Here is a 72,089-nt window from a genome sequence, read left to right on the forward strand (position 1 = left end):
GTCTGCTCTAGTCTGAGCCCAAGGATAACCAGGAATGGGCAAGGGGGGAGGATGGGTAAGCCCAGACTACACTCAGGCCACCAGGCCCTGACTCATATCTACCCCTGACCCCAGTGTGCTCCCATGTGTTTTGGCTCATGTTCTGGACCTGTGTGTGTCTACGCCGGATCTGCTAGGTTCATTAATTTCATGTTTTATGTTTTAGTTTATTTCTCTTTATCGTTTTCTACAACAACAACAAAAAAATGCTGGAGAGACTCTATTCACCCCTCTTTATGAAAACCTTCAGAATATATTTCACTCTTCAGGAAAAATGCAGAGTGGATTATTGGACAATTCTAGATTATCTGAAAGAATAGACAAACATACAAACATTCCCAAAAATCCTAATCCCAATCCCAACTCCTATCCCACAACCAAAGATCCATCTGGCTGACCAATGGCACCAGTCCCATGGACACACTGGGAAAACTGGTTTATCATACTGGGAGTTACACCCCACAATACTAGGAGTCCTCAAAGGAACTGAAAGACTGATCAATTCTACTGGGATCCTGCTCAGCACGTCTACTGGGATGTCAGTAATCTGAGCTGGTAGTGTACAACAGCCAGCCACACTGATCAACTAGTTTCTTGTACTGGGATGATCCACACTTCTACTGAGCAGTGAGCTCCTGGACTGGGATGTTTTGCCACTACTGTATACTGGGGGACTGTGGTCAGCTGTACTGGGAGACTATGGACAGACTGGGGGCCCTGCACAGCCAGATCAGAGATAGACGGGGACAGACTGTTAGCCACAGGCCACAGACACTTATTCAAGGTTTGGGCCTGAAAGGCCAAGCCACAATATGCAAGGAATCTCACTGAAAGCCAATGTCTTGAGTTTGTGATGGGTGAAACTGTAGCTATATGTGTAGCAGTTTTGGGGTTAAGACCACATATAGTTTTGGGTGTTTATTTCCAATCATATCTGCAGGCTTTCAGTGGTCTATTTCATCTGGCTCCACCCCTTCGTTTCACTTCCTGGTGAGAAGTGAAAGCTGATTGGATGCTTAGGACTGTGTGTGCCTCTCACACCTCTCTCTCTCTGGTGATGGGCGTACGATGTGGAGCTGATCGATCACACAGCTGCAGCGAAGGGCGCACCCCTCCTTCACAGTCGAGCTGCGCATATGATAAGATTGGTGAGATGTTAAACACTTCTCGAGGCGTTGTGATATCTGACTCTGCGCAGTCCTCTAGTCCTCTGTTAAAAAATGGGATGCAACCCATGTTTAAGGACCAGTCTGTCTCTGTGACATCGATCTGTCTGTCCAACTCCACGATTGGTCATTGTCTCAGACACGAGGGTAGTATATTTGAGGGTAAACATTTAGATCAGGCCATGAGGCCTGTAAACTCAGTACCAGTGGGTACTCGTTTGTACAGGTCACTATCTCAGGCTATATTCTCTGCCTAAAGTCTCTTCTATCACCAGTCAGAACACACACATCTTGTTTGTGGACACACACTTTTCTCATCAGTGCCATCTATGGCGGTGCTTAAAGTCTGTACAGTAACCCAGCACTGAAAACAGCCACTCACTAAAATTACAAACCATATAACAACAAATCCCATAGGGCCCGGTTCCTAGTCTAGTGGAGGAAGTGGCCGTGTTCGAGAGCATCAAAACTATGATATATCATGGATAAATTGTGACTGACTGACTGATCTACAAATAATAAAAGTGATTTATGATGCAAGGTGATTTGTAGCTAAGTCAGTCAGCAGTCACCTGCACGGTCGGCCGCAATGTCGAACAAGCCCAGTGTCTGCTATATAGAGAACCTGCTTCCCAGTGCCAAAAGAACATCAGGGAGAGGTATATACACCAATCAGAGCTGGATCTGCTATGTGGGGTGTTGACTATTGTAACTGTGTCAAGTATTCAATCTAAGTGTTGTTACCAGAGCACAACATACACAGTTACACACTATGTATGAAGACTATAGGCCTACTATATACAGAACCAGTTTTCATCTAGTTCTCCTCCTGTCTTTTTGATACATATAAGGGGATTAAAAACATCTGCATAACAACACATGTATGATGTAAGAGTAAATTCAGACTTGATATAAGAGTAACACACACATATCTAGAATATAAATAATGTCACCCCGGCACCAAAAGGGTGTTAATATCATTGTGCTTTTTATTGTGCCCCGTTCAAGACAACTGGGAACTCAGAAATCTCCGACGTCGGACTTCAGTGCATTCAAGACAACTGGGAACTCGGGGGAAAAAACGAGCTCCAACTGGGGAAAATTGTTTTGAAAGGTCATTCGAAATTCAAAGTCGGAAACTCGGGGATCATCCTAAAGCTGCGACTTCTCCAACCTGAAGATCACTGATGTCATGATTTGAACTCGTTTTATTCTGAGTTCCCAGTTGTCTTGAAAGCACCATTACTGTGTAGATAATGTCATCAATGAACTCTGAATTTTGACCTTTGTTTAGTAATGGAGGCCATCACCGTATCCCGCTGTAAAACAGCTGTGACTCAAAGAGAACGTGTAGATTCCATATAACTCTCGCTTACATAGACCAACTCTTGTCACAAACCAATTCTTAAGCAGGTATTTTAAAGCACACCTTCTGGTTTTCTGCTGGGGAAAAGAAGCCTCTGCCCAACGTAGTTGTAATGCTGTATGTGTGGACAGTGTACAAAACCCCAAACAAAGCAAAGAATTGCAGTCCTTCTCTCACATCTGCCTGTGCTTTGTAAAGGCTTATATTCTCCCTTGAATCTTAAAAAAACAAACATCTGAAAACATTGTTTAAATGTTGCACAAAAATCTGAGTCCGTCAAATTAGTTGAACTTGTACCAAGCGGCATGGAGGACTGAATTTCCTTCAGTTTGAACGAGTTTCACGGCCCCCTCCCCAACCCTGCCACACTGCAAAGTCCTGGTAAAAATGCTGTGTCTCTTATGAACTTTGAACTCCTGTTGTTTACCTCTTTAGAACCACTGAGGGACTGCAGTCTGCCATCAGCTAGGCTAAGGCTCATTAGCCTGTCCATTTCCCATGGATGAGACACCTCTCTGCTAGCTCACACCATTCCATGCATGCTCAAAAAAACAAAAATACTACCCTTCTCCACTCACCTTTTCCTCCTAGACAGAGAAGCATTCTGTATCCATGACAACACCCCCAAACCCCCAGTTTGACTTTTGACTCCTGACCCCTCTGACCTTTGAACCCAATGTGGTGATGTGTGCTGTACCCTCTTCTAGGTACCCTATGCCCATACTGTCTGTACTCCATAGAAACAAACATTTTTATAGTTAAAGAAGATTAACACTTTTATCAACCTCTTTCCTGTACTCTCTTTCCTGTACTCTACAGAGGGGCCTAAGTGGGGTTTTTAACATTCACTGTAAGCCTAAATGGGGGTTTTAACATTCGCTGTAAGCCTAAATGGGGGTTTTAACATTCACTGTAAGCCTAAATGGGGGTTTTAACATTCGCTGTAAGCCTAAGTGGGGTTTTTAACATTCACTGTAAGCCTAAGTGGGGTTTTTAACATTCGCTGTAAGCCTAAGTGGGGTTTTTAACATTCGCTGTAAGCCTAAGTGGGGTTTTTAACATAACCATGTTCCTTTTTATATGAACCAGTATTAGTTGTTTCTTTGGTTTTTGTTTCTAAGTTCTGACATAGTAAAAATCCTTTCAGGTGCTATATGATGACCAGTTACCGCTTTGTCACATAGGATATAGACTCTCCTCATTGTTGTCAATAGTTTTAATACGTTGTGCAGAGCAAAGACCGTCCCTTTAGGCAGTAGGACACCCATCAACCAGACCATAGAGCATGTAACATGATTTTATTGGTTCTCTTCAACTGTAACCTGACAAAAAAAAGGTGTTGTAGAAAAAAACTATGTGGAATTGACACAAAAAAATACTGAATTCCAGTTAATTTATTCTTTTTTCTATTAAGACTTTGTATAGGAACTTTCCATTTTTCTAAATGGTGTTGTTGGCACCTGATGATGGATTGTCCAGATGAGAAGAATTGGTGGTTCTTCAGATTATGAAAATAAATTATTGCTGAATGTTCTCAAGATGGTTTCCTGGTCTCTTCTTCTCTGTGTAATCTGTTGTATGTTCCTAAAGGTTTAGGGGTAGCATGTCCCTCTCACACCTCAATAGCTTGAAGTGGCTTCCTCTCCACCTCTCCTTTCCTCTGCTCTGGTAACTTTGGACTGATGCAGTAAATGCCTGGCTGGCTTCATTGTCTTACGTCAGATAGCGTAACGATTCTGCCTGCACTGACTGATGGGTCGGTTGAGGGACAAGCATATCGTAGGTGACACCACCTGTCTGAAGACAATAGGCTGGCCTGGCATGCACCATATTGCTTGAGCTTTTATCAGAGCAAATTAAGGAGAGGAAGCCACATTCAGATGGGGAAATAATTAGGAGGACACCACTGAAAAGAACACACTCCTGTACAACCCTCCACCCTGTGGTCTCCATGCTGACAGACCCAGTCTTCAGACAGACCCACTCTGGGACCCCATCTCTTTGAAACTGGGGATTGAAAATCCCCTCACATCAGAGAGGCAAACTCAGGCAAGTCCAACTGTTAGCCCCCCATTTCTCTTACCCTTTGACGTTTTTCTCCCATTCTCTTCCTTTTCCATCTCCATTCTCTCCCCCCCACACCCTCTCCCACTATACTCCCTCTCTCCTCTAAAAAATCCATATTTTCTCTGCTGGTGTTCTCATAGCAGTGCTCTCAGAAACTGTTTCCTGTCTCACTTTATTTTGGAACCCTTTAGGAATGGTGTGTGCATGTTTGAAATAGTTTGTGTATGTGTGTGTGTGACATTGCTTTGCTTAGTGGACCTCAGGCAGTACTGAAATGGACCAGAACCGATTTAATTAATCATGTAACAATGAACTCAGGATTTGGGGCACCACGAGAGTGGTTGTTAAAAGTTACCATCTCCCGAATACATTTTTGAGAAGCGTAGTAGAATGGTCCCACTTAAGTTCACTTTTCTAGATACTTTACTGAGGACAGCTAATCAGCCGTACCAGTGATTGTCCGGGAGCTGATGTTATTGTCTCTACCTCGTGTTGAGATTTCAGAGTTCGAACCACTTTGGACATGAGCTGCAGCTCAACGCCTCTCTGGTCTCATATGTTAATTCTTAACCCATAATTTTATACAGTTCTTCTAAAGGGGTGGTTCGTGAGGCTGACACTCTCTGAGGGGGGCTCAAGGGGGCGGTGACTACTCACTTGTACAAAGTTATAGAAACAATTTCCTCTTACAGTTTCTAAGATCACATCCCTCTCTTAACAAAAACACTATCATCCTTTTTCATATTTTATCCACAACGTAGAGGATGAACACTTCACAGATATAGAGTGTATACTTTTCAAGTTACAGTATAAAATATTTATTGACATCACAAAATAACAACCAAATTACTGTTTAGATCGCCTCTGACCATTCCTCACGTTCTATGTCAGAAATATTGTTCCAGTATTCGCTTTATAACGTGTTAGAGTTTAGACAGGAAAATGTCTGTGTAGACAAAGGCACGTTCCTTTGTGAACATTGGAGAGGGATGTTCTCTCCTTGAGAGTGTGTGCTGTCACCCTCTGCGGGTGAGAGGCTGAAGTTATTTATTGCCAAGCTGATCTGACCTATTCGGATCCTCACAGGACAGTCATGACAGGGTGATCAGGACAGTCTAGGATAATGTTAGCTCTCCTCACCACTTGCTTTCTGCATGTCACTGAGAGCTGTGCCTGTTGCACCCCGATGACCTTGCTGGGCACCTTAACAACCCTGTCTAACCTATTTTTGTTGTAAACATTAAGATTGCCAAACCAGGCCAACATCGAGAACATCAACACGGATTCAATAAAACTCCTGTAAAATAGTGTCATCATTGTCTTGCTGACATTAAAAGCAGCTACTGTCCCTTTTTACAGATGGCATCTGTTCTCCTCAAACGTCAACTTGTTGTCCAGCACTGTTCCCAGGTACTTGTAGGTATTGACCAGGTCAATGTCATTTCCCATAACCACAGTGGGTGTGTGGTTCAGTGGCTGCCTTCTAAAGTCAATATCTTTAGTTTTGGAGACATTCAGTTGGAGGAAGCAGTTCTCACACCGTGACACAAAGTCATCTACCACAGGCCCATGCTCAGACTCTCCATCCTGTAGGAGACTGACGATGACAAAGTCATCAGCAAACTTGAATATGTGCCTGTTTTCATATTCGCTACGACAGTCATTAGTTTATAGTATGTACAGGAGAGGAGAGAGCACACAACCTTGTGGGGATCCGGTGGAGGAGCAGAGCTGCTTTGACATGACGCCACTTGTTGGGACCGGTCGGTAAGGAAGTCCACTATCCAGCGCACAATGCTCACGTCCAGCTTGAAGTGGGAGAGGAGCTTCTCTGCTAGTATATGAGATTGGATTGTATTGAAGATCGAAGATAAGTCGATGAACAGAAGCCTCGCATGGGTTTTTGGGCCCACCAGGTGTTTGTAAAGGAATTTGAATAGGGTTAGAGTGGCGTCCTCGACCCCCCCAGTAAGCAAACTGCAGGGGGTCCAGGGAATTCTCAACCTTACGTAGTACATCTTTCTTGATTAGCTTCTCAAATGATTTCATCACCAAGGATGTCAGTGCCACTGGCCTAAAGTCATTTAGCACCTTGCGGTATTTGCTTTTTGCCACAGGAACAACAGTTGCATGCTTCCAGAGTTTAGGTACCTTCTGCAGCTCGAGTGACAGCATGAAAATGTGATGAAAATTGACACTTAGTTGTTTTAAGTCCATTTCCACCATGGTTGTCTGGTCCTGGGCTCTTTTTAACTTTTGTCGGTCTGAATAGGCTGATGACACTCTGGATGCTAAATTCCATTTTGGGAGTAGCAATTGTCCTCATACGCACCTCAGTAATTTCTCCACTAAAGTTCTGATTGTCAAATCTGAGATTAAAACCATTTAGCTCATCAGACAGTCCTTTGTTTGAGTTAAAACCATCAACCTGTATCATATTGTTTCCCTTGTAGCCCAACCATAGTTCTCATTCCATTACAGGCTGCCCTAAGATTGTTGCTACTGAGTTCACCCTCAATTTTCTCCTTATATTTCAGTTTAGATTTCTTGATTTCTGGTCTCACCTTAATTCTAGATTCCCTTTTTGCAGTCACATTGCCCTCATAGAAAGCAGTATTCTTTTTACACAATAAGCTCTTCAATGACTTGGTAACCCAAAGCTTGTTTTTGGTATAGATAGTTACATTTTTGCTAGGGATCACTGTATTTTCACAGAAGGAAATATAACTGCAAACCACATCAGCGAGTTCATCTGTATTGACACTAGAGTCTTGACACACAGCCCAATCTGCACAGTCAAAACAGCCCTATAATGCCAGATTGCTTTCATTGGTCCAAACCTTCACTTCCCGCTTTTGCGCTTTCTCCCTCTTCAGCACTGTCCTGTCGAGAGGCAGAAGATGCACTGTGTTTTGGTCAGATGAGCCGAGCAGGGCTCTCGCTATAGACTTGTAGGCACCTCTGATGGAGCCATAACATAGGTCCAGGGTCTTGTTGAGGCGTGTTGGGAAGGTGAAATATTAATAGATGTTATTCAGAGTTTTCTTCATGTGACAGTGATTAAAATCTCCTGAAATAATATTGGGGCATAGGGAGACACCGATTGCAGTTTCTGTGTGACAGTATAAATAAGATCAGCAGCGTTCTTCGCATTGGCCTTCAGGTGAATGTAAATGACCGTGATAAATATTTGGGGAAACTCTCTTGGGAGATAGAAAGGTCTTACCGACACTGACAGAAGTTCAATATCAGGTAGACTCGAGCTGTGTTCGAATATCCATACTAACATACTGTATACTACATACTTAATGAGTATATACCACATACTATTAGTTAATTTTAGTATACTGTATACTTGTATCCTTTCAGTTAATGCTGTTGCTATAAAACCTCATGCTAGCTTGTTAGCATAGCAAATTATTAGCTATACATTTTACGATTTTGGGTGTGTTCGTAAATTCAACCTGGAGTGCTGAAGTGAGCAAATCCAGATCGTTGTCAGATTGTTCGTTAGTAAATTCAGAGCAATTCGCTCTCGGAGCGTACACTGGACGCTCTGGCCGAGGAGTAGGGTTGATCTGAGCGTCCTGACCTCGCAACGGCAGTCACGCACCCAAGCTAACTGGTTTAGAGTGTTGGGCCAAAAGGTAACCAAAAGGTTGCTGGCTCGAATCCCCGAACTGACAAGGTAAAAATCTGTCATTCTGCCCCTGAGCAAGGCACTGTTCCCCATGCACTTAGGTTGGAGTCATTAAAACTAATTTTTCAACCACTCCACAAATTTCTTGTTAACAAACTATAGTTTTGGCAAGTCGGTTAGGACATCTACTTTGTGCATGACACAAGTAATTTTTCCAACAATTGTTTACAGACAGATTATTTCACGTATCACAATTCCAGTGGTTCAGAAGTTTACATACACTAAGTTGACTGTGCCTTTAAACAGCTTGGAAAATTCCAGAAAATCATGTCATGGCTTTAGGAGCTTCTGATAGGCTAAGTGACATCATTTGAGTCAATTGGAGGTGTACCTGTGGATGTATTTCAAGGTCTACCTTCAAACTCAGTGCCTCTTTGCTTGACATTATGGGAAAATCAAACAAAATCAGCCAAGACCTCAGAAAAATAATTGTAGACCTCCACAAGTCTGGATCTTCCTTGGGAGCAATTTCCAAATGCCTGAAGGTACCACGTTCATCTGTACAAACAATTGTACGCAAGTATAAAGACCATGGGACCATGCAGCCATCATACCGCTCAGGAAGGAGACGCATTCTGTCTCCTAGAGATGAATGTACTGTGGTGCGAAAAGTGCAAATCGATCCCAGAACAACAGCAAAGGACCTTGTGACGATGCTGGAAGAAACAGGTACAGAGTATCAATATCCACAGTAAAACGAGTCCTATATCGACATAATCTGAAAGGCCGCTCAGCAAGGAAGAAGCCACTGCTCCAAAACCACCATAAAAAAGCCAGACTACGGTTTGCAACTGCACATGGGGACAAAGATCGTACTTTTTGGAGAAATTTCTTCTGGTCTGATGAAACAAAAATAGAACTGTTTGGCCATAATGACCATCGTTATGTTTTGAGGAAAAAGGGGATGCTTGCAAGCCGAAGAACACCATCTCAACCGTGAAGCACGGGGGTGGCAGCATCATGTTGTGGGGGTGCTTTGCTGCAGCAGGGACTGGTGCACTTCACAAAATGAGGGCATCATGAGGGAGGAAAATGATGTGGATATATTGAATTAACATCTCAAGACATCAGTCAGGAAGTTAAAGCTTGGACGCAAATGGGTCTTCCAAATGGACAATGACCACAAGCATACTTCCAAAGTTGTTGTCACGCCCTGACCTTAAAGAGACGTTTTATTTCTCTAGTTGGTTAGGTCAGTGTGTGATTTGGGGTGGGCATTCTATGTTGTTTGTTTCTAATGTTTTGGCCGTGTATGGTTCTCAATCAGGGACAGCTCTCTATCGTTGTCTCTGATTGGGAATCATACTTAGGCAGCCTTTTTTCCTTTTGGTAGTTGTGGGTAGTTGTCTTCGTTTGTGCATGTATAGCCTTACGGAGCTTCACGTTCGTTTTTGTTGTATTATTGTTTTGTTGGCGACATTTGCAAATAAAGAAAAATGTACGCTAACCACGCTGCACCTTGGTCCATTCCATACGACGATCGTGACAGTTGTGGCAAAATCGCTTAAGGACAACAAAGTCAAGTGGCCATCACAAAGCCCTGACCTCAATCCTATAGAACATTTGTGGGCAGAACTGAAAATATGTGTGCGAGCAAGGAGGCCTACAAACCTGATTCAGTTACACCAGCTCTGTCAGGAGGAATGGGCCAAAATTCACCCAACTTATTGTGGGAAGCTTGTGAAAGGCTAGCCAAAACTTTTGACCCAAGTTAAACAATTTAAATGCAATGCTACCAAATACTAATTGAGTGTATGTAAACTTCTGACCCACTGGGAATATGATGAAAGAAATAAAGGCTGAAAGAAATAATTCTCTCTACTATTATTCTGACATTTCACATTCTTAAAATAAAGTGGTGATCCTAACTGACCTAAGACAGGGAGTTTTTACTTGGATTAAATGTCAGGAATTGTGAAAAACTGAGTTTAAATGTATTTGGCTAAGGTGTATGTAAACTTCCCACTTCAACTGTACTTAAGTATCAAATCAAAAGTACAAATCATTTCAAATTCCGTATATAAGCAAACCAGATCACACCATTTTTTTGCTTTTTTAATTTACAGATAGCCAGGAGCACACTCCAACACTCAGACATCATTTACAAACGAACCAAGTTTAGTGAGTCCGCCAGATCAGAGGCAGTAGAGATGACCAGGGATGTTCTCTTGATAAGTGTGTGAATTGGACCATTTTCCTGTCCTGCTAAGCATTCAAAATGTAACAAGTACTTTTGGGTGTCAGGGAAAATGTATGGAGTAAAAAGTACATTATTGTCTTTAGGAATGTAGTGAAGTAAAAGTAAAAGTAATAAAAATATAAATAGTAAAGTACAGATTCCCCAAAAAACGACTTTATTTTTTTTCTAGGGGTGGATCAGCTTAATATAGAGGAAAGATTGTTGCTTCCATCAATGTAATTGTCTGCATCATTCCCAATCCCCCATATAATTTTTTAGGTAAATATATCCATATACATACACATATGCATACATATACACATATATACATGCACATACCTATATAGATATACATACTTTTTTTTGACTATACTTTTATTATTCCCCGCCAACCCTACCACCCTTCCCCCAATTGGAGTAAACTAATAAACAATAACACTTATGCTTCTATCTTCAGTTTATATATCTTATACACATTTTATAGACATAATCTATTTTACAATAGTTATATTTTGTTTGTTTTTAGTCCTTCCTCTATTTCTGATGTCCATCCAGTTTGATTTCTATTTGTAACTATGCTATTCACTAAATTTCTGAACCTATATACATTTTACAGACCCCATATGTTTTACATTGGTTATTATTAGTCCCACCCTTCAGCTCCATTCAACCCCTCCCATTTTGGATTTCTATTTGCCATATATTTTTCAACTGTGCTGTGATGCTTCACAAAAGTACTGAACCTTCCTATTCTCATAGCTTCTACAGATTTTAAATTAAAAATAAATATTTTTGCTAAAATAATTATTAAATTATTGATTGATTGACTATGGCTTTTCAAATCACCCAGTATTGCTATCTGCAGCATTAGTTCTAGGCAAATGTTGCAATTCTTCAGCCATTCCTGGACTTGTGACCAAAAACGAGCTACATATGGACAATACCAAAATGAATTATCTAATGACTCTGCCTTCTCAAAGCAAAATCTACAGAGCTGGGAAGATTGTATCCCCCATATATAACCTTCTATTGGTTGCAATCATTTTGTATAGTAATTTAAATGGAAAAATTCGAAATGTATAATATGGCATAGTTTTGCGTATCAATTCATAAACAATGTGCCATGGAATGGGTACATTTGTCACGCCCTGGCCTTAATATCTTTGTTTTCATTATTATTTTAGTTAGGTCAGGGTGTGACATGGGGAAGTTTGTGTGGTTTTGTATTGTCTAGGGTGTTGTATGGTTTAGAGGGTTAAGGTGTATAGATGGTTTATGTTGTGTGTAGTTGTCTAGGAAAGTCTATGGTTGCCTGAATGGGTTCCCAATTAGAGACAGCTGGTTTCTGTTGTCTCTGATTGGGAGCCATATTTAAGGTAGCCATAGGCTTTAGCTGTTTGTGGGTAATTGTCTATGTAGGCGTGTAGTGGTCAGTGTCAGCACCATTTTCTGTTTATATAGCTTCACGGTCGTCTGTTTGTTATTTTGTTTGTTTAGTTGTATAGTGTTCATTTCGTGTTTTTTTCCCTCTTCTTAATAAAGAGAAGATGTATTTTCACACGCCGCGCCTTGGTCCTCTCTATCTCCCTGTGACGATCGTGACAACATCAAAAATCTCTTCCCAAATATTTTGCAATGTATATGGCACAGCTGTCAGTTTTTTGGTCATTAAATGAAATTGGTATATGTTTTTATTTATCACACTTTTCTTTAACCATTTATGTTCTTTGGTGCAAGGCCGACATACAAGTTCCCTACTTTTTTCCGCTTCTACTTGCCTCTTCCATTTTTGTGGTAATGCTGCAATTAGTTTCTTGTAATTTTAGGTAGCGCAGACATTTCCATATGTCTGTGTTAGCTGCATGTGTGACAACTCCACCAGTCCTATTTATGATATCATTCACTAAAATTATCCAATTTTTAAACATTTCTTTGAAAAAAAACGTTTTTCTAATCAATTAGTATACTATACTATTTTTCTGTCTTTTCTGGTGGTTTAAACTGAAATTGCAACTAACTTTCTAAGGCTTGTTTAAAAAATAACAATATTTTGGAGATTATTTCCTTTTCAAACAACCGAAAGTGAGCAGTTGTAATCTGAATAAAGGGAAAAAGGCCATTCTTGAACATAGGATGAGACATTCCTACCAATTAACTAGAGAACCCGTTTGGATTTAAGTATAACTTTTGTATGACTGATGCCTTTAGTGAGAGGTCTAATGCTTTAATATTTAATTTGGTCTGGCTTGCCATTCCAAATAAAATTGAATATTTTTTGTTCATATAATTTAAAAAGCAGGTCACTAAGTGTAGGCAAAACCATAAGCATATAGGTCAACTGTGATATGACTAAAGAGTTAATCAGGGTGATTTTTCCACAAATAGACAGGAATTTTCCTTTCCATGGTAGCAAGATTTTATCTATTTATGCTAACTTTCTATAAAAATCTATTGGAGTGAGATCATTTCTTTCTATTGGGATTTGTATAAAGAGTATGTCCACATCTCCGTCAGACCATTTAATTGGTAAACTACACGGTAATGTAAAATGTGCATTTCTTTAGTGATCCAATACGTAATATGGTACATTTATCATAATTTGTTTTTAATCCGAAGAGGATTGCAAAAGTATCTAGATCCTCTATGAGGCCGTGGAGAGATTCTAATTGAGGTTTTAAAAGAAAACATGAATCATCAGCGTACAATGACACTTTAGTTTTAAAGCCACAGATGTCTAATCCCTTAATATTATTGTTGGATCTAATTTTAACAGCTAACATTTCGATGGCAATAATAAATAGATATGCCGATAGTGGACAACCTTGTTTTACTCCTCTAGATAGTTTAAAACTTTCTGAGATGTAGCCATTATTTACTATTTTACACCTAGGGTCACCATACATAACTTTTACCCATTGTATAAGAGATTCCCCAAAATTGAAATATTTTAGGCATTTATATATAACTCCAGTTGTACTTTATCAAAAGCCTTTTCAAAATCAGCTATGAAAACCAGGCCTGGTGTCCCCGATATTTCATAGTATTCTATTGTTTCCAGTACTTGTCTTATATTATCTCCAATGTATCGTCCATGTAAAAAAAATGTCTGATTAGGATGAATAATATCTGACAATACTTTTTTAATTCTATGCGCCAAGCATTTTGCTAGGATTTTTTGCATCACAACACTGAAGTGTAAGAGGCCTCCAATTTTTTTAAATGGACTGGATCTGTATATATACCACTTGGGTCCTGTTTCAGTAATAATGATATCAGACCTTCTTGTTGCGCGTCTGATAATCTACCATTTATATAGGAGTGGTTGAAACATGCTAATAATGGTCCTCTGAGCATATCAAAAAAAGTTTGGTATACTTCCACTGGTATGCCATCCAGCCCTGGAGTTTTCCCAGCCTTAAAGGCTTTAATTGCATCAAGAAGTTCCTCGTCTGTAATTTGGCCTTCACATGAGTCTTTCTGTACAGATGTTAATTTTCATTATTATTAGGAAAAAAATCCATACAATTATCTTCGGTTAGTGGAGATGAAGGAGACTGAAATGAAAACATATTCTTAAAGTACTTTACTTCCTCTTTCAAAATATCAGTTTCAATACAGTTTTTTTGGTAGCATTTCTATATTGAAGAATGAAAAAGAATTTGGTAAATTTTTCCCCATCCAGTTCGCTTCATTTTTATAATATATTACACTGGATATTTCTTGAATAAGTTCCTTAATTTCTTTTAGTTTTTCCTCTAACTTATTCTGTGCCTCTATGGTACCGTTTTTATTGCTAGCTAACTGTACTGTTAGTCCTTCAATTTCCTTTGTTAATATGGACTCTTTTGATCTACATTGCTTTTGTTTTATAGATGAGTACTGAAATGCATGGCCTCTAAAGCACATTTAAGAGTGTCCCATACAATAAGGCGATCTGCTGTACCTATGTTATGTCTGAAAAAGCCAGTTTTAATATACATAATATACCCCCTCTCTGAATGTCTGAGTGTGACCCCCTCCCCATGGGTTACTGCAGCTAGTGTTGCCAGCACTGCCACTGCCTGGGTGGGGGCACCCCACCGGAATCCCCACCGGCTAGGTAAAAGGTTATCAAGGTTCTCATTAGCAGCTTTGAGAATTTCCTTGTATATTATGTTCTCCTTTTAGGGGTCTTTGGCTTTGCAGGACCAACCCTGCCAAGCAGGCTCAGAATCTTGAGGGGGCAGTGCTGCTCTAGGTCTCTGACCGCATTTGGCTTCATACAGACCGCTTACAGGGAACTCTCCTTAGTATCTGGGTCATTCAGTTGGGTGTCTAGGGCATAGGATTGTGGACCGTTCCATCAAAATAGGATCATAAATGTAAGAAATGTAATGGATAATTCATTTAAAAAATGTAATTCCCCATGACAGGACAATAAATAAATGAAATGTATAATTTATTTTAAAACGCTGTTCCACAATAAATAAAGGAATATAATTCATTATAAAAAGTATATCCATCATCTGAACAACATTGAAAGCTCACTCACACCCCCTGCTCACAGCAATACATTGGTTCTGGGATATGCAATCATTTCCTTTCTCACTCAACGCCACACTTTCCAAACACCAAAAACACACACCACACCATCCACACATACTGTGCCTTCTGTTCACTGAGTTTCTATCTTCTCCATGTTGAATTAGTAATTTTGTGATCCAATTAGTTATATTTGAAGATATATAGAAAAGCTATATTTTTTGTTGTATTATTACAATACATAACCCGGGCTAGAATTGTGTGTTTCATTATTTTCCTCATCTATAAGAGCGTTGTACTTTTTAAAATAGCCATGGAGTAGTCTTTGTGTCTCTGAACAACCGGTTTATCACCGAGGTAAAGACAGTTTCAGGTTGGATATTCGATGGATATTCGCCTGTAGTTTTCCTTATGTCCAGCAACAGCAGTTAGGGACCGTCAACATGGTAACAAATCAAGATTTTCAATTTCAGCTCTTTAACCATTACTCCTAACACTTTCAAAACTAGTTGTAGCTAACCCGATGGCATAGACACACATTGCACACCCTTTAGTTTCTCCATTTTCATCTCACATTGTTTTACTAGAATTTTTCAAAATGTAGAGTTTCAATAACTCCTTGGTCATGTGACCTAGTGACTTCAAACAAGGCTCAGAATGTCCACTCAGTGGGCCTACACATTGCACACCCTTTAGTTTGTCCATTAAAATCTCACAAGAATTTAAAATAATTTTTCAAATGTAGAATTTCAATAGCTCCTTGTTCATGTGACCTAGTGACTTCAAACAAGGTTCAGAGTGTCCACTCAGTGGCCCTACACATTGCACACCCTTTAGTTTGTCTATTTTCATCTCACATGATTTTACATGAATTTTTCAAAATTTAGAATTTCAATAGCTCCTTGGTCATGTGACCTAATGTCCGCTGACTACCCTTCTATATAGCACACTCTTGTTTGTGTACTGTAAAATCACGCGGTGTAACGTACATTTTTCATAGTTTAAAATTTGCAATAGCTCCTTGGTCATGTCAATTACACACCTAAGAAGCCTACAGTGGATATACACCCATATTGCATAACATCTAGTCATGCATCTTCTATGTTGTTGTACGTTATTATTAGTTTGACAATTAAGGGTTTCAGTCCAGTGTTGTGTTTACCCTTTTCTTTAATATTTATCTAAAATAATTGGTAGTTCTAAGTACTTATTTTCCCTGTTTAATAGGGGAGAGACGGATAATATCTCCTTTCGTTGTTAATATCAACCATAAAGGAAAAGGGCAAAGTATGAGAGTCATGCTATTAATTGTCCAAAGCAGGGATGGAGAGTGAGCTAGTGAGGTAGGCTGCAGTGGGTTTGCTGGTCAATACATACACTGAACATGTAACCACAGTAATGGTGGCCAGTAAATCAATGAATAAAAATGTAATATTGACAAATTAAACAGAAATTGTAGACCTTTAATCTTTTCCAACATGTCAACAGACACTTATCTTCAATTAAGTATGAAACATTTCACAGTGTTAATTTTCTCCCTGGTTGATGTACATTTCAGAGCCTCTTCAGTGTGGATGGGGTATAGCATACATTTTCAACAACAAAGACTGCACTTCCAGTTTGTGTTCTTTACTCTGTTGAACTCTTTTGTCTTCATTCCTAGGCACAGCACTTGGAACCACCGTTGGTATGCAAAACATTCTATCAAAACAAAACAAAGCGTAACACGTTATAAATAATATCAAACATTAATGCATTATGACGAATGACGAATTAGCCATCCATTGTATTATATCATAAATAGTCTTACATGCCATCACTGTTGTCAAAAGATTATAGACATGTTAAATAAAGTTACTAACCCAGTCAGTCTTTGGGCCACATCCAGGTTCTTTATCAGTGGCACACATGAAGCAGTTGTTGGCTTTGTTGAACTCTCCCACACAACTACATAAAAGTAAAGAATTTACATTTACTTTGAATTAAATGTCATTACATACCAGACATTTTTGGTATATCCTCAGTCATTTCTTTTCGCAGTTGCATATCAATTTGGGAGGGGATGTTGGGGAAGTTCTGTGCAACTTCCTTGGCTATCTACACCAAAAAAATAAAATATAATTTTTGACCTAATTGTCACATAACAGCTAACCATTCATTATTGAAAATATAACTATCAACCTGCATTACAAAGACCCCACAGCTGAAGGTGTCCTGCTGCATGGTGTGAGATATTTCCCCTCCTTTCCACTTTATGTCCGCCCAGCTGTCTTCTCCATGGCAGGAACTTCTCATTTTCAAGTATTCTCTTTTTTATGTAAAAATAATGAAATTATGATTAGTTACAGGCAAATGAATATACAAGCAAAATTTGTATGCTGTTTTCCTTATCACTATAATCTAGTAGGAATTTATTAGTAGAGGTAATTTCATTTATGCCCCATTCTACACACAGCCTAAATTATAGGCACTGAACCATTTACAGGACAATAATAAAAGTAGCATATAGGATCCAACCCTATCACAGAGTGAATAAATGTAGAGCGTTTGTAGACTTTAAGAAAAAAATATTACGTGACAGTTTCATCAGTACGTGCTTAAAGAAAGTCATATCACAAAGATCACAGATGACAGTGCCCACCAAATCTATGACAATAGAGAAGTAATTGTATGCACCAAAGTGTGTTTGTCAAAATAATATCTGAAAATGTCAGTTGTTCTATTTGCAATAGCAATTTATGATAACTGCAGTTGAGGAATATTCCATGTACCAACACTACATGTAGGACGGACCTAAGATATTCCCACAGAGTATATTTTTATTTTTTATTTCACCTTTATTCAACCAGGTAGGCCAGTTGAGAACAAGTTATCATTTACAACTGCGACCTGGCCAAGATAAAGCAAAGCAGTGTGACACAAACAACAGCACAGAGTTACACATGGAATAAACAAATGTACAGTCAATAGCACAATACAAAAGTCTATATACAGCGTGTGCAAATGAAGTAAGATTAGGGAGGTAAGGCAATAAATAGCCTGAAGTGGCGAAATAGATTCAATTTCCCAATTAAACACTGGAGTGAGATGTGCAGAAGATGAATGTGTAAGTAGAGATACTGTGGTGCAAAAAGGTAGGAAAATATATATAAATAAAATAAATAACAATATGGGGATGAGGTAGTTGGATGGGCTATTTACAGATGGGCTAAGTACAGGTGCAATGATCTGTAAGCTGCTCTGATAGCTGATGCTTAAAGATAGTGAGGGAGATATGAGTCTCCAGCTTCAGTGATTTTTGCAATTCGTTCCAGTCATTGTCAGCAGAGAACTGGAAGGAAAGGCGGCCAAAGGAGGAATTGGCTTTGGGGGTGACCAGTGAAATATACCTCCTGGAGCGCGTGCTACGAGTGGGTGCTGCTCTGGTGACCAGTGAGCTGAGATAAGGCGGGGCTTTACCTAGCAAGGACTTATAGATGACCTGGAGCCAGTGGGTTTGGCGACGAATATGAAGCGAGGGCCAGCCAACGAGAGCATACAGGTCGCAGTGGTGGGTAGTATATGGGGCTTTGGTGACGAAACGGATGGCAATGTGATAGACTGCATCCAATTTTCTGAGTAGAGTGTTGGAGGCTATTTGTAAATGACATTGCCGAAGTCAAGGATCGGTAGGATAGTCAGTTTTACGAGGGTATGTTTGGCAGCATGAGTGAAGGATGCTTTGTTGCGAAATAGGAAGCCGATTCTAGATTTAATTTTGGATTGGAGATGCTTAATATGAGTCTGGAAGGAGAGTTTACAGTCTAACCAGACACCTAGGTATTTGTAGTTGTCCACATATTCTAAGTCAGAACCATCCAGAGTAGTGATGCTAGGCGGGTAGTCAGATGCGGGCAGCGATCGGTTGAAGAGCATGCATTTAGTTTAACTTGCATTTAAGAGCAGTTGGAGGCCACGAAAGGAGAGTTGTATGGCATTGAAGCTTGTCTGGAGGTTAGTTAACACAGTGTCCAAAGAAGGGCCAGAAATATACAGAATGGTGTTGTCTGCTTAGAGGTGGATCAGATAATCACCAGCCGCAAGAGTGACATCATTGATGTATACAGAGAAAAGAGTCGGCCCGAGAATTGAACCCTGTGGCACCCCCATAGAGACTGGCAGAGGTCCGGACAACAGGCCCTCCCATTTGACACACTGAACTCTATCTGAGAAATAGTTGGTGAACCAGGCGGGGCAGTCATTTGAGAACCAAGGCTGTTGAGTCTGTCGATAAGTATGCAGTGATTGACAGAGTCGAAAGCCTTGGCCAGGTCGATGGATACGGCTACACAGTATTGTCTTTTGTCGATGGCAATGTTGATATCGTTTAGGACCTTGAGCGTGGCTGAGGTGCACCCATGACCAGCTCGGAAACTAGATTGCATAGCGGAGAAGGTACGGAGGGATTCGAAATGGTCGGTGATCTGTTTGTTAACTTGGCTTTTGAAGATCTTAGAAAGGCAGGGTCGGATAGATATTGGTCTGTAACAGCTTGAGTCTAGACTGACAGCGGCAGCTTTCCAATCTTTAGGGATCTCAGACGATACGAAAGAGAGGTTGAATAGGCTAGTATTAGGGGTTGCAACAATTTTGGTGGATAATTTTAGAAAGAGAGGGTCCAGATTGTCTATCCCAGCTGATTTGTAGGGGTCCAGATTTTGCAGCTCTTTCAGAACATCAGCTATCTGGACTTGGGTGAAGGAGAAATGGGGGAGGCTTGGTCAAGTTGCTGTGGGGGGTGCAGAGCTGTTGACCGGGGTAGGGGCAGCCAGGTGGAAAGCAAGGCCAGCCGTAGAAAAATGCTTATTGAAATTCTCGATAATCGTAGATCTATCGGTGGTGACATTGTTTCCTAGCCTCAGTGCAGTGGGTAGCTAAGAGGAGGTGCTCTTATTCTCCATGGACTTTACAGTGTCCCAGAACTTTTTGGAGTTTGTGCTACAGGATGCAAATTTCTGTTTGAAAAAGCTAGCCTTTGCTTTCTTTTTTTTTTTTTTTTTTTATCCCATTTTCTCCCCAATTTTCGTGGTATCCAATCGCTAGTAATTACTACCTTGTCTCATCGCTACAACTCCCGTACGGGCTCGGGAGAGATGAAGGTCGAAAGCCATGCGTCCTCCGAAGCACAACCCAACCAGCCGTACTGCTTCTTAACACAGCGCGCCTCCAACCCGGAAGCCAGCCGCACCAATGTGTCGGAGGAAACACCGTGTACCTGGCCCCCTTGGTTAGCGCGCACTGCGCCCGGCCCGCCACAGGAGTCGCTGGAGCGCGATGAGACAAGGATATCCCTACCGGCCAAACCCTCCCTACCCCGGACGACGCTATGCCAATTGTGCGTCGCCCCACGGACCTCCCGGTCGCGGCCGGCTGCGACAGAGCCTGGGCGCGAACCCAGAGACTCTGGTGGCGCAGTTAGCACTGCGATACAGTGCCCTAGACCACTGCGCCACCCGGGAGGCTGCCTTTGCTTTCTTAACTGCCTGTGTATATTGGTTCCTATCTTCCTTGAAAAGTTGCATATCCCGGGCCTATTCGATGCTAATGCAGTACGCCACAGGATGTTTTTGTGCTGGTCAAGGGCAGTTAGGTCTGGAGTGAAACAAGGGCTATATCTGTTCCTGGTTCTACTTTTTTGAATGAGGAATGCTTATTTAGGATGGTGAGGAAAACGCTTTTAAAGAATAACCAGGCATCCTCTACTGATGGAATGAGGTCAATATCTTTCCAGGAAACCCGGGCCAGGTCGATTAGAAAGGCATGCTCGCTGAAGTGTTTTAGGGAGCGTTTGACTGTGATGAGGGGTGGTCGTTTGACCGCAGACCCATTACGGACGCAGGCAATGAGGCAGTGATCGCTGAGATCCTGGTTGAAGACAGCAGAGGTGTATTTAGAGCAGGGGTGTCAAACATACGGCCCGCGGGCCGGAACCGGCCCCCAAGGAGGTTCGATCAGGCCCGCAGGATAATTTGAAAGTGGAAAAAATGCATAAAAGACATGGAATTAATATTTTTAATTCGCTGCAATTCATGGATTATCCGCTAAGGGGCGCACTCTTTCCATCAGAGTAGAAGACAAGCCGCATCACTGAGACAGACTGAAAACAGCAGACGGTATCAATGCGCCATCTGCTGCTTGTTACGACGTTGTTAATACCTTGGTCTCTACCTCTCCGCTACACCCTCATTAGCCAAAATGTCGTTATCCAAACGGAGAAAAGTAGATAAGGAGTGTAGAATTTTCAAAGAAAAATGGACCACGTCCTATTTATTTACAGAGATGCACGGAAAACCTTCGTGCTTGGTGTGTTTGCAACAAGTTTCGGTATTGAAGGAATATAATATTCGACACCACTACGAGACTCATCACAGCGAAAAATATGACGGCTTGCAAGGACAACTGAGAAGAGATAAGATTAACGAATTGCTGGCGGGTCTGAGGAAACAGCAGTCAACTTTCATCCAGAGCCGAGAAGTCAGTGAAGCAGCGGTAAAAGCCAGCTACCTAATTGCTAGCGAAATAGCATTAGCATCGAAGCCGTATTCCGACGGTGACTTTGTTAAACGATGCATGATGAAGGCGGCTGAACTTGTATGTCCCGAGAAGCGACAAGCTTTTGCCAATATTAGCCTGACGAGGAATACTATAGCAGAGAGGATTTCGGAACTATCGGCAGATTTAGACAGTCAATTGAAACAGAGAGTCAAGTCATTTATTGCATTTTCCGTGGCAATTGACGAGAGCACTGACATCACAGACGTGGCCCAACTGGCCATATTTATTCGAGGAGTTGATGAGACATTGACTGTTACTGAAGAGTTTCTTGAGTTGGTGCCAATGATGGACACCACAACAGCCGAGGACATTTTCGGCTCTGTCGTTGCTGCATTGGACAGAGTTGGAGTGGACTGGTCCCGCGCTGTCAGCCTGGCTACAGACGGCGCGCCATCCATGGTCGGAAAGAAAGCAGGTGTCGCGACAAAGTTCAAAGACAAAGTACAAGCCCTTAACCTGTCTAGGATCAGCGTGGCGCTAGCGGCACACCCCCCCCCCCCCCACTGAAAAACCAGTGCCGCGAAATTCAAAAAAAATATTTTTTTAAAATATTTAACTTTCACACATTAAAGTCCAATACAGCTAATGAAAGACACAGATCTTATGAATCCAGTCAACATTTCCGATTTTTAAAATGTTTTACAGGGAAGACACAATATGTAAAGATGTACATCTATTACCTAAAAACACATTAGCATATTCCACCATCTTTTATTTGTCCACCAACACCAGTAGCCATCACCAATTCGGCTAAACTAAGATATTTATAGCCCCTAACCAACAAAAAAACTCATTAGATGACAGTCTGATAACATATTTATGGTATGGGATAGGTTTTGTTAGAAAAAAGTGCATATTTCAGGTATATGGCATAGTTTACAATTGCACCCACCATCACAAATGGACTAGAATAATTACAATGAGCAACGTGTTTACCTAACTACTAATCATCAAACATTTCGTAAAAATACACAGCATACACGAATCGAAAGACACAGATCCTGTGAATACAGACAATATTTCAGATTTTCTAAGTGTCTTACAGCGAAAACACAATAAATCGTTATATTAGCTTAGCACATAGCAATTAGCAGCCCAGCATTGATTCTAGCCAAAGTGAGCGATAAAAGTCAACATCGCCAAAAGATATTAATTTTTTCACTAACCTTCTCAGAATTCTTCCGATGACACTCCTGTAACATCACATTACAACATGCATATACAGTTTGATCGAAAATGTTTATATTTAGCCACCAAAATCATGGTTAGACAATGTGAAATGTAACTCAGCTGGTCAGAATTTGTCCTTGCGCCACTTAGACAGTGATCTACTCTTATACATAAATACTCATAAACGTGACTAAAAAATATAGGGTGGACAGGGATTGATAGACAATTTAATTCTTAATACAATTGCGTTATTACATTTTTTAATTTATCCTTACTTTTCAATACAGTTTGCGCCAAGCGAAGCTACGTCAAAAAACATGGCGTCCTAAGCCACTAAAATGTTTCGACAGAAACACGATTTATCATAATAAAAATGTCCTACCTTGAGCTGTTCTTCCATCAGTATCTTGGGCAAAGGATCCTTTCTTGGGAGAAATCGTCTTTTGGTGGAAAGCTGTCCTCTTGCCATGTGGAAATGTCAACTACGTTCGGGATGAACTGAAAAGCGTTCCCAACTTTTCACATCGTTGCAAAAATAAATGTCCCAAAATCGCACTAAACGGATATAAATTGCTATAAAACGCTTTAAATTAACTACTTTGTGATGTTTGTAACTCCTATAACGAGTGAAAAGATGACCGGAGAAATATAACAGGCTAAACTAATGCTTGGAACAGGAGAGGGTCGGTGTCTTCCACGCGCGTTACGCAGCAAGAAAAGACTTGCTAGCTAAAGGTTTTTTTCATTTGTAGTGCCTGTGAACGAGCAATCGAGCCCGTTGGAATCGTCATCACGTAAAGGCATCCAGGGGAAGACGTAAGAAGTGTCCGTATAGTCATAGCAACGACAGTGCCCGTTTAAATGACTTCAGAAAAGTGGCCAACGTTTCTCAAATCTGACTCCATGTCAGGGAAATTGCTGTAGAATGGGCTCTGTTCCACTTAGAGACAAAATTTCAACTCCTATAGAAACTATAGACTGTTTTCTATCCAATAATAATAATAATATGCATATTGTACGATCAAGGATTTTGTGGGAAGCCGTTTAAAAAATTAGCCACATTAGCATAAATAGTCTAAACAGCGCCCCCATCCCCAACAGGTTAATGGAGGAGATCGTTTCTGGACATTTCACTGTATTTTGCACCAGGAGGCATTGTGTTGCAAGTCGCTGAAAATGGACCACGTCATGGAGGTGGTTGTTCGCACTGTAAATTTCATCCGGTCTAGAGGTCTGAACCATCGTCAGTTTGACAAACTTCTCAGCGACAGCAACATTACCCACAGCCTGCCATACCACACTGAAGTGAGATGGTTAAGCCGAGGCGCTGTGCTGAGGCATTTCTTTGATCTACGAGAGGAAATCGGACAGTTCATGGAGAAAAAAGGAAAACCGGTGTTGGAATTACAATCTCAGGAATGGCTACGGGACCTTGCATTCTTGGTTGATATTACTGAACACTTGAACAATCTGAACAAAATGTTGCAAGGCCGCAAAAAAGTTGTCACACAGTTTTCTGACAACATACATGCATTTAAGTTGAAGCTGACTTTGTGGGAGATGCAACTGGCAAATGGCAACCCTGCTCATTTCCCCTGTCTGAGAGATGTGTGTGTGACCAGACCTGATGCGGACATGAAACGGTACAAAGACAAAATTGCAGGACTACTGCGGGAGTTTGAGAAACGTTTTCAGGTATTTGGTGAACTTGAGACAGAATTTTCAGTTTTTCGCTCACCTTTCACAGTTAAAGCTTCTGATCTGCCGGTCGAAATTCAGCTAGAGATAATTGATTTGCAGTGTGATGCACCAAAACCAAAACAAATGCAAAACAAAGGAAAGACATGATATTTTGGTTATTTATAGCAGAGTATGGTATAATTTTAATGGTCCGGCCCACTTGACATCTCCCTAGGCCGTATGTGGCCCACGATGCGAAATGAGTTTGACACCCCTGATTTAGAGGACAGGTTGGTCAGGATGATATCTATGAGGGTGCCCGAGTTTACAGATTTGGGGTTGTACCTGGTAGGTTCCATGATAATTTGGGTGAGATTGAGGGCATCTAGCATAGGTTATAGGTAGTCCGGGGTGTTAAGCATATCCCAGTTTAGGTCACCTAACAGTACAAACTCTGAAGATAAATGGGGGGCAATTAATTCACATATGGTGTCCAGGAGACAGCTGGGGGCTGAGGGGGGTCTGTAACAAGCGGCAACAGTGAGAGACTTATTTCTGGAAAGGTGGATTTTTAAAAGTAGAAGCTCAAACTGTTTTTTGCACAGACCTGGATAGTATGACAGAACTGTGCAAGCTGTCTCTGCAGTAGATTGCAACTCTACCCCCTTTGGCAGTTCTGTCTTGGTGGAAAATGTATACACATACATAGAGGCATCTTTCAGCTATGACTTTACCACTCAGAATCCAGAATGGATATGACAATGGGGCCAGCACAGGATGTAATACACCCTTACAACAATCTACTTTTTGATCTTCTTGACTGGTAAACTGCTACTGTGTGTCAAGAAAAGAGCCCCAATTAGGGGTTAGTGTACTCCAGTAAAAAAGGTCTGGTTTAGATTAAAAGCTATTGCCCTGTGTCCCCGTTCATAGCGGCACGGGAGACTAGTCAGTGGTAGAATTGAGTTGCCACTTTATTGGCCCAAACACCCACAGACCCACAAGGTTGAGGTTAATTATGGACAGTAATTAGTAATATACACTGCTCAAAAAAATAAAGGGAACACTTAAACAACACAATGTAACTCCAAGTCAATCACACTTCTGTGAAATCAAACTGTCCACTTAGGAAGCAACACTGATTGACAATAAATTTCACATGCTGTTGTGCAAATGGAATAGACAAAAGGTGGAAATTATAGGCAATTAGCAAGACCCCCCCCAAAACAGGAGTGATTCTGCAGGTGGTGACCACAGACCACTTCTCAGTTCCTATGCTTCCTGGCTGATGTTTTGGTCACTTTTGAATGCTGGCGGTGCTCTCACTCTAGTGGTAGCATGAGACGGAGTCTACAACCCACACAAGTGGCTCAGGTAGTGCAGTTCATCCAGGATGGCACATCAATGCGAGCTGTGGCAAAAAGGTTTGCTGCGTCTGTCAGCGTAGTGTCCAGAGCATGGAGGCACTACCAGGAGACAGGCCAGTACATCAGGAGACGTGGAGGAGGCCGTAGGAGGGCAACAACCCAGCAGCAGGACCGATACCTCCGCCTTAGTGCAAGGAGGTGCACTGCCAGAGCCCTGCAAAATGACCTCCAGCAGGCCACAAATGTGCATGTGTCAGCATATGGACTCACAAGGGGTTTGAGGATCTCATCTCGGTACCTAATGGCAGTCAGGCTACCTCTGGCGAGCACATGGAGGGCTGTGCGGCCCCACAAAGAAATGCCACCCCACACCATGACTGACCCATCGCCAAACCGGTCATGCTGGAGGATGTTGCAGGCAGCAGAACGTTCTCCACGGCGTCTCCAGACTCTGTCACATGTGCTCATGTGCTCAGTGTGAACCTGCTTTCATCTGTGAAGAGCACAGGGCGCCAGTGGCGAATTTGCCAATCTTGGTGTTCTCTGGCAAATGCCAAACGTCCTGTACGGTGTTGGGCTGTAAGCACAACCCCCACCTGTGGACGTCGGGCCCTCATACCACCCTCATGGAGTCTGTTTCTGAATGTTTGAGCAGACACATGCACATTTGTGGCCTGCTGGAGGTCATTTTGCAGAGCGCTGGCAGTGCACCTCCTTGCACAAAGGCGGAGGTAGCGGTCCTGCTGCTGGGTTGTTGCCCTCCTACGGCCTCCTCCACGTCTCCTGATGTACTGGCCTGTCTCCTGGTAGCGCCTGCATGCTCTGGACACTACGCTGACAGACACAGCAAACATTTTTGCCACAGTTCGCATTGATGTGCCATCGTGGATGAACTGCACTACCTGAGCCACTTGTGTGGGTTGTAGACTCCGTCTCATGCTACCACTAGAGTGAGAGCACCGCCAGCATTCAAAAGTGACCAAAACACCAGCCAGGAAGCATAGGAACTGAGAAGTGGTCTGTGGTCACCACCTGCAGAATCACTCCTGTTTTGGGGGGGGTCTTGCTAATTGCCTATAATTTCCACCTTTTGTCTATTCCATTTGCACAACAGCATGTGAAATTTATTGTCAATCAGTGTTGCTTCCTAAGTGGACAGTTTGATTTCACAGAAGTGTGATTGACTTGGAGTTACATTGTGTTGTTTAAGTGTTCCCTTTATTTTTTTGAGCAGTGTATATTTTTTTTGCATTGATGCATTTTTTCTTCTAACTGTCCAAGAATAGCATCCAAAGTGTTAGGAAATATTTGTTCCCATAAATACAAAGGAGGATGTCTCTCCTCATACCTCTGTCACTTTAGTCAGACTGCCAGACTGTGCACCAAAGAGCCAATCAGAAGAGAATACATACAGGTCAACGATGCAAATTGAAAGTCAAGGGGTGTGTCTGTGCCTTTTGGATTACTCTCTCTTTACAGAGAACCCCTGTGGTTCAAGTCGAGAGCTACCCTTCCCCTTTCAGTCTGTTCTGCACATGTCTGAAAGTGACTGAGCCAGCAGCCAAGAGAGTTTTTCCACAATATGTCACAAAAATGTATTACACTTATGAATGTATGTGAATTGCTAATATGTATTAGATCCAGTACAATGGAATAACTAAGACCTGAATTTGAATGCAGCATGTTCTGATTCCTCCTTCTCTTTCTGTCCAACAGGGTCAACCAAAAACACTTGGCCTGATGGTTCATGCAGATACTGGGGAAGCAATATAGAAATGTATTGATCCCTTAAATTATTTTACTATTAAATGACCCATATCATAACCCTCATACCTCTTCACAAAAATGTACCTAAATCAATTTTGGAAAAAGGATTTTACTCACGAAAGACGTAGGAATTTATTTTCCCAGTTAGAAATAGTAAGCCATGCATCAAATAACTATTTTCATCAGAAAAACGAACCCTCAAATGCAATATTGCATTTTGTAAGTTGTCTGTAGGTGGCTTGTTGTGAATGCACTCAAATATCAAGTCATTATCAGGTTATGTAAACTGCGTTCTAATATTCAGCGTAGAAGGATTTGTCTTAATGTACAGTATATGAAAATGATGCTATGAAAAGGATTCTTTCACATTATCACACCCAACACCCATGTAAAATGAAGGCCTGCCAAGCTTACAGATTTAAGTCTAATAGCATGAGATGAAAGTAGACAAACATCAGAGTGTGCGTTATGAAGGTATAGTCAGTGGACATTCTGAACCTTGTTTGAGGTCACTAGGTCACATGACCAAGGAGCTATTTAAATTTTTCATTTTGAAAAATGCATGTAAAACCATGTGAGAAGAAAATGGACAAACTAAAGGGTGTGCAATGTGTAGCCCCACGGTGTGGACATTCTGAACCTTGTTTGAAGTCACCAGGTCACATGAACAAGGAGCTATTGAAATTCTACATTTAGAAAAATGTATGTAAAATCATGAGATGAAAATGGACAAACTAAAGGGTGTGCAATATAGAAGGGTAGTCAGTGGACATTCTGAACCTTGTTTGAAGTTACTAGGTCACATGACCAAGGAGCTATTGAAACTTTACATTTTGAAAAATTAATGTAAAATCTTGTGAGATGAAAATGGACACACTAAAGGGTGTGCAATATAGAAGGGTAGTCAGTGGACATTCTGAACCTTGTTTGAAGTCAGTAGGTCACATGACCAAGGAGCTATTGAAATATGAATGTAAAAAAAAAAAAAGTTGTACTTTGTTTACGCTCCCTAACTAATTCAAAATGCTGCTCACATTTCCACATGTTTATTAGCTTTGAAAACCGAATTAATGTCCAAATCGTGAAAATAAGACCTGTGCAATGTTGTGCGCAATTTTTCCAACATGACACTTATTTGGAGTCTGTGGCTCAAGTGGTTTGAAAGCCCGAATATCCAACTTGAAACTGTCTTTACCTCGGTCTGGTTATCAATATATAGTTTATCGACGACGAGAGCTACTCGTTTCCCTTTTACTCTATTTTCCTTGAAAATTGGATACAGAACGTTACGTCGTTCTGCAATTTCCTTCGGGAACTGATCATAAATGGCAATATTCGTGCCAGCAAGTCTTTTACCCAGGCTTTTAACCATTATTGTATCTTTAAAGAAAGCAAATTTGGCAACGATTGGGCGTTCATACCTCTGCTCGAAGCGGTGTACACGTTCAGTTGTATTTTGTCGATAGCTTCGCGTTGGATCTGAAGTGCTGTAAGGAGGAACTCACTAACTACAGATTCAGGAACTTCTTCTTTCTCTTGGATACCTGTAAGTACCAGATTCTCTCTCATGGATCTAGTCTGTATGTCAAGTCAGGCTTCTCTCAGAACGGTGTTCTCCTTTTTAATTTCATTCACTTCGGTTTCAATCTTATTGACTGTCCCTTTTAGCGTGTTTGTGTATTTCTCCAATGTCGCAGTTTTTTCATCACTCATCTCGAGGCTTGCCTTAAACTCTTTTATATACTTACTGACTAGTTCAAGTATACCCCGTTTGTCATTTATTGATTTTAACAGATCGGTTTCGACCTTTACCATTCCCGGTGGTGAAAATATTAAATCGTCTGAATTTGTTTTGTGTTGTTATCCAGATTGAAGGTTATCACCCACCAGATTGTGTAGTGCTAATATTTAGTCTAATTTACCGATATTACGTTGTTATCTTGAGGTGCTCTACATAACTACGTTCAGTCCACCATCTTCCTTCTCCCAAAGTAGTACTTTTAAGTACTTTACACCACTGGCTGAAATAAAATGTTCTTAGAAAGTCTGTGTAAAATAGTCCCTGTAGTTGGGTAGCCGGTGAAATCGGGGCAAGGTGAAATGCAAGGAGCGGTGTCCGTTAGCAAAATGTAAAATTAAATACTGTAATGCTGTGCAGTTCGTGAGGATAGCGTAGCTACCAAATTGTCAGCCAACATAACGTGTAACGTAACGTTTTTGAAAAGTCATTACATTATTACGTTGCTCAACATTTTAACATTTGTCTTAATTAGTTAAAGTAATTACTTTTTATCGGCTCAGTGGGAGAAGATGGATTTTGGCCTACATTCTGCAAATTTTCTGATCGATGAAACATTTGATCTCAATACAGTTGATCTCAATACAGTTTTCTGTTCCCAAAACGATAATCTGTTACGAACAGAGTGGATACTAACTATATGCATACGATGACCAATAAGCATACTACATACTCCATTTAAGTACGGTTAGTATGAGTATTTGAACACAGCTCATGTCTGAGTCAGTCAGCCAAGTCTCAGTAATCCATAAAACAGGCTCTGTACTCGTGAGGATGATTGACCTTTGCCTGCAACTGGTCTGTTTTATTCCTCAAGGATTGCACTTTCGACAGTTTTATAGAAGGTAAGGGAATGCGGTTAGCCTGCTGCTCACGTTTAATCTGTAATATATTGAGATTCAGAATAATCCACCAAACGAGTGAAAAAAGTATCTCCCTTTTACAAATGATCTCATAAAAACATTTAGCATATATTACACATCTAACTGGACAAAACAAACTCACTTGGGACGTTACTAACTATAAAGTTACAGAAAGTGTAACAAAAACACAAACACCTGCTGCCTGTCACTATCTGGAGACATGCCCTAAATGTACAATACATTTGGAAAGTATTCAGACCCCTTGACTTTTTCCACATTTAGTTAACTTTACAGCCTTATTTTAATATATATTTTTTAAATGTTGTCATCAATCTACACACTATGCCCCATATTGACAAAGCAAAAACAGAATTTTAGACATTTTTGCAAATGTATTAAAAAGAACAAACTGATATCACATTTACATAAGTATTCAGACCCTTTACTCTTTACTTTGTTGAAGCACCTTTGGCAGCGATTACAGTCTTCTTGGGTATGACGCTACAAGCTTGGCACACCTGTATTTGGGGAGTTTCTATGGGGCCAGATAGCTACCAAAAGGTTGAATGTACGTATCATTAGGATCGTAAGAAAAGTCTAATTTAATCTCTGAACATACAAACACCATGTTACAATTACAGACTAACATTTTAGGCTTGAACAAATCTTGTTGCAATTCTGACGTACAAAGATACCTTTCAGAGATTTGGCAGCTACATCTCACCAACAAAAAAAAACGTACACCAAACGGCCTGTGAGGAGTGCTATGTGAACAAGCCTAACACAGTATAAAAAAAGTCAGTGAAACCGGAAAGAGGTATCCTGCACGTTTTCAAGTTAAGTCTCCATTCTCTATTACTCCTCAGTTGAGTTTACTTCACATTTAGGTAGCTAATGTAATGGATTTGTTTGTCAGCGTAAGTCTAAATAGCACTAGCTGTATTATGCCTACAACAGTGAAGTTTCAGTCCACTAGGTGTATCTCTACAGCATGGGCATACATGTGTTATGAATTTTATGTATAATGACTAAATGATGTATACATATTAAAGTAATGATAGGACTATATCTAACATAATTCTACCCTGTCTCTGTATAATGATGAAGAATGTTTGTCCATAAGAAAAGAGGAACTGTTAGCAGACAAGGAACTGTGGCAGACAACTTGTGACCACTGTGAATCTGATAACAGGGAAGGAAATCTCCCCACCCAGGGAGGGGAGAAACTGTTGGGCTTGCAGTAGATTGTATAACAGGTGGCAGGCAATGTATGCGTAGGAGAAGACTTGTAAACTATATTGTCTGAGAGGAGGAGGGACATTTATGACGAAATGGGAGATATATAAACCAATGTACATGATATGATTGGTAGAGCTCTCGTAAATAAACATTCTGACGGTTGTAGACTGGCCTCTGTCTGTTTCATTTCAACAAGAATCTTACAAATTCTTGGTAGCAGACCGAGTACTTTAATTGAAGTTCAGTTTATGAACACTGTTGTGTGTTATTTAGGCCAAGCCTAAATCATATTTACTTTATTTTTTGCAGCTCAGGCAGTTATTCTAGAAAAGGTTCTTTTGTGTCCTTATAGTATAATTCTCACACAAGTAATTTGTTGAAGGCCCAAGCATATACTTAAAAAAAATAAAAAAATATTTAACCTTTATTTAACCAGGTAGGCCAGTTGAGAACAAGTTCTCATTTGCAACTGCGACCTGGCCAAGATAAGGCAAAGCAGTGCGACACGAACAACAACACATCGTTACACATGGAATAAACAAAACATACAGTCAATAATACAGTAGAAAAAAGTGAGTGCAAATGAGGTAAGATAAGGGAGTTAAGGCAATATATAGGCCATGGTGGCGAAGTAATTACAATATAGCAATTAAACACTGGAATGGTAGATGTGCAGAAGATGAATGTGCAAGTAGAGATACTAGGGTGCAAAGGAGCAAGATAAATAAATAAATACAGTATGGGGATGAGGTAGATACATGGGCTGTTAACAGCTGGGCTATGTACAGGTGCAGTGATCTGTGAGCTGCTCTGACAGCTGGTGCTTAAAGCTAGTAAGGGAGATATGAGTCTCCATCTTCAGTGATTTTTGCAGTTTGTTCCAGTCATTGGCAGCAGAGAACTGGAAGGAAAGGCGACCAAAGGAGGAATTGGCTTTGGGGGTGACCAGTGAGATATACCTGCTGGAGCACGTGCTACTAGTGGGTGCTGCTATGGTGACCAGTGAGCTGAGATAAGTTGGGGCTCTACCTAGCAGAGACTTGTAGATAACTTGTAGCCAGTGGGTTTGGCGACAATAAGGAGAAATGGTGGGGGCTTGGGCGGGTTGGTGTGGAGGGTGCCGGGCAGTTGACCGGGGTAGGGGTAGCCAGGTGGAAAGCATGGCCAGCCGTAGAGAAATGTTTATTGAAATTCTCAATTATAGTGGATTTATCGGTGGTAACAATTGTTTCCTAGCCTCAGAGCAGTGGGCAGCTGGGAGGAGGTGCTCTTATTCTCCTTGGACTTTACAGTGTCCCAGAACATTTTTGAGTTTGTACTACAGGATGCAAATTTCTGTTTGAAAAAGCTAACCTTAGGAAAGCTAACTGCCTGTGTATATTTGTTTCTAACTTCCCTGAAAAGTTGCATATCACGGGGGCTATTCGATGCTAATGCAGTACGCCACAGGATGTTTTTGTGCTGGTCAAGGGCAAACGGGTCTGGAGTGAACAAAGGACTATATCTATTCCTAGTTCAATTTTTTTTTAATTGAGCATGCTTATTTAAGATGGTGAGGAAGGCACTTTTTAAAGAATAACCAGGCATCCTCTACTGACGGGATGAGGTTAATGTCTTTCCAGGACGCCCCGGCCATGTCGATTAGAAAGGCCTGCTCGCAGAAGTGTTTTAGCGAGCGTTTGACAGTGATGAGGGGTGGCCGTCTGATCGCATTACGGATACAGGCAATGAGGCAGTGATCGCTGAGATCTTGATTGAAAACAGCAGAGGTGTATTTGGAGGGCGAGTCAGTTAGGATGATATCTATGAGGGTGCCCGTGTTTACGGATTTGTGGTTGTATCTGGTCATTTGTGTGAGATTAAGGGCATCAAGCTTAGATTGTAGGATGGCCAAGGTGTTAAGCATGTCCCAGTTTAGGTCACCTAGTAGCACGAGCTCAGAAGACAGATGGGGGGCAATCAATTCACATATGTTGTCGAGGGCACAGCTGGGGGCAGAGGGTGGTCTATAGCAAGCGGCGACGGTGAGAGACTTGTTTCTGGAAAGGTGAATTTTTAGAAGTAGAAGCTTGAATTGTTTGGGTACAGACTTGGATAGTAATACAGAACTCTGCAGGCTATCTTTGCAGTAGATTGCAACACCGCCCCCTTTGGCAGTTCTATCTTGGTGGAAAATGTTATAGTTAGGGATGGAGATTTCAGGGTTTTTGGTGGTTTTCCTAAGCCAGGATTCAGACACGGCTAAGACATCCGGGTTGGCAGAGTGTGCTAAAGCAGTGAGTAAAGCAAACTTAGGGAGTAGGCTTCTAATGTTAACATGCATGAAACCAAGGCTACTACGCCATCTACTGGTACAACGTTGTTATTAAATGCCATTCTAAAACGAGCTCTAGACTTATTTTGTAAATGAAACAGGAAACTGCAAAGCAACTAACGTCTGGGCTAGATTGGTGGAGTGCTGCAGAGATTGTTGTCCTTCTGGAAGGTTCTCCCATCTCCACAGAGTAACTCTAGAGCTCTGTCAGAGTGACCATCTGGTTCTTGGTCACCTCACTGACCAACGCCGTTCTTCCCCGATTGCTCAGTTTGGCCGGGCAGCCAGCTCTATGAAGAGTATTGGTGGTTCAAAACTTCATCCATTTAAGAACGATGGAGGCCACTGTGTTCTCGGGGACCTTCAATGCTGCATACATGTTTTGGTACCCTTCCCCAGATCTGTGCTTCGACACAATCCTGTCTCGGAGCTCCACGACAATCCTGTCTCGGACAATTCCTTCGACCTCATGGCTTGGTTTTTGCTCTGACATGCACTGTCAACTGTGGGACCTTAGACAGGTTTGTACCTTTCCAAATCATGTCCAATCAATTGAATTTACCACAGGTGGACACCAATCAAGTTGTAGGAACATCTCAAGGATGATCAATGGAAGCAGGATGCACCTGAGCTGAATTTCGAGTCTCATTGCAAAGGGTCTGAATACTTCTGTAAAGGTACTTATGTTTTTGTATTTTTTTTATACATTTGCAAAGGTTTCTAAAAGCCTGTTTTCGGTTTGTCATTATGGGGTATTGTGTGTAGTTTGCAGATGATTTTATTTAATACATTTTACAATAAGCCTGTAACGTAACAAAATGTGGAAAATGTCAAGGGGTCTGAATACTTTCCGAAGGCAATGTATATTCATACCTGGAGATTATGAAGTTGAATATTTATGAAAATTGTTCTTTATGGCATAAAATAAAATAAAAACAATTATAGACTGAAGTTGTACACTTTTGTGACAGTTTTTGTAACTTCTGGATTGGAAGCACTTTATGGACCCAATGAAATTTGAGAACAAACTGTTAGTCAATCATAATGCAGAATCATTCACGGTTGTAGCCTGGAGTGGGCCTATGGTATGTCACCAGCTTGCCCTCTCTAGCCCCATTATACCTGGTTCTAATGGTTCTAATATGAGTATTTTGTCCTGATATTTTTAGACCGATGTAGACGATTAAAAGACGCATCTGGACAACCTCCGGATGTAGTCAGAAACAAATTGTTTTACAAGGGTAGACGGATCTAGACAGTGAAACCATTTAAATAATTATTCCGCCCGATAAAATCATTGACAGGCAACGTCATTGACTTATGGCATCAATACGTGCTGCAATATGTAACTTTCTGGGCGACTCGACCAAGTTATAGATCTATGATTCTCATTAAGTGCAAGTCTAAGAAGCGGTAGATCTGTGCGCTATCTATATGTGTCCCGTTCTTAAATGTAGTTTTTACGTAATTTAGTTTCAAAAGGGCGCATGTGCACCAGGTATATACGAGGCTCCTATCAAAACCTCACATTCTTGAATTTTTCACCAGAAACCTGTGTGTGTGTGTGTGTGTGTGTGCGCGCGCGCAGACACTGAACCCAATACCGGCTGCGCGCGTGCGCCATCGTGCATACATTTATTTTGACCCCCCACACCAAACGCGATCACGACACGCAGGTTAAAATATCAAAACAAACTCTGAACCAATTACATTCATTTGGGGACAGGTCGAAAAGGATGAAACATTTACGGCAATTTATTTAGCTAACTTGCACTTGCAAGCTAATTTATCCTATTTAGCTAGCTTGCTGTTGCTAGCTAATTTGTCCTGGGATATGAATATTGAGTTGTTATTTTACCTGAAATGCCCAAGGTCCTCTACTCCGACAATTAATCCACACATAAAACGGTCAACCGAATCATTTTTAGTCATCTCTCCTCCTTCCAGGCTTTTTCTTCTTTGAACTTACATTGGGGCAAAAAATTATTTAGTCAGCCACCAATTGTGCAAGTTCTCCCGCTTAAAAAGATCAGAGAGGCCTGTAATTTTCATCACAGGTACACTTCAACTATGACAGACAAAATGAGGAAACAAAATCCAGAAAATCACATTGTAGGATTTTTAATGAATTTATTTGCAAATTATGGTGGAAAATAAGTATTTGGTCACCTACAAACAAGCAAGATTTCAGGCTCTCACAGACCTGTAACTTCTTCTTTATTAAGAGGCTCCTCTGTCCTCCACTCGTTACCTGTATTAATGGCACCTGTTTGAACTTGTTATCAGTATAAAAGACACCTGTCCACAACCTCAGTCACACTCAGTCACACTCCAAACTCCACTATGGCCAAGACCAAGGAGCTGTCAAAGGACACCAGAAACAAAATTGTAGACCTGCACCAGGCTGGGAAGACTGAATCTGCAATAGGTAAGCAGCTTGGTTTGAAGAAATCAACTGTGGGAGCAATTATTAGGAAATGGAAGACATACAAGACCACTGATAATCTCCCTCGATCTGGGGATCCACGCAAAAATCCACGCAATCCACGGGATCCACGCAAGATCTCAAAATGGGGTCAAAATGATCACAAGAACGGTGAGCAAAAATCCCAGAACCACACGGGGGGATCTAGTGAATGACCTGCAGAGAGCAGGGAAAAAAGTAAAAAAGCCTACCATCAGTAACACACTACGCCGCCAGGGACTCAAATCCTGCAGTGCCAGACGTGTCCCCCTGCTTAAGCCAGTACATGTCCAGGCCTGTCTGAAGTTTGCTAGAGAGCATTTGGATGATCCAGAAGAAGATTGGGAGAATGTCATATGGTCAGATGAAACCAAAATAGAACTTTCTGGTAAAAACTCAACTCGTCGTGTTTGGAGGACAAAGAATGCTGAGTTGCATCCAAAGAACACCATACCTACTGTGAAGCATGGGGGTGGAAACATCATGTTTTCTGGCTGTTTTTCTGCAAAGGGACCAGGACGACTGATCCGTGTAAAGGACAGAATGAATGGGGCCATGTATCGTGAGATTTTGAGTGAAAACCTCATTCCATCAGCAAGGGCATTGAAGATGAAACGTGGTTGGGTCTTTCAGCATGACAATGATCCCAAACACACCGCCTGGGCAACGAAGGAGTGGCTTCGTAAGAAGCATTTCAAGGTCCTGGAGTGGCCTAGCCAGTCTCCAGATCTCAACCCCATAGAAAATCTTTGGAGGGAGTTGATAGTCCGTGTTGCCCAGCAACAGCCCCAAAACATCACTGCTCTAGAGGAGATCTGCATGGAGGAATGGGCCAAAATACCAGCAACAGTATGTGAAAACCTTGTGAAGACTTACAGAAAACGTTTGACCTCTGTCATTGCCAACAAAGGGTATATAACAAAGTATTGAGAAACTTTTGTTATTGACCAAATACTTATTTTCCACCATAATTTGCAAATAAATTCATAAAAAATCCTACAATGTGATTTTCTGGATTTTTCTTTCTCATTTTGTCTGTCATAGTTGAAGTGTACCTATGAGGAAAATTACAGGCCTCTCTCATCTTTTTAAGTGGGAGAACTTGCTCAATTGATGGCTGACTAAATACTTTTTTGCCCCACTGTATATGGTGATTGGCATCTAAACTTTCATAGTATTACCACGATGACCTGCAACACAGTTAGTCTTTCAATCACCCATGTGGGTATAACCAATGAGGAGATGGCACCTGGGTACCTGCTTCTATAAACCAATGAGGAGATGGGAGAGGCAGGACTTGCAGCGCGATCTGCGTCACAAATAGAACCGACTTCTATTTTAGCCCTTGGCAACGCAGATGCTCCTTGGCGTGCGTGAGCAGTGTGGGTGCAATAATTGAATAACATAGATTTCTAAATTTATTTTGCAACGCTCGCGCACGCGACACGAACGGTATAGTCAGGGTATGACAGTGAGGTCAAGAGGATAAAAGGAGTGGAGAAGCATAAAATCTACACATCTGCAGCCATCATCATGGGTGGATACACTAACAGGCAATTTACTGTTCATGGCTTAACAGTTTAACTTTTCAGGAGATATCCATAGACCAACATGATAAAGGTTTCAAATCTCACTTCCAGTTAATGTAAGGAAATAGCCTAATTTAACAATGAAGGCTTTTGGCCAGTTTCCTATGTTTACACAATGTAAAAGTCTCTCTTTTTCTCTGTCATTCTCTCTCAAACTGTCCCCAGGTTTAACTACTAGCACGGCTGAGTCTGCAGCCATGAGTTCAGATGATGGTACGTGACATTTTATCTTTGTGATCAACTTTCAGTTCACAAATGGCACTGAACTATTTTCATATGGCAAAGGATAGAATAACATTGGTCATAGTATGGTATGGGCATATCACATTTTTCCAAGAATGATATAGGAAGAGGTGAAGTGAGAGGATTTACCAAGTTTAAAGTCTGTCCATGTGAGATAAGCCTTTTTTGCATGGAGGTCTACGACAGAGTCGAATTACGTGAGGCTTATTTGATCTAATAAAGATTTCGTAATTTTTAAGGCAGGGATGGGCAACTGGCGGCCCACGGGCCCCCCTTTTGAAGGCATATTTATTTTATTTATTTTTGTAGGAACTCAGTGGGGGTCCCAACTTACTTGCGAGTTAGAATAGTTGTAGTAATTTCTAAATCTGGTTGTGCATCAGCAGATTTTCCTTTGTTAGAGTGATAGTCACTAAACATTTTTGATTGGTAAATTAGTCTAGGGGTTAGCTATGATGGGTTTGGATTTCTGAGCTTGAACTATTAGTTATATTATTAATAATGATTTATAATAGAGACATGAGGGGTGCCATAATGAAGTTTGGGAGGGGCTGTGTGCAGGGAAAACGGTCACGTGTGGCAGTACTGATAAATGGAGGAACCTTTTATTGCCCATATCACTTAGCTCCCTGCCTAGCAATAATGATGCAATGTTTAGCGATAAGAAGGAGACTCCACCCAAAGTGGGGTATGAATACTACCACGGGTGGAACTATGTCCCTGTCGATACAGCTGTTCGACTCTCTGGGAAGAATAAACTTGGTTTAAGCTTTCACAGTGTCCGTCGAGTTCTTACTATAATAATTAGAACATAACAGTTATCAAAATGTAGTAATCATGGTCGGATTACCTGACGGGTGTCCTCCATTGATTTTGTTAGTCTCACTCTAATATAGATCATCTTTGGTATAGGGGAATCACAGATTGGTCAAAACCAGAAAAACCTGTCACTTCCACTAGGGGGCTTACTCTGTTTACTATATAAAGAGAGTGTCCAGTGGCAAGGCAGAGGGAGAAGATGCCGCAAGATGAAACTAGGGCGACGTTCTGCTTATTTTCTCATACACAGTATTCTGTTCCCAAAACTAGAATGTGTTACCAACAGAGTACACTGAGTTTTGTAGACTTGTCTCATTGCCAAACTTTCAAATAATTGTTGTTTAGAAAGACTGCATGGGCAATTTCAAGTTATTACACACCAGCACTTCAGAGAGTTGGCATTCAGTAGGATTAATATGCAAATACATGCTAAAATGCGCCAATAGGGTATTGCTAGCTCATGCATGGCTCTGCCCACCTTTTTACTTGTTTTGCCCACAATGTGACAGTGATTCCCATAGTAAAAAGCCCATATGAACTACCTTGGATCAGAAACTTTGGTACATGTATGGTAAATACAGTTATATGCTATCATGTTTTGTACAAAATCAAAGCGCTGATTGTTCTTAAAGATTAACATTGCAATAACCTGGCAAGAATGATGCCACAGTACTATCACAGAGACATTGACAGATGTTTGTAAAGTCATATTTGTTAAATGTGACATTCAAATCTTCAAAGCTTTCCTCCTAGTCCTGCCCACTTAGGAGCAGATTCACGGAGAGCACGTCTGTAAGATTGGCTTGTCAACTTTGCCTTTCTAACATCACACCCAGATGCCCAGTTTGTGGATCGGCACAGGGCTGACCTCATAAAGAGGGTTACTATAGTAATGCCCATAGCAGATAACCTACTACAGAGGGGCATGATACATGAGGAGATGTACTCTAATATCCGTGCTGCCAGCACCAGCCAGCAACAGATGCGACTGCTGTATGAGGCCCTGAAAGGAGGGGTAAAGGTGAAATCAGCCTTTTACAGGGTTCTACTGGAACAACAACCTCATCTAGTCCAAGATCTAGGTAAGATCATCTCTCTCCCTATTTGGCTGCATTTACACAGACAGCCCAATTCTAAACTTGTTTTCACTTATTGGTCTTTTGACCAATCAGATTAGCTCTGAAAAATATCTTATGTGATTGGTCAAAAGACTGACTAGTGGAAAACATATCAGAATTGGGCTGTCTGTGTAAACGCAGCCTTTGTGCTGCAGAAACAACGTATAAAGTTGGGATGTCTTGGCTTTCTACACATTTGCTATTTTTCACTGTCCCATAAGTTAAACCAAAGCCAGTACCACAATCACAGCTCAGCTCTGATGCAATGTCATTGCTGCTGTTTAGGATAAATGGTTACCATATGCAAGGATCAGTTGATTATGCATCAATAAAAACGCTACAGGGAATGGTAAACTATAGTATGCTGAGTCTCTCTACATCCACACCAACAAACAAATGCACTGATAAAAAGGCATTGGTTGCTATTAATGTTCTGTTGCTCTATCATCCCAGGTCAACCCTCCGCAGTCCATGCCAGCACAACTCTGAATTCTAAAGACAAAGGTAAATTATGGGAAATATTGGCTGTGCGATCATCAACACTTGACTGACTTCCTACGAGATAAAATCCTGTCCTGTGTTAAAAAACTGAAGAATATTTAGCATTATTCACCAATATTTTTCAGATAAGAATATTGAAGGGTGCCAAACAGAACTGAAATCTTACCTGAAGAAAACATTTGAAAGAATTTTTCCTGGAATAGCTATACAAGGACGTCCTACACTCCTAAACAAGATCTACACAGAGCTCTACATCACAGAGGGTGGAAGTGGAGAGGTCAACAAAGAACATGAGGTGATGCAAATTGAGGCGGTATTAAGGAGGCCAGCGACACAAGAGATGGCAATCAAATGCAACGACATCTTTAAACCGTTAACTGGACAGGACATGACTATCAGAACTGTGCTCACAAAGGGAGTCGCTGGCATTGGAAAGACGGTCTCAGTGCAGAAATTCATTCTGGACTGGGTTAATGAAGAAGCCAATCAGGATATACAGTTCATATTTCCAATTCCTTTTCGGGAGCTGAATTTGATGAAGGAAAAGACACTTAGTTTGATTGAGCTACTTCATGAATTCTTTGTTGAAATCAAAGAATCTGGACTTTCCAACTTGAAAAACATCAAAGTGTTGTTTATCTTTGATGGGTTGGATGAGTGTCAACTTCCTCTGAGTTTCAAGACAAATGTGATCTGCCGTGATGTCACAAAGTCAACCACAGTGGATGCACTGCTGACAAACCTCATTAAGAGGAAACTGCTTCCTTCTGCGCTTCTCTGGATAACATCCCGACCAGCAGCATCCAATCGGATCCCACCTGAGTGTGTTGACCAAGTGACGGAGGTGCGAGGGTTTAGGGATGAACAGAAGGAGAAATACTTCAAGAAGACAGTCAGTAATGATAAACTGGCAGAAAAAATCTTCACACATGTACAGTCATCAAGGAGCCTCCACATCATGTGCCACATACCAGTGTTCTGTTGGATTTCAGCCACTGTTCTAGAGAGACTGTTGAGTAAAGCAGTAACTGGAGACTTGCCCAAGAATCTGACACAAATGTTCTTACAGTTTCTGATCTTTCAGATAAGACAGACAACGCAGAAGTATCACGAAGACTCTGACACAGACCTCCACTGGGATAAAGAGACTATCATGAAACTTGGAAAACTGGCTTTTGAAGAGCTTGAAAAAAGCAACCTGATCTTCTATGAGAAAGATCTGAAAAAGTTTGGCATTGATGTCAGAGAAGCTTCTTTGTGCTCAGGGGTGTTCACACAGATCTTAAGAGAAGAGTGTGCGTACCAGGAGGTGGTCTACAGCTTTGTTCATCTGAGCCTTCAGGAGTTCATTGCTGCTTTGTATGTGTTTCTCTCATTTGAAAACAACAATGAAGATGTTATAACACCACAACAACCATCCAACTCGACTGGAATCGTCTTGTATGAAGAATATCTTCCAGACAACATCTACAAGAGTGCAGTGGATAAGGCCTTAAAGAGTGAGAGTGGACACCTGGACCTGTTCCTCCGCTTCCTTCTCGGCCTTTCACTGGAGTCCAACCAGACATTCTTTCGAGGCCTACTGACACAGACAGGAGGGAGCTCACAGAGCAACAAGGGCACAGTCGACTTCATTAAGGACAGGATCAGGAAAAATCCCTCTCCAGAGAGGTGCATTAACCTGTTTCACTGTCTGAATGAGTTGAACGACCATTCTCTGGTGGAGGAAATCCAAATCTACTTGAAGTCAGGAGGTGATTCGAAGATCGAACTCTCATATTCTCATTGGTCCGCTATGGCCTTTGTTATGCTGTCCTCAGGCGAGGAGCTGGATGTGTTTGATCTGAAGAAATTTGTCAGATCAGATGAAGGTGTTCTGAGGCTCATGCCAGTGATCAAAGCTTCTAAAACAATTATGTAAGCTCTCTCTCGTGTGTGTGTGTGTGTGTGTGTGTCAGATTCAAAACATACAAATTTGTGCTGGTCTACAGACCAAAGTTTTTAAGAAACATTGGACTAAATCACTTTGAGCAGGATATTCAAATGTTTCTTATTTCACCAAGGTTGAATTCTTGCAATATCACTTGGAGAAATTGTGAGAACCTGGCCTTAGCTTTCAGCTCAAGTACTTCAAGTATGAGAAAGCTGGATCTGAGTCACAATGGCCTTACTGATACAGGGGTGGAGCTGCTGTGTCTTGGACTAGGGAATACAATCTGTAAATTGGAAACACTGAAGTGAGTATTATAACTATTACATGATATTATTGTGATAAAGATAACACATCTATCTCCAATCTATGATTTATTGTGAAACTTCTCAGTTGTGGTTTTGTATCCTGAAAGAGTGAAACCCTTTCTTACTTCTCTGCAGGCTGTCAGGCTGTAAAGTACAAGAGGAAGGCTGTACTTCTCTGGCTTCAGCTCTAAGGTCAAACCCTGCACACCTGAAAGAGCTGGATCTGAGCTACAATAACCCAGGAGATTCAGGAGTGAAGCAGCTCTCTGCTGCACTAGAGGTTCTACACTGTAAACTGGAGACACTAAGGTGAGTATCTCTCCACTGAACATGGTTATGTTGTTAACTCTGGTATTTGACTAAATATACAGCAATCACATTCTTTTTTAGTCTGGTTAATTGCAGCTTAACTGGAACATGTTGTGAAGCCCTGGCCTCAGCTCTGCGCTCAAACTCCTCAAGTCTGAGAGAGTTGGATCTGAGTAAGAATGACCTGCACAATATGGGGCTGGAGCTGCTCTCTGCTGGACTGAGAAGCATCAATTGTAAACTAGAAACCCTGAGGTGATGATTGACATTATTTTTTAAAGCTGCAATATGTAACTTTTCGGGCGACCCTACCAAATTCACATAGAAATGTGAGTTATAGATTTGTAATTGAAAGCGAGTATAAGAAGTGGTAGATCTGTTTCATGTGCGGTATTTCTATGTTTACTGTACTTTCAGTTACTTTTGGTTTTGTACACCAGCTGAAAATACAAACATTTTGCTTATGGAAAATATATTTCACAGGGGTTCGATATTTTCACATTTTAGCAACCAGGAAATGGCAGAGCAATGCATAATGCACCTTTTTAATGATTTGTATTTTATCAATTCTCTTGTAGTGATAGAATATTATATTTTACAAGGCAAAATGATTTAGTCACTTTTAGATGTTATAATAATATAATTACAATTGATTGATTTCTGTACATGGCCTTAAAAAATCATATTGCCACACTGTTACAATATGTAAAATAAGTCTCAGTTAAACACCATGAACTTCATTGTGGAAGATGTGTTGTGTAAAACTGAAAGATTGAAACTATTTTCTACTTATCTGCAGGCTGTTAGACTGTCAAATCACAGAGCAGGACTTTTCTTTTCTGGGTTCAGCTTTGGGCTCAAACCCCTCACACCTGAGGGAACTGGACTTGAGCTACAATCATAACCTACAGGATTCAGGAGTGGCCTATCTTTCTGCTGCACTGGAGAATCTGCTTTGTAAACTGGAGACACTGAGGAAAGTGTTGCTGGAGACGCCCTCTGGGTTTCAGATAGTTGAGATACTGATGGTTGACACTCAATAAACTGTACAGGTTCAGCTGAAACAGAAAACATATCCCTCTCTTATCTGCAGGCTTGTAACCTGTGGAGTCACAGAGGAAGGCTTTTCTTCCCTAGCCTGTGCTCTGAAGTCCAACCCATCACACCTGAAACAACTGGACCTGAGCAACAATAAAGCAGGAGATGCAGGAGCAATACTGCTGTCTGCTGCACTGGAGCATCCAGGTTGTGAGCTATTGAAATTTAGGTCAGTTTTTTTGTAACAATGTGTAACTAAACAGAGAAGGGATTTTTGAATTTGAGCAAAAGTTACTGTTCCAGCTGGTATCAATATGGAGTGAAGGCCTCTTCCCTTCATTTGATCAGGCTGTCATTCTGTAGTGTCATGGAGGACGATTGCTGTTCCCTACAGATGTAGGATCCTAATGACTCTTTTGTTGCTAAGAATTATGCAGGAAATGCAAATTTGTAGTATATTTGAGTTGTAAAAGTTTTTCACTAACGAGAAATGTATAACCCCCTACAAAAATGCCCACTAATTATAATCCACATAATAATCAACATTTCCCATTGCTGCAGGATTATGCTCCTGCTGTAGCAAACTGGCTCAAATTAAGATTCTACATCTGTAGCTTCAGCTCGTCTTATTTTTTATTTTCACAACCTTTTAATTAAATTTCAGTTCATCCTCAGAAATGGTTGAGTGAAATACTTTCATCCACTGCAGGCTCTGTGATTGTGGTATGACAGAGAAAGGCTGGGCTTTTCTGGCTTCCAATCTGAGGTCAAACCCCTCACACCTGAGAGAGCTGGACCTGAGTAAAAATGTACTTGGAGACTCAGGAGTGAAGATACTTTCTGCTTTACTGGAGGACCCACACTGTGAACTCAAAACACTGAGGTACATTTATACAACTTACAACAATACTTCATTCATATAATTGATTATTACATTTGGAAAGAGTCAAACTGAATGTCTGTGGCTCTTAACTATGTGTTTTAGTTATAACATTTTATTGTCTTTCTCTCTGCAGGCTTGAAAACTGTTCAGGGGAATGCTTTGTTTCTCTGGCTTCAGCCCTGAAATCAAACCCCTCACACCTAAGAGAGCTGGACCTGACCGGAAATAACGTAGGAGACTCAGGAGTGAAGCTGCTCTCTGCTGGATTGGAGGATCCATGCTGTAAACTGGAGAAACTGAGGTGAGTTTTATAATTACTGTGGTTAAAAGGAAATTGTGTTTCTCATGATCTGTTGACATTTTTACCAGCCTGATTTGTTGTGGACTGAGTTGGGAATGCTGTGAGACACTGGCAGCAGCTCTTAGCTCAACCTCCTCAAGTCTGAGAGAGCTGAACCTGAGTCGCAATAATCTGGAGAATTTGGGAGTAAAGAGGCTGTCTACAGGATTGGGCAATCCACATTGTAAACTGATGATCCTGAGGTATTGAAATGGAATGTAACTACTTTGACCGATTTTAAAGTCACCAATTATTGTCTTATTTTTTAAGGTTATTTTTATAGAATTTCTGTTCATCCTTTAGAAATGGTTGAGTGAATTACTTTCATCCTCTGCAGGCTCAGTGACTGTGGTATGGCGGAGGAAGGCTGTGCTTCTCTTGCCACCGCTCTAAGGTCAAATACCTCTCACCTGAGAAAGCTGGACCTGAGTTTAAATTCCCCAGGAGATTTTGGAATGAATCTGCTCTTTGCTATGCTGGAAGTTCCCTGTTGTAAACTAGATATTTTGAGGTGATTATGACAAGCTTTTATGCCATTACAATCACAATTATTATTGTGGGTTTAATTTAGTTAAGCTTAACAGGCATGGTTCTAGATGTATTATAAGAAGGCATTCTTGTCGTTCTTTGCATCCTAAGTTCAAAGGTTTTTTGTTTGTCTCCCCAGCCTGGATAACTGCAAACTCACCTATAATTGCTGTGCGGCTCTGGCCACTGCTCTCAGCTCAAACTTCTGTAGTCTGAGAAACCTCAACCTGAGTAACAATAACCTACTTGATCCAGGAGTACAGCTGCTCTCTGCTGGACTGGAGAAACCACAGTGCAAACTGGAGAAGCTGGAGTACGTTCACATGGCTTAGCCCTAGTCAATGTAGATGATTGATATTCAAGGTTTTTTACATGATGTATATATTGAATGGAATATAATTGAATTAATCGCTGATGTTTTCTTACTTCCACAACGCATTCCAGGATGTATGCAATAGACATGCCCCTTTAAAAAAATGCAGGATTAAGGGCAGAGAGAACCCTTGGTATACTGATGAACTTACTAAAATCATAAGGGAACGAAATGCTATGTGGGCTAAAGCAAGCGGGTCTGGTTCGGCAGATGATTGGATGGCTTTTAAATGTCTTCGAAATATGGGTGTGGCTAAAACTGAAAGCAGACCACTACCTTATATCTACTTTGGATAATTTAAAGATACACAGCTTCCCAAACAATTTTTGGTAGACACACAGATTGTAACTGAGAGAACCTCTATTCTGAAAGCCTTAAATCAGCATTTTCTAGATGCAGGCAGTTTATTTGAAAAAGTTAACGGTATAAATGAGCCCCCTGTGAATTTACCTCACAACCCTATGCACTCCTTCATCAGGTTCTCTTTCTCAATCAGCTCTGTTTCAGAAGTGTGTAAATCCCTGAAAGAAATTGACAGAAGGAAATACCCTGGCCCTGATGATCTAGACCCCCGCCTCCTACACCTAGTTGCTGACATAATTTCTCTCCACATAACATGTATTTTTAACCTCACTCTTGATGTTATGGAAATCTGCTTTTGTACTGACTATCCTGGAAGGTGATTCTTCGCTACTTGACAACTATCGACCCATATAAAATTGTCTGTACTGTCAAAGGTATTGGAGTCCCTAGTTAGTAGTCAGCTGAAGGCCTACCGACAAGAAAACAACATCTTAAATGGAATGCAATCAGGTTTTAGGTCTGGTCACAGTACTGTTTCAGCAACATTGAAGCTTTTAAATGACATCCACTGTGCTCTTGACAAGAAGTTACATAGTGTGTCTGTCTTTATTGATTTGTCGAAGGCATTTGACACCGTGGACCATGCTGTGTTGGTGCAAAGGTTAAAATGTGGAATTACTGGTCATGCTCTAGATTGGTTTATAAATTACCTATCAAATCGTACACAATGTGTAATGGCGGGTGGTTGTAAATCTGAGTCCATAGAGTTGTGCTCAGGTGTTCCAAAAGGTTCTATTTTGGGCCCACTGTTGTTAATTTTTGGGGTGGCAGTGTTTAGAGCGTTGGGCCAGTAACCGAAAAGTTGCTGGATCGAATCCCTGAGCTGACAAGGTAAAAATCTGTTGTTCTGCCCCTGAACAAGGCAGTTAACCTACTGTTCCCCGTTAGGACGTCATTGTAAATAAGAATTTGTTCTTAACTGACTTGCCTAATTAAATAAAGGTTACATATCAACATCATTGGGGATCATATTAAAACAGCAGATGTTAATTTTTATGCAGATGATACTGTTTATTCAAATGGTAGTAGTTTATATTTAGCTTTTGAAAATGCAAAAAGAGCATTTAACACCATACAACAGAATCTGTATGATCGAAAGCTGGTTATGAATTTGGGTAAAACAAAATCCATGGTATTTTCAAATGCTAGGCATGTTACTAACCATGTCATTGCTACAATGGATGGACCTACTATAGAGCAAGTCTAATATTTGGGAGTGTGGGTTGATGACAAGCTGAGCTTCACTGTTCATGTGGAGAACTTGATAAGGAAGCTCAAACTGAGAATAGGTTTTTATTACCGGCATAAGGCTTGTTTTTCTCTGGAGGCCAGGAAGGAGCTGGTACGATGTACATTACTGGCGGTTTTAGATTTTAGTGACTATTTGTATATATATATACACTAATGTTCAAAATTGCTGGCAATTAAATGAAAAGATTAAGATCACACAGTGGACAGAGAAACTCTGCCTAGAAGGCCAGCATCCTGGAGTCACCTCTTCACAGTTGACGTTGAGGCTGGTGTTTTGCGAGTACTATTTAATGAAGCTGCCAGTTGAGGACTTGTGAGGCATCTGTTTCTCAAACTAGACACTAATGTACTTGTCCTCTTGCTCAGTTGTGCACCGAGGCCTCCCACTCCTCTTTCTATTCGGTTAGAGCCAATTTGCGCTGTTCTGTGAAGGGAGTAGTACACAGCGTTGTATGAGATCTTCAGTTTCTTGGCAATTTCTCGCAAGAAATAGCCTTAATTTCTCAGAACAAGAAGAAACTGACGATTTTCAGAAGAAAGTACTTTCTGGCCATTTTGATCCTGTAATCGAATCCACAAATGCTGATGCTCTAGATACTCAACTAGTCTAAAGAAGGCCAGTTATATTACTTATTTAATCACCACAACAGTTTTCAGATGTGCTAACAATTGCAGAAGGGTTTTATAATGATCAATTAGCCTTTTAAAATTATAAACTTGGATTAGTTAACACAAGGTGCCATTGGAACACAGGAGTGATGGTTGCTGATAATGGGCCTCTTTACGCCTGTGTAGATATTTTATTACAAATCAGCCGTTTCCAGCTACAATAGTCATTTACAACATTAACAATGTCTACACTGTATTTCTGATCAATTTGATGTTATTTTAATTGACACACAAATGGCTTTTCTTTCAAAAACATGGACATTTCTAAGTGACCCCAAACTTTTGCACGGTAGTGTGTGTGTGTATGTATATATATATACACACACACAATATGTATGTATGCATGTATGCAGGCCTCAACAACTTCCCTGAGAGCACTTGACTCAGTATATCATGCTCCCCTCAGGTTCATTACCAATCAAAAACGTCTAACACATTGTGATCTCTACAGCGCTCTTGGCTGGTCGTCATTGACCTTGCGTAGGCTTCAACACGGGTATACACTGATTTATAAGGCCATACTAGGTAAAATGCCACTTTATTTCTGTTCTTTTTTAATCAGGTCAGTAAATAAATATCAGTTACGGTCCCATTCTCGTTTGCTTTTAACAGTACCAAGACTTTGAACAAGTCATGGTAGAAATAGTTTGTTATTCAGCTCTGTGGTCCTGGAATTCTCTCCTGAACATTTTAAAATGTGATGATCTAGTCACGTTGGTGGAGTTTAAACACTTGATCGATGTAAATATCACAGAAGAGTGTAATTGTATTTTGGACAACTGTTTTTTTACATAATATGTAATTGTTTTACTGTATGTGTGTCTATAGTTTTGTTCAATGTTGTTAGTGTATGTAAGTTGTTTTGTCTGGAACTTTGTTCCCCCTGCTGCTGTTGGACCAGGTCTCTCTTGAAAAGAGATTTTATCTCAATGAGAAAAACCTGTATAAATAAAGGTTAAATAAAACAATGTGGGCTTTACACTGAAAGGTTTTATACATGAATGATTGATCTGAAATTAAATAATTTGATTATCTTCCTACAGGCTGGCAAACTGTAAGTTCAACAAGGATGGCTGTGTTTCTCTGGCCTCAGCTCTAAGATCTAATCCCTTCCACCTGAGAGAGCTGGATCTGGACCATAACACGTATGGGCGTGGAAAAGCCTTCCTCAAAGCACTACAGAAAGATCCACACTGTCAACTAGAGAAACTGGGGTGAGTGTTTGAAAAGCAATTCAATAATTGTGGTATAGTGTCAAGACCACACATTTTGTTCAAGGTATATTTGGATCTGTCGATACTAATAATTGTGAATCATTGATAATGCAGGGTGACTGAAAGCAAATATTGCAGTTTGTTCTCCTACTCATTTTATTATTTATTTTACATTCTACATTGTAGAATAATAGTGAAGACATCAAAATTATGAAATAACACATGGAATCATGTAGTAACCAAAGAAGTGTTAAACAAATCAAAATATATTTTAGATTCTTCAAAGTAGCCTCCCTTTGCCTTGATGACAGCTTTGCACACTCTTTGCATTCTGTCAACCATCTTCACCTGGAATGCTTTTCCAACAGTCTTGAAGGAGTTCACACATTTTGAGCACTTGTTGGCTGCTTTTCCTTAACTCTGCGTTCCAACTCATCCCAAACCATCTCAATTGGGTTGATGTCGGTTTATTGTGGAGGCCAGGTCATCTGATGCAGCACTCCATCACTCTCCTTGGTCAAATAGCCCTTACACAAGCTGGAGGTGTGTTGGGTCATTGTCCTGTTGAAAAACAAATGATAGTCCCACTAAGCGCAAACCAGATGGGATGGCGCATTTCTGCAGAATGCTGTGGTAGCCATGCTGGTTAAGTGTGCCTTGAATTTTAAATAAATCACAGACAGTGTCATCTGAAGAAAAAAGCACCCCCACACATCACACCTCCTCCATGCTTCACGGCGGGAACCACACATGTGGAGATCCTCTGTTCACCTGCTCTGCGTCTCACAAAGACACGGTGGTTGGAACCAAAAATCTACAATTTTGACTCATCAGACCAAAGGACAGATTTCCACCGGTCTAATGTCCATTGCTTGTGTTTCTTGGCCACAAGCAAGTGGTGTCCTTTAGTAGTTGTTTCTTTGCAGTAATTTGACCCATGACTGCCTGATTCACGCAGTCTTCCCTGAGCAGTTGATGTTGAGATGTCCGTTTCTTGATCTATGTGAAACATTTATTTTGGCTGCAATTTCTGGGGCTGGTAACTCTAATGAACTTATCCTCTGCAGCAGAGGTAACTCTGGGTCTTCCTTTCCTGTGGCGGTCCTCATGAGAGCCAGTTTCATCATAGCTCTTGATGGTTTTTACGATTGCTCTTGAAGAAACTTGAAAAGTTCTTGAAATTTTCCAAATCGACTGACCTTCATGTCTTAAAGTAACGATGTACTGTCATTTCTCTTTGCTTATTTGAGCAGTTCTTGCCATAATATGGACTTGGTCTTTTACCAAATAGGGCTATTTTCTGTACACCCCTACCTTGTCACAACACAACTGATTGGCTCAAATGCATTTAGAAGGAAAGAAATTCCACAAATTATCTGTTAATTGAAATGCATTCAAGTTGACTACCCCATGAAGCTGGTTGAGAGAATGCCAAGAGTGTGCAAAGCTGTCATTAAGGCAAAGGGTGGCTACTTTGAAGAATCTCAAATATATAAAATATACTTTTTTAGTTACTACATGATTCCATATGTGTTATTTCATTGTTTTGATGTCTTCACTATTATTCTACAATGTAGAAAACAGAAAAAATAAAGAAAACACCTTGAATGAGTAGGTGTACAAACTTTTGACTGGGACTGTATATATAACTCATTATTATTGTTCTGCAAAATCCTTTCAGATTGTTCACACGCTTGGAAGTAAGAGTCCGCATTTAGCTAAAATAAACTTGTTCCTGGACCACTGCACTGAAAACATGTGATGTGTAGACCAAAATTGAAACATCAGATGCAGCGAAACATGAAAGTTATTACAAAAAAAGTGTGTTAAAGTTTTTTTTGTATTATTCTTTATCATTCTTAAAGGAATGAAACTCATGAAACATCTGTCAATTTGGTGATCGTCTATGTTCTGAGTTTGTCGTGGAAAATTGTATATGCTCTCTGTGTTCTTTCTCAAGGTTTACATGTTCTGTAAACTGTCTGCCAATGAGTTGTTGTTTTCTGTTATCAAGTTGAAATGTGATTGTGGTTTAGTCACAGGGTGGGGGGGCGACAGAAAAAGAGGAGCTAGATTTGGCTAGATCTTGAGCTATTAGCTCAACGCCCAGGAAAGGGCTTAGACAGGACAATGACCTCTCTCCTCCACCTTGAGACTCTTCCTGAATGGATAATATGTTTCTCCTTGGTCATGTTTTTGCAGCAGCGTATAAAGGAGAAATGAAGGGACTGACCCGTGAGAGATTATGACAGTATTGTACCCTGCGCATTAAGTTTGTTGTAATCTCTCCAGCATGCTGTTAATAAAGAATGATTCATTTAAGATTGACTTCAGGTGTCCCTTGTGTTAAATATCTGCCACAAGTTGGTAAAATAACTATTTTCATCATGATTTAACTTCTAAGTGGTTTGTCTGTGAAATCAGTAAATCGTGTTGTAACGCCTCATCACCAAAAGGTTCTTATCATGAGAGATGGGGAATAACATCACATTTCATAACGCTTTTATAACTACCTGCACTCTAGATCGCCAAATCACCTAATAGATGGTATGGACATATTTGTCTAGAACACATCTATCCGTCATAACATCAAAATTAAACATCTCTTCACAAAATATATTGTTCTCACACAGTATTATTTAACACTGTAAATCATACGAATTTCTGGTTTTGGGTGGATTATTCCGTTAAGAGGCTCAACACCTACAGAACATATGTCATGCATTGAGCTCGGGCCGATTCCGTTGTGAGTTATCTGGCCCAAATGTATTACTTGGGGCTCGGGCCAACTGGGGCTACTCTGGCAGATGATTACACGGGCCGCTTTATATAAGTAACATTTCATTATTTATTTTTCCATATATTCTCATTGTTTCTGTGATCAAAAAATACAATAAAATTCTTTAAGAGTCCTGTTTAAGTAGTATTTTGATACTTTGTGCAAGGCAATTGAAATCTTTGTGGCTGGAGCCTCCCGAGTGGCGCAGTGGTCTAAGCCACTGCATCGCAGTGCAAACTGCGTTGCTACAGATGCTGTTTCGATACCCATGCCGGCCGCGACTGGGAGACCCACGAGGCGATGCACTATTGGCCCAGCGTCGTTAGAGGGGATTTCCTTGTCCCATCGCGCTGTAGCAACTCCTGCATGCATGCTGACACGGTCACCAGGTGTTTCCTCTGACACCATTTTTTGGGGGGTGGATGGGTATAATTTGTATGCATAAAATGTATAATAGTAATATTTAAAATTACTAAATTGGGTAATTTTGTATACATTTAAATTTGCACCGGGCCGCGTCTGGGGGGATTCTGGAAAGATGTCAGCAGAATTCTGGTAGACGGAAACGGCGCAATGTACTTGGGCCTATTCTGGGCAGTCATTCATTTTGATTCCGGGCCGAGTCCGACACCCGATTCCGTGCTGATTCAATCAGTTCCGGCCCACCGGAAGAGGGCCGCTTTTGGGCCGATTCCTCATTGCTAGCTGAGCAGTGACTTGTACAAAATGTGATTGATTATCGATGTTCTATTTAATGAAATGGTCATAAAATACAGTGCTAGTATGGTACATCATTGTGAATATTCTTAGACATCCTTATAAAATTGAATCTAAAAGGGTTTGTAATACACACACACACAGGTCTGTGGGTTCAGATGCTGAATTCCCCTGTTTCCAGTAGGGGCTCTGTGTGCTCGTCTGGGCTCTGTAGGAAAAAAATAATAATGTTTGTTTAGTAAGTCCAGTGCAGCTCAATCAATCAATCATTCAAATGTATTTATAAAGCCCTTCTTACATCAGCTGATGTCACAAAGTGGTGTACAGAAACCCAGCCTAAAACCCCAAACAGCAAGCAATGCAGGTGTAGAAGCACGGTGGCAAGGAACAACTCCCTAAAAAGGCCAGAACCTAGGAAGAAACCTAGAGAGGAACCAGGCTATGAGGGGTGGCCAGTCCTCTTCTGGCTGTGCCGGGTGGAGATTATAACAGAACATGGCTAAGATGTTCAAATGTTCATAAATGACCAGCAGGGTCAAATAATAATAATCACAGTGGTTGTCGAGGGGGCAACAGGTCAGCACCTCAGGAGTAAATGTCAGTTGGCTTTTCATAGCCGATCATTCAGAGTATCTCTACCGCTCCTGCTGTCTCTAGAGAGTTGAAAACAGCAGGTCTGGGACAGGTAGCACGTCCGGTGAACAGTTGAAACTGGAGCAGCAGCACGGCCAGGTGGACTGGGGACAGCAAGGAGTCATCAGGCCAGGTAGTCCTGAGAGCATACTTAAATTCACACAGGACACCGGACAAGACAGAAATATTACATATATAACAGACTTACCCTAGCCCCCCGACACGTAAACTACTACAGCATAAATACTGGAGGCTGAGACAAGAGTGGTCAGGAGACACTGGCCTCATCCGACAATATCCCCAGACAGGGCCAAACAGGCAGTATATAACCCCACCCACTTTGCCAAAGCACAGCCCCCACACCATTAGAGGGATACCTTCAACCACCAACTTACAATCCTGAGACAAGGCTGAGTATAGCCCACAAAGATCTCCGCCTCGGCAGAACCCAAGGGGGGGCGCCAACATGGACAGGAAGATGAAGTCAGTGACTCAACCCACTCAAGTGACGCACCCCTCCTAGGGATGGCATGGAAGAGCACCAGTAAGCCAGTGACTCAGCCCCTGTAATAGGGTTAGAGACAGATAATCCTAGTGGAGAGAGGGGAACCGGCCAGGCAGAGACAGCAAGGGCGGGGTCGTTGCTCCAGTGCCTTTCCATTCACCTTTACACTCCTGGGCTAGACTACACTCAATCATAGGACCTACTGAAGAGATGAGCCTTTAATAAAGACGTAAAGGTTGAGACTGAGTCTGCGTCTCTCACATGGATAGGCAGACCATTCCATAAAAATGGAGCTCTATAGGAGAAAGCCCTGCCTCCAGCTGTTTGCTTAGAAATTCCAGGGACAGTAAGGAGGCCTGCATCTTGTGACCGTAGCGTACCTGTAGGTATGTACGGCAGGACCAAATCGTAAAGATAGGTAGGAGCAAGCTTTGTAGGTTAGCAGTAGAAACTTGAAATCAGCCCTTGCCTTAACAGGAAGCCAGTGTAGAGAGGCTAGCACTGGAGTAATATGATCAAATTTTGGGGTTCTAGTCAAGATTCTAGAAGCCGTGTTTAGCACTAACTAAAGTTTATTTAGTGCTTTATCCGGGTAGCCCGAAAAATAGAGCATTGCAGTAGTCTCACCTAGAAGTGACAAAAGCATGGATTCATTTTTCTGCATCATTTTTGGACAGAAAGTTTCAGATTTTTGCATTGTTACGTAGATGGAAAAAAGCTGTCTTTGAAACAGTCTTGATATGTTCGTCAAAAGAGAGACCGGGTCCAGAGTAATCCAGAGTAAGTCCAGAGTAAGGGTCCAGAGTAAGGCCGAGGTCCTTCACAGTTTTATTTGAGACGACTGTATAACCATCAAGATCAATTGTCAGATTAAACATAAGATATCTTTGTTTCTTGGGACCTATAACAAGCATCTCTGTTTTTTGTGAGTTTAAAAGTAGAACATTTTCAGCCATCCACTTCCTTATGTCTTAAATACAGGCTTCCAGGGAGGGCAATTTTGGGGCTTCACCATGTTTCATCGAAATGTACAGCTGTGTGTCATCCGCATAGCAGTGAAAATTAACATTATGTTTCCGAAGGACATCACCATAAAATAAAATAAATATATAGTGAAAATATATAGTGAAAACAATAGTGGTCCTAAAACAGAACCTTGAGGAACACCGAAATTTACAGTTGATTTGTCAGAGGACAAACCATCCACAGAGACAAACTGATATCTTTCCGACAGATAAGATCTAAACCAGGCCAGAACTTGTCCGTGTAGACCGATTTGGGTTTCCAATCTCTCCAAAAGAATGTGGTGATCGATGGTATCAAAAGCAGCACTAAGGTCTAGGAGCACGAGGAAAGATGCAGAGCCTCGGTCTGACGCCATTAAAAGGTAATTTACCACCTTCACAAGTGCAGTCTCAGTGCTATGATGGGGTCTAAAACCAGACAGAAGTGTTTCGTATACATTGTTTGTCTTCAGGAAGGCAGTGAGTTGCTGTGCAACAGCTTTTTCAAAATGTTTTGAGAGGAATGGGAGATTCGATATAGGCTGATAGTTTTTTATATTTTCTGGGTCAAGGTTTGGCTTTTTCAAGAGAGGCTTTATTACTGCCACTTTTACACATCCGGCGGATAGAGAGACGTTTATTATGTTCAACATAGGAGGGCCAAGCACAGGAAGCAGCTCTTTCAGTAGTTTAGTTGGAATAGGGTCCATTATGCAGCTTGAAAGTTTAGAGGCCATGATTATTTTCATCAATGTGTCAAGAGATATAGTACTAAATACTTGAGTGTCTCCCTTGATCCTAGCTCCTGGCAGAGTTGTGCAGACTCAGGACAACTGAGCGTTGGAGGAATAGGCAGATTTAAAGAGGAGTCCGTAATTTGCTTTCTAATGATCATGATCTATTTCTCAAAGAAGTTCATGAATGAAGTGAAAGCCATCCTCTCTTGGGGAATGCTGCTTTTTAGTTAGCTTTGCGACAATATCAAAAATACATTTTGGATTGTTCTTATTTTCCTCAATTAAGTTGGAAAAATAGGATGTTCGAGCAGCAGTGAGGGCTCTTCGATACTGCACGGTACTGTCTTTCCAAGCTAGTCGGAAGACTTCCAGTGTGGTGTAGCGCCATGTCCATTCCAATTATCTGGAAGCTTGCTTCAGAGCTCAGGTATTGTCTGTATACCAGGGAGCTAGTTTCTTATGGCAAATATTTTTTGTTTTTAGGGGTGTGACTGCATCTAGGGTATTGCGCAAGGTTAAATTGAGTTCCTCAGTTAGGTGGTTAACTGATTTTTGTACTCTGACGTCCTTGGGTAGGCCGGAGGGAGTCTGGAAGGGCATCTAGGAATCTTTGGGTTGTCCGAGAATTTATAGTACAACTTTTGATGATCCTTGATTGGGGTCTGAGCAGATAATTTGTTGCGATTGCAAACGTAATAAAACGGTGGTCCGATAGTCCAGGATTATGGGGAAAAACATTAAGATCCACAACATTTATTCCATGGGACAAAACTAGGTCCAGAGTATGACTGTGGCAGTGAGTAGGTCCGGAGAAATGTTGGACAAAACCCACTGAGTCGATGACGGCTTGGAAATCCTTTTGGAGTGGGTCTGTGGACTTTTCCATGTGAATATTAAAGTCACCAAAAATTAGAATATTATCTGCTATGACTACAAGGTCCGATAGGAATTCAGGGAACCCAGTGAGGAACGCTGTATATGGCCCAGGAGGCCTGTAAACAGTAGCTATAAAAAGTGATTGAGTAGGCTGCATAGATTTCATGACTAGAAGCTCAAAAGACGAAAACGTCATTTTTTTTTTGTAAATTGAAATTTGCTATCGTAAATGTTAGCAACACCTCTGCCTTTGCGGAATGCGCGGGGGATACTAATGTAACCAGGAGGTGAGGCCTCATTTAACACAGTAAATTAATCAGGCTTAAGCAATGTTTCAGTGTGGCCAATCACATCAAGATTATGATCAGTGATTAGTTCATTGACTATAACTGCCTTGGAAGTGAGGGATCTAACATTAAGTAGCCCTATTTTGAGATGTGAGGTATCACAATCTCTTTCAATAATGGCAGGAATGGAGGAGGTCTTTATTCCAGTGAGATTGCTAAGGCGAACACTGCCATGTTTAGTTTTGCCCAACCTAGGTCGAGGCTCAGACACGGTCTCAATGGGGATAGCTGAGCTGACTACACTGTCTGTGCTAGTGGCAGACTCCACTAAGCTGGCAGGCTGGCTAACAGCCTGCAGCCTGGCCTGCACCCTATCTCATTGTGGAGCTAGGGGAGTTACAGCCCTGTCTATGTTCGTAGATAAGATGAAAGCACCTCTCCAGCTAGGATGGAGTCCGTCACTCCTCAACAGGCCAGGCTTGGTCCTGTTTGTGGGTGAGTCCCAGAAAGAGGGCCAATTATCTACAAATTCTATCATTTGAGATGGGCAGAAAACAGTTTTCAACCAGCGATTGAGTTGTGAGACTCTGCTGTATAGCTCATCACTCCCCCTAACTGGGAGGGGGACAGAGACAATTACTCAATGCCGACACATCTTTCTAGCTGATTTACACTCTGAAGCTATGTTGCGCTTGGTGACTTCTGACTGTTTCATCCTAACATCGTTGGTGCCGACGTGGATAACAATATCCCTATACTCTCTACACTCACAAGTTTTAGCTTTAGCTAGCACCATTTTCAGATTAGCCTTAACGGCGGTAGCCCTGCCCCCTGGTAAACAGTGTATGATCGCTGGATGATTCGTTTTAAGTCTAATAGTGCGGGTAATGGAGTCGCCAATGACTAGGGTTTTCAATTTGTCAGAGCTAATGGTGGGAGGCTTCGGCGTCTCAGACCCAGTAACGGGAGGAGTAGAGACCAGAGAAGGCTCGGCCTCTGACTCTTACTCGCTGCTTAATGGGGAGAACCGGTTGAAAGTTTCTGTCAGCTCAATGTTTGTTTAGTGAGTCCAGAGCAGCTCAATGTTTGTTTAGTGAGTCCAGTGCAGCTAAACATGTCAAGTCATTTTGTATTTTATTGGGGCAGATGCCCGTGTGTGTGTGTGTGTGTGTGTGTGTGTGTGTGTGTGTGTGTGTGTGTGTGTGTGTGTGTGTGTGTGTGTGTGTGCGTGCGTGCGTGCGTGCGTGCGTGCGTGCGTGCGTGCGTGCGTGCGTGCGTGCGTGCGTGCGTGCGTGCGTGCGTGCGTTTGTCTGCATGTGGTCTGACTGTGGAGGCCTCTGTAGCGTCGTAGACTCTCCAGGAGAGGAAGTGAGTGTAGACCGAGTCCAGAAGACACCACTGTGAACACCATAGAGCCGACTTTTGCTATGTACTGTGGCAGACCAGGGGGTTTGGTCAAGACGTTTACACAGATCAGACACGGACAGAGTATGATTAGCTCGGTTTCAAGGGTGTTTATTAAATAATAAATCAAAAGAAAAGGATAGGTCTCCCCCATGAGACCCTCTCTGGGATACCGTGTTCTGGGCTCCGGGTCTTGCTGTATCCTGTTTGGCACTCAAACCCCCTCGCCTTAGCTCAGGCACCGTCTCCAACGTCACGGAAGTCACCTTACTTCCCCCAGTCCTTCCCTGTGTGCTGCCCTTCTGGCGGCTTTATGGGGCTTGTACAGCTGGTGAGAAATCCGCCCTTGATAATTTACCAACTCCCCAATCAGCCCCAGTTAGTCCTGGGCGGAGAGCCCGTCGAGACCTGGCACGTCCAGCAGATGGAGCCATCGCCTCGTGATGTATACTCCGTCTGTCACCAGGCCTCAACGAGTCTCTCCCTGGTGGCTGACCTGCTGTACGCCACAGTACTCACACACATGCTGGGAGGGAGAGAATGGGGAGAGACACATAGAGGAGACATCGAGAGGAGGGAATTGGAAGAGGTAACGCACACAGAGACATTCACACACACACCTACAGTACACACCTGTTGGTCTGTGTAGAGTTCTTTAGCCTGTGTAGTGATGAGGCTGTAGGCCAGCAGAGCGCAGGACCCCAGCGGTGGACTGAAAATGTTCAGGCCCATCAGTGTGGTCACCTGCTCAACACACAATCAGAACAGTGACCATAACTTAACACAAAGTAAATTAAAGAACTACAAACATAAAATTGTGAAACTCATCACTATCACAGCAGCAATGAATTTAGTGACTCACTACAACCCGTGGCGAACAAAAGATTCACTCGGATGAGACGTCAAAACTGGGAAAATGAATTCAAAAAGTCTATCAGGAATGTTTTTATTAATAATATCACTCATTGAAAAAAGCACTTGTATGATAAATACACTCACTTTAAGTTTGTAGGCACTTTCATTGCCAGCGCTCCAGATACAGTAACACACAATAACCATCACAGTGACATCATCTATCATCTGTTCAGTGGCCACAATATGGGAGAAAACATTTTGAAACTGAGGGGATGCCTAAGCATTAGGTCAGTGGACAAACACAGTCTTGCACCAGACAGTGACAAGCGGGATGCAGACTCACAAACAGGCCAGACCAGACTGGTGTTGTCATTGAGACGGGACAGTTGAAGCTCACACAGGCGTACTTTACTGTGGTGAGGATGGATACAAAGACCTGCAACAGCTGAGTGACAGAGAGTGAGGGTGGGGTGGGGGCAGGAGATAAATAGAGGACGAAGAAGGGAGAGAGAGAAGTAGCTGGAGGGTTTTGGGTAGAACTTTATTTAATGGTACAGAAATTACCAGGTATTTACTATAAAACTACATGGTAAAATGATAACACAGTAATAACTGATTAATAACAGTTTTCAATCACAGAGAAATAATTAGGAACCACAGGGGTTGTTTTTTGTTTTCCTCATCTCACCCCACGACTGTCCCAAACAAGCATCCAATCCGCACATCTTTGAATCCTTCCCGATTGGTGGTTATAGTGAGTGGGTGGCTCGAGAGCCAGTCCTTAAAGAAAACATGGTACATCCGCTACATCCGAGTCATCTGAGAGAGCCAGACAAAAAAAACATGGTGCAGCCTGATGATGTAAGAGATATGTAACTGTGTGATGATGTAATAGCTACAGCTGAAGATATTAGGGAAACATATCTAATGTGGTTATAAGGTAACACACACACACACTCACACACACTTGGATACCAGTGGCGGTTGGTGCCATTTAAGATGAGGGAGGATGATTATTTTTTTGTCATGAGTATGGCCTTACTTCTATTGCATCATATTGGATGACTGTCATTCATATTCCATTCACCCAGTTCAATGTAACAGCAATAGGTTTAGGCTACCACATGATACTACAATGTTCCCTATACACATTATAAGGTTGCTACAACCTAACCTATGAATGAAAGTTTACAACGTGGGTGCACACAGGTCAAGAGAAATTTGAGGTGACAGACAGTGACACATTCAATACCCCATTGCACACTTTTGCCTGCATCTAGCTGATCTAGGGTGTAGTCATTAGACCAACAGTTGCAAACAAGAGTTTCTATTGGACAAATTCAGGTCTGTTTATCCCTGTTTCATTCCGCTTGCTTCCTCTATATATATGTTTCAACAGTGAGAGGACTAGTAGGAAGTGTCCCAATGTTGGACAGATCTGCTGGCATAAACATACTGTCTTGTCTGTATGGCTCCAACACACATGGTAGTTCATGGTTAACTCTACAGCATACAGTATGTAAGAGTGTCCAGAGATGGAGCAGGTACACATAGAGCAGAACTAGGACAGCATCATACTTTCTGCACTACAGGAACTACATGTTACCTTTGCATAAGTGTGCAGGTATTCTTCTCTCTTGTCACATAATATTTCAGACACTTTGCACCTGTTAAATGTACTGGATGTGCCTATGTTACTGTTACCATTTTAGGTTATCATCCCCCCAGGACTCGGTGAAAAGGACAAGCCATGTCTGGCAAGTTTCAGTTCAAAGTGCTTAGAGTGTACACGATACACCTCCACAGAGACAGAGCTCTGGGCAAAGGTAACATCAAAACAAGCAGTGGCATCCACTACAGACACTACAATAAGAATAACCAATCATAACTTTTAGAAAATTGCATTTAAACTTCATAAAGGCAGACTTGATAGAACTCAAAGCCAATATTTTAATCACATAGAGAATCCAAATGGTAAGAGTGAAACTAACACGAGTGGTGGTGTTTGAATGAGTTCAGAGTTTGAATGTTATGGACGTACTCCCTCACTGGTGGAAGTCATGTTTATGGTCTAACAGGTCTGCTAGAGCATTGAGAGGACTTGGCCCTCGTTTAACAGATAAAAATGGAGGGAGGGAAGGGATTACTCAAAAAATATCTATTTAAATTCAGAAGTTCTCATCAATGACAAAGCCTACTCAGTCATCAATTAAATTCAATTTCAATTCAGTTCAAGGGGCTTTATTGGCATGGGAAACATATGTTAACATTGCCAAAGCAAGTGAAGTGGATAAACAAAAGTGAAATAAACAATAAAAAGTGAACAGTAAATATTACACTCACACAAGTTCCAAAATAATAGAGACATTTCAAAGTCATATTATGTCTATATACAGTGTTGTAACGATGTGCAAATAGTTAAAGTACAAAAGGGAAAATAAATCAACATAAATACGGGTTGTATTTACAATGGTGTTTGTTCTTCACTGGTTGCCCTTTTCTTGTGGCAACAGGTCACAAATCTTGCTGCTGTGATTGCACACTGTGGTTGTTCATCCAGTAGATATGGGATTTTATCAAAATTGGGTTTGTTTTTGAATTCTTTGTGGATCTGTGTAATCTGAGGGAAATATGTCTCTCTAATATGGTCATACATTTGGCAGGAGGTTAGGAAGTACAGCTCAGTTTCCACCTCATTTTGTGGGCAGTGTGCCCATAGTCGGTCTTCTCTTAAGAGCCAGGTCTGCCTACGGTGGCCTTTCTCAATAGCAAGGCTATGCTCACTGAGTCTTTACATAGTCAAAGCTTTCCTTACGTTTGGGTCAGTCACAGTGGTCAGGTATTCTGTCGCTGTGTACTCTCTGTTTAGGGCCAAATAGCATTCTAGTTTGCTCTGTTTTTTTTGTTAATTACTTGACACATTGGAAAGAATGATCTTTTTGTTTTATCATGATTTGGTTGGGTCTAATTGTGTTGCTGTCCAGTGGCCCTGTGGGGTCTGTTTGTGTTTGTGAACAGAGCCCTAGGACCAGCTTGCTTAGGGGAATCCTCTCCAGGTTCATCTCTCTGTAGGTGATGGCTTTGTTAAGGAAGGTTTGACAATCGCTTCCTTTTAGGTGGTTCTAGAATTTAACGTCTCTTTTCTAGATTTTGATCATTAGAGGGTATCGACCTAATTCTGCTCTGCATGCATTATTTGGTGTTTTACATTGTACACAGAGGATATTTTTGCAGAATTCTGCATGCAGAGTCTCAATTTGGTGTTTGTCCCATTTTGTGAATTCTTGGTTGGTGAGCGGACCCCAGACCTCACAACCATAAAGGGCATTAGGTTCTATAACTGATTCAAGTATTTTTTGCCAGATTCTAATTGGTATGTCAAATTTTATGTTTCTTTTGATGGCATAGAAGGCCCTTCTTGCCTTGTCTCTCAGATTGTTCACAGCTTTATGGAAGTTACCTGTGCCGCTGATGTTTAGGCCAAGGTATATATATTTATATTTTTGTGTGCTCTAGGGCAACTGTGTCTAGATTGAATTTGTATTTGTGGTCCTGGCGACTGGACCTTTTTTGGAACACCATTATTTTGGTCTTACTGAGATTTACTGTCAGGGCCCAGGTCCGGCAGAATCTGTGCAGAAGATCTAGGTGCTGCTCTAGGCCCTCCTTGGTTGGTGACAGAAGCACCAGATCATCAGCAAACATTACACATTTGACTTCAGATTCTAGTAGGGTGAGGCTGAGTGCTGCAGACTGTTCTAGTGCCCTTGCCAATTCGTTGATATATATGTTGAAGAGGGTGGGGCTTAAACTGCATCCCTGTCTCACCCCACGGCCCTGTGGGAAGAAATGTGTCTGCCAATTTTAACAGCACACTTGTTGTTTGTGTACATGGATTTTATAATCTTGTATGTTTTTCTCCCAACACCACTTTCCATCAATTTGGCTACTGGCTACTCCAACCCCGGCCAACAGCTCCGCCTCCCCTGCAGCTACTCGCCCAAGCCTCCCCAGCTTCTCCTTCACCCAAATCCAGACAGCAGATGTTCTGAAAGAGCTGCAAAACCTGGACCCGTACAAATCAGCTGGGCTAGACAATCTGGACCCTCTCTTTCTAAAACTATCCGCCGCCATTGTTGCAACCCCTATTACCAGCCTGTTCAACCTCTCTTTCGTATCGTCCGAAATCCCCAAAGATTGGAAAGCTGCCGTGGTCATCCCCCTCTTCAAAGGGGGTGACACCCTAGACCCAAACTGTTACAGACCTATATCCATCCTGCCTTGCCTATCTAAAGCCAAGTTAATAAACAGATCACTGACCATTTTGAATCCCACCGTACCTTCTCCGCTGTGCATTCCGGCTTCCGAGCCGGTCACGGGTGCACCTCAGCCACGCTCAAGGTACTAAAGGATATCATAACCACCATCGATAAAAGACAGTACTGTGCAGCCATCTTCTTCGACCTGGCCAAGGCTTTCGACTCTGTCAATCACCGTATTCTTATTGGCAGACGCAGACTTTTTCTAATGACTGCCTCACCTGGTTCACCAACTACTTTGCAGACAGAGTTCAGTGTGTCAAATCGGAGGGCATGTTGTCCGAACCTCTGTCAGTCTCTATGGGGGTACCACAGGGTTCAATTTTCGGGCCGGCTCTTTACTCTGTATATATCAATGATGTCGCTCTTGCTGCGGGCGATTCCCTGATCCACCTCTACGCAGACTTTATATTTTATCCACCTCTACGCAGACTCCATTCTGTATATTTCTGGCCCTTCCTTGGACACTGTGCTAACTAACCTCCAAACGAGCTTCAACGCCATACAACACTCCTTCCGTGGCCTCCAACTGCTCTTAAACGCTAGTAAAACCAAATGCATGCTTTTCAACCATTCGCTGCTCGCACCGGCCCGCCCGACTAGCATCACCACCCTGGACGGTTCTGACCTAGAATATGTGGACAACTATAAATACCTAGGTGTCTGGCTAGACTGTAAACTCTCCTTCCAGACTCATATTAAACATCTCCAATCCAAAATCAAATCTCGAATCGGCTTTCTATTTTGCAACAAAGCCTCCTTCACTCACACCGCCAAACTTACCTTAGTTAAACTGACTATCCTACCGATCCTCGACTTCGGCGATATCATCTACAAAATAGCTTCCAAAGCTCTACTCAGCAAACTGGATGCAGTCTATCACAGTGCCATCCGTTTTGTTACCAAATCACCTTATACCACCCACCACTGCAACCTGTATGGTCTAGTCGGCTGTCCCTCGCTACATATTCATCGCCAGACCCACTGGCTCCAGGTCATCTATAAGTCTATGCTAGGTAAAGCTCCGCCTTATCTCAGTTCACTGGTCACGATAACAACACCCACCCGTAGCACACGTTCCAGCAGGTATATCTCACTGATCATCCCCAAAGCCAACACCTCATTTGGCCGCCTTTCCTTCCAGTTCTCTGCTGCCAGTGACTGGAACGAATTGCAAAAATCGCTGAAGTTGGAGACTTTTATTTCCCTCATCAACTTTAAACATCAACTATCTGAGCAGCTAACCGATCGCTGCAGCTGTACATAGTCCATCTGTAAATAGCCCACCCAATCTACTTACCTCATCCCTATACTGTTGTCACGATCGTGTGGAGGATTGACGGACCAAAACGCAGCTTTAGGAAAATAAGCCATCTCCTTTTTATTAACGAAGAAGGCAAACGAAACAAAAACACTTAAACACTAAACAAAACAAGAAAACGATCGTGAAGCTAAACAACGATGTGCACACACTGGCTACAAACGTATCACATAGACAACTACTCACAACAAATGAAAGCCTATGGCTACCCTAAATAAGGCTCCCAATCAGAGACAACCGAAATCAGCTGTCTCTAATTGGGAACTCATTCAGGTAACCATAGACTCTCCTAGACAACTAAACATACATAGACAACGCTAGACACATGTACTCAACACAAACCCATATACTACACCCAACAACCCCTTTACCATAGAATCACCCAAAACCAACAAAACACAAACATTCCCCATGTCACACCCTGACCTAACTAAAATAATAAAGAAAACAAAGAATACTAAGGCCAGGGCGTGACATAACCCCCCCCCCTTAAGGTGCGAACTCCGGGCGCACCATTACACAGTCTAGGGGAGGGTCTGGGTGGGCTTCCATCCACGGTGGCGGCTCCGGCTCTGGTTGTGGTCCCCACGTCACCACAGTCCCTAACCGCCTCCTTAGCTTCCTCCAAATGACCCCCCTCTACATTAACCCCATTGCATTAAGGGGCAGTTCCGGACTAAGGGGCAGCTCCGGACTAAGGGGCAGTACCAGGGTAAGGGGCAGTACCAGGGTAAGGGGCAGTACCAGGGTAAGGGGCAGTACCAGGGTCAGGGGCAGTACCAGGGTCAGGGGCAGCTCCGAACTAAGGGGCAGTACCAGGGTAAGGGACAGCCCCAGGATAAGGGACAGCCCCAGGATAAGGGGCAGCACCAGGATAAGGGGCAGCTCCGGACTGAGGAACGGCAGCTCCGGACTGAGGAACGGCAGCTCCGGACTGAGGAACGGCAGCTCCGGACTGAGGAACGGCAGCTCCGGACTGAGGGACGGCCCATGGCTGGCTGACGGATCTGGCTGCTCATGGCTAGCTGACGGATCTGGCTGCTCATGGCTAGCTGACGGATCTGGCTGCTCATGGCTAGCTGACGGATCTGGCTGCTCATGGCTAGCTGACGGATCTGGCTGCTCATGGCTAGCTGACGGATCTGGCTGCTCATGGCTAGCTGACGGATCTGGCTGCTCATGGCTAGCTGACGGATCTGGCTGCTCATGGCTGGCTGACGGATCTGGCTGCTCATGGCTGGCTGACGGATCTGGCTGCTCATGGCTGGCTGACGGATCTGGCTGCTCATGTCTGGCTGACGGATCTGGCTGCTCATGGCTGGCTGACGGATCTGGCTGCTCATGGCTGGCTGACGGATCTGGCTGCTCATGTCTGGCTGGCGGCTCTGGCAGATCCTGTCTGGTTGGCGGCTCTGGCAGATCCTGTCTGGTTGGCGGCTCTGGCAGATCCTGTCTGGTTGGCGGCTCTGGCAGATCCTGTCTGGTTGGCGGCTCTGGCAGATCCTGTCTGGTTGGCGGCTCTGGCAGATCCTGTCTGGTTGGCGGCTCTGGCGGATCCTGTCTGGTTGGCGGCTCTGGCGGATCCTGTCTGACGGACGGCTCTGGCGGATCCTGTCTGACGGACGGCTCTAGCGGCTCCTGTCTGACGGACGGCTCTAGCGGCTCCTGTCTGGCTGGCGGCTCTAGCGGCTCCTGTCTGGCGGGCGGCTCAGTAGGCTCATGGCAGACGGGCGGCTTTGCAGGCTCATGGCAGACGGGCGGCTTTGCAGGCTCATGGCAGACGGATGGCTCAGATGGCGCTGGGGAGACGGATGGCTCAGATGGCGCTGGGGAGACGGATGGCTCAGATGGCGCTGGGGAGACGGATGGCTCAGATGGCGCTGGGGAGACGGATGGCTCAGATGGCGCTGGGGAGACGGATGGCTCAGATGGCGCTGGGGAGACGGATGGCTCAGATGGCGCTGGGGAGACGGATGGCTCAGATGGCGCTTGGCAGACGGATGGCTCAGATGGCGCTTGGCAGACGGGCAGTTCAGGCATCGCTGTGCAGACGGCAGACTCCTGCCGGCTGAGGCGCACTGTAGGCCTGGTGCGTGGTGCCGGGACTGGTGGCACCGGGCTGGGGACACGCATCTCAGGGCTAGTGCGGGGAGCAGCAACAGGACGCACAGGACTCTGGGGACACACAGGAGGCTTGGTGCGTGGTTTAGGCACTGGTGGTAAAGGGCTGGAGACACGCACCATATGGCCAGTGCGTGGAGGAGGCACTGGTGGTACTGGGTTGGGGCGAGGAGGTGGCGCCGGAAATACCGGACCGTGCAGGCGTACTGGCTCCCTTGAGCGCCGAGCCTGCCCAACCTTACCTGGTTGTATGCTCCCCGTCGCCTGACCAGTGCGGGGAGGTGGAATAACCCGCACCGGCCTATGTAGGCGAACCGGGGACACCATGCGTAAGGCTGGTGCCATGTACGCCGGCCCGAGGAGACGCACTGGTGACCAGATGCGTTGGGCCGGCTTCATGACATACGGCTCAACGCTCAGTCTAGCCCGGCCGATACGTGGAGCTGAAATGTACCGAACCGGGCTATGCACGCGTACAGGAGACACCGTGCGCTCTACTGCGTAACACGGTGTCTGCCCGTACTCTCGCTCTCCACGGTAAGTACAGGGAGTAGGCGCAGGTTTCCTACCTGACTTCGCCACACTCCCTTTCAGGCCCCCCCCAAGAAATTTTTGGGTTGTACTCACGGGCTTCCAGCCTTGTCTCCGTGCTGCCTCCTCATATCGCCTCCTCTCGGCTTTAGCTGCCTCCAGCTCTTCACGAGGAAGGCGATATTCTCCCGGTTGTGCCCACGGCCCCTTACCATCCAGTATCTCCTCCCATGTCCACGAATCCTGTGTAGGTAGGTCCTGTTGCCGCTTTCCATGCCGCTTGGTCCTGTAATGGTGAGTAGTTCTGTCACGATCGTGTGGAGGATTGACGGACCAAAACGCAGCTTTAGGAAAATAAGCCATCTCCTTTTTATTAACGAAGAAGGCAAACGAAACAAAAACACTTAAACACTAAACAAAACAAGAAAACGATCGTGAAGCTAAACAACGATGTGCACACACTGGCTACAAACGTATCACATAGACAACTACTCACAACAAATGAAAGCCTATGGCTACCCTAAATAAGGCTCCCAATCAGAGACAACCGAAATCAGCTGTCTCTAATTGGGAACTCATTCAGGTAACCATAGACTCTCCTAGACAACTAAACATACATAGACAACGCTAGACACAAGTACTCAACACAAACCCATATACTACACCCAACAACCCCTTTACCATAGAATCACCCAAAACCAACAAAACACAAACATTCCCCATGTCACACCCTGACCTAACTAAAATAATAAAGAAAACAAAGAATACTAAGGCCAGGGCGTGACATAACCCCCCCCTTAAGGTGCGAACTCCGGGCGCACCATTACACAGTCTAGGGGAGGGTCTGGGTGGGCTTCCATCCACGGTGGCGGCTCCGGCTCTGGTTGTGGTCCCCACGTCACCACAGTCCCTAACCGCCTCCTTAGCTTCCTCCAAATGACCCCCCTCTACATTAACCCCATTGCATTAAGGGGCAGTTCCGGACTAAGGGGCAGCTCCGGACTAAGGGGCAGTACCAGGGTAAGGGGCAGTACCAGGGTAAGGGGCAGTACCAGGGTAAGGGGCAGTACCAGGGTCAGGGGCAGTACCAGGGTCAGGGGCAGCTCCGAACTAAGGGGCAGTACCAGGGTAAGGGACAGCCCCAGGATAAGGGACAGCCCCAGGATAAGGGGCAGCACCAGGATAAGGGGCAGCTCCGGACTGAGGAACGGCAGCTCCGGACTGAGGAACGGCAGCTCCGGACTGAGGAACGGCAGCTCCGGACTGAGGAACGGCAGCTCCGGACTGAGGGACGGCCCATGGCTGGCTGACGGATCTGGCTGCTCATGGCTAGCTGACGGATCTGGCTGCTCATGGCTAGCTGACGGATCTGGCTGCTCATGGCTAGCTGACGGATCTGGCTGCTCATGGCTAGCTGACGGATCTGGCTGCTCATGGCTAGCTGACGGATCTGGCTGCTCATGGCTGGCTGACGGATCTGGCTGCTCATGGCTGGCTGACGGATCTGGCTGCTCATGGCTGGCTGACGGATCTGGCTGCTCATGGCTAGCTTACGGATCTGGCTGCTCATGGCTAGCTGACGGATCTGGCTGCTCATGGCTAGCTGACGGATCTGGCTGCTCATGGCTGGCTGACGGATCTGGCTGCTCATGGCTGGCTGACGGATCTGGCTGCTCATGGCTGGCTGACGGATCTGGCTGCTCATGTCTGGCTGGCGGCTCTGGCAGATCCTGTCTGGTTGGCGGCTCTGGCAGATCCTGTCTGGTTGGCGGCTCTGGCAGATCCTGTCTGGTTGGCGGCTCTGGCAGATCCTGTCTGGTTGGCGGCTCTGGCAGATCCTGTCTGGTTGGCGGCTCTGGCGGATCCTGTCTGGTTGGCGGCTCTGGCGGATCCTGTCTGGTTGGCGGCTCTGGCGGATCCTGTCTGACGGACGGCTCTGGCGGATCCTGTCTGACGGACGGCTCTGGCGGATCCTGTCTGACGGACGGCTCTAGCGGCTCCTGTCTGGCTGGCGGCTCTAGCGGCTCCTGTCTGGCGGGCGGCTCAGTAGGCTCATGGCAGACGGGCGGCTTTGCAGGCTCATGGCAGACGGGCGGCTTTGCAGGCTCATGGCAGACGGATGGCTCAGATGGCGCTGGGGAGACGGATGGCTCAGATGGCGCTGGGGAGACGGATGGCTCAGATGGCGCTGGGGAGACGGATGGCTCAGATGGCGCTGGGGAGACGGATGGCTCAGATGGCGCTGGGGAGACGGATGGCTCAGATGGCGCTGGGGAGACGGATGGCTCAGATGGCGCTGGGGAGACGGATGGCTCAGATGGCGCTTGGCAGACGGATGGCTCAGATGGCGCTTGGCAGACGGGCAGTTCAGGCATCGCTGTGCAGACGGGCAGTTCAGGCATCGCTGTGCAGACGGCAGACTCCTGCCGGCTGAGGCGCACTGTAGGCCTGGTGCGTGGTGCCGGGACTGGTGGCACCGGGCTGGGGACACGCATCTCAGGGCTAGTGCGGGGAGCAGCAACAGGACGCACAGGACTCTGGGGACACACAGGAGGCTTGGTGCGTGGTTTAGGCACTGGTGGTAAAGGGCTGGAGACACGCACCATATGGCTAGTGCGTGGAGGAGGCACTGGTGGTACTGGGTTGGGGCGAGGAGGTGGCGCCGGAAATACCGGACCGTGCAGGCGTACTGGCTCCCTTGAGCGCCGAGCCTGCCCAACCTTACCTGGTTGTATGCTCCCCGTCGCCTGACCAGTGCGGGGAGGTGGAATAACCCGCACCGGCCTATGTAGGCGAACCGGGGACACCATGCGTAAGGCTGGTGCCATGTACGCCGGCCCGAGGAGACGCACTGGTGACCAGATGCGTTGGGCCGGCTTCATGACATACGGCTCAACGCTCAGTCTAGCCCGGCCGATACGTGGAGCTGAAATGTACCGAACCGGGCTATGCACGCGTACAGGAGACACCGTGCGCTCTACTGCGTAACACGGTGTCTGCCCGTACTCTCGCTCTCCACGGTAAGTACAGGGAGTAGGCGCAGGTTTCCTACCTGACTTCGCCACACTCCCTTTCAGGCCCCCCCCAAGAAATTTTTGGGTTGTACTCACGGGCTTCCAGCCTTGTCTCCGTGCTGCCTCCTCATATCGCCTCCTCTCGGCTTTAGCTGCCTCCAGCTCTTCACGAGGAAGGCGATATTCTCCCGGTTGTGCCCACGGCCCCTTACCATCCAGTATCTCCTCCCATGTCCACGAATCCTGTGTAGGTAGGTCCTGTTGCCGCTTTCCATGCCGCTTGGTCCTGTAATGGTGAGTAGTTCTGTCACGATCGTGTGGAGGATTGACGGACCAAAACGCAGCTTTAGGAAAATAAGCCATCTCCTTTTTATTAACGAAGAAGGCAAACGAAACAAAAACACTTAAACACTAAACAAAACAAGAAAACGATCGTGAAGCTAAACAACGATGTGCACACACTGGCTACAAACGTATCACATAGACAACTACTCACAACAAATGAAAGCCTATGGCTACCCTAAATAAGGCTCCCAATCAGAGACAACCGAAATCAGCTGTCTCTAATTGGGAACTCATTCAGGTAACCATAGACTCTCCTAGACAACTAAACATACATAGACAACGCTAGACACAAGTACTCAACACAAACCCATATACTACACCCAACAATCCCTTTACCATAGAATCACCCAAAACCAACAAAACACAAACATTCCCCATGTCACACCCTGACCTAACTAAAATAATAAAGAAAACAAAGAATACTAAGGCCAGGGCGTGACATAACCCCCCCCCTTAAGGTGCGAACTCCGGGCGCACCATTACACAGTCTAGGGGAGGGTCTGGGTGGGCTTCCATCCACGGTGGCGGCTCCGGCTCTGGTTGTGGTCCCCACGTCACCACAGTCCCTAACCGCCTCCTTAGCTTCCTCCAAATGACCCCCCTCTACATTAACCCCATTGCATTAAGGGGCAGTTCCGGACTAAGGGGCAGCTCCGGACTAAGGGGCAGTACCAGGGTAAGGGGCAGTACCAGGGTAAGGGGCAGTACCAGGGTAAGGGGCAGTACCAGGGTCAGGGGCAGTACCAGGGTCAGGGGCAGCTCCGAACTAAGGGGCAGTACCAGGGTAAGGGACAGCCCCAGGATAAGGGACAGCCCCAGGATAAGGGGCAGCACCAGGATAAGGGGCAGCTCCGGACTGAGGAACGGCAGC

General features: G+C 43.1%; 1 protein-coding gene across 1 annotated transcript; it reads left to right on the forward strand.

Annotated features, from left to right (window-relative positions):
- Window positions 1–29,002: 29,002 nt before the first annotated feature.
- LOC129862426 (NACHT, LRR and PYD domains-containing protein 12-like) lies at window positions 29,003–52,092 on the forward strand (the record flags this gene model as incomplete). Its single annotated transcript, XM_055934110.1, has 17 exons — window positions 29,003–29,162; window positions 38,049–38,096; window positions 39,782–40,027; window positions 40,517–40,567; window positions 40,690–42,481; window positions 42,628–42,801; window positions 42,938–43,111; window positions 43,193–43,366; window positions 43,911–44,093; window positions 44,205–44,378; window positions 44,859–45,032; window positions 45,166–45,333; window positions 45,402–45,575; window positions 45,710–45,883; window positions 46,040–46,213; window positions 49,600–49,770; window positions 51,452–52,092. Coding segments are annotated over 17 exons (4,248 nt in total), but the record flags the coding sequence as incomplete, so codon positions are not given.
- Between the last annotated feature and the right edge of the window lie 19,997 nt (window positions 52,093–72,089).

This window comes from Salvelinus fontinalis, chromosome 9, assembly GCF_029448725.1.
Source record: "Salvelinus fontinalis isolate EN_2023a chromosome 9, ASM2944872v1, whole genome shotgun sequence".
NCBI classification, from domain to species: domain Eukaryota; kingdom Metazoa; phylum Chordata; class Actinopteri; order Salmoniformes; family Salmonidae; genus Salvelinus; species Salvelinus fontinalis.